This window comes from Grampus griseus (genome assembly GCF_964374135.1).
Source record: "Grampus griseus genome assembly, chromosome: 10".
NCBI classification, from domain to species: domain Eukaryota; kingdom Metazoa; phylum Chordata; class Mammalia; order Artiodactyla; family Delphinidae; genus Grampus; species Grampus griseus.
The window spans coordinates 11017503-11089591 of NC_139004.1; positions in this window are offsets into that span (position 1 = coordinate 11017503).

Genomic DNA, 72089 nt, shown 5'->3' on the forward strand with positions numbered 1-72089 from the left:
GTTTCTAGGCTTTGCCCTGCTACAGTGCAAGCAGAATTTAGAATGTCAAGGATGGAACTGAGAATCAGTAACAATATCAGGTAAATTCTGCTCTTTGGATATTCCATGTCCATTCACAACCTTTGGCCCATTGTTAACCTTCCAAAAATAATAATATCAAGGATGCATTACCAAATAACATAAATACAACTATTTCTCTTTTTTTACAAAAAAAAAAAAAAAGAAAGAGAAAAGAAAACAGCTGTTTCACAAGTTGAAAAAATAATGTAATTTATCTCAACGAAGGCAACAAGATTAGGTAATAACAGTATTAATAACCGAAGTTCAAATGTTATCTGTTTTAAATTTTAATATGTTTGTATGGACCTAAAAGACTTGGTAGGCAAACATTGTGTGAATTTCCTAAAAGTTGAAAGCAAAACAGTTTTGCCACCCTACTGATAAACAAAAAAGAGTAAACTGGCATAATACCCACACAAAAGCGTACCACAGTGAACTTTCAAATGGAAATGATTAAATACACTAAAATAATGAGGCGTCTGGGGCCTCTGGGTCCCACAGGTACATATTGTGGACACTACTGGTTTGCCCTCCCAATTTAAAAAAAATGTTTGACCACGGGTTGTAATATTTATGTATGCATGTGAAACATGTATGCCAAAAAAAGTGTTAAGCATGAGATTAAAGGATAGAAATTCCATTTTTTAAATTTCCATACCACTGTGTGAAGCTCACATTGCCTTAGATAAAATTATCCTGCACACAGGCAAGTTGGACTTGCCCCCCATATCTAATCTAACCTTAGACATCTACGCAGGAACTCAGTGGAGGAAAAAATGGATTGAACTCTAATATCCCTTGGGTTTCTAGAATATAGAAGCATGTCTGGTGAACAGTAGCAGTCCCGGATGGAGGCCAGGTGGAAAGAGAGAGCAGTGGGTCTTGGAGAGGGAACTCACACTAAAGGGCTAGAATGTTAGACAGGAGGCTGGGTGCTGGGGTAGAGGTGGAAGTGTGAGCTGATGGAGCCAATTACGTCAGCTCCAGGCAGATCTACTGTGAACCTCCTGCTGATACAATGTAGAGCTGGGGGAGGGAGCATTCTCTCTTCTACCATGGTGACATCGTCTGGCCGGATTGACAAAGGTCTCCTGAGAGCGGGTGGAGGTCTCTGCTTGATGGGCGCCCCATCCCCGCGGGTCTGTGAGGGCTTGAGCGGGAAAGTCAAAGCTCAGCCACACCAGGTTAAGAGGTAAGTCGTAACACAGAAAGGTCTGAGCCCCTCCAGTCCCAAGTGTCCCAACATTGGAACTTGTCTCTCACCTCCCAAGCGTGGTGATGTTGCGGCTAAGGGACGTGCCCAAGCTTCTCTGCCTTTGGGAGCAGGGGGGCCTGTTTTCACCACCAATGGTACCTCTAGCTGCACCAGCAGTGGGAGAAATATATTCTAACTTCAGAGTGACCACCTAATGGAAACTTTCAGCTCAAGACACTTGTGTGGGCCTGGTTTGGTCAGTAATGGATTCATAAATGACCAGAACTGATTTCTGGACACATGTGAACACCCCCTAGGGATTCTTAGAAAAACACTGAGAAAAGAATCCTGGAAGCAATTCATTTTTCTGCAGCCAGGGAGGGTATATTTATAACCCTGGTTTCACTTATGTGAGCAGGCGAGTAAGACTAAGAGGCTCCTGTTAAGCACCAAGAGTGTCCTGCTAGTGCCACCAGATGAAGTGTGAGGACAGTGTTGTGAAAATGAAGCAACCAGTTCTGGCAAGCTCACCAGATACCCCGCCACCTGCTAGAATAAATAACGTAATGGCAGCTAGTACAGTAGCTTTCATTTTAGAACAGTACAAAAACAGCTGTAGGGAAAATAAACAGTCCCATGCCTTGGGCGAAAGAGTTGGACCGGGTGAGTACGGAAAGCAAGTAATCAAGCTGCCTGCTTGGAGGCGCCGACACACCCGTTCTTCCCCTCTCCCTGCCAGAACCTCACTAAAATGCAGGCGAGAAATAAAAGTGGCTCAAACCCACATGGCCAAAGAGACCTGGAGAGGAGATGACGGTGCAAAATTGATGTCAACAAAAACTGAGAGCTGAAAGGTAGATTGCAGCTGACTTTGAAGCCCAGGAAGAGCTGAAACTTAAACCTGCAGCAGAGAGAGCCACAAAAACTGTTCTCCCCTAAAGAATCTTGGAAAAACCCAGCTGAGTTTCAGGCCCCTCAGAAGGCAGGGAAAATAGGAGGACTAGTTGGAAGACACTGTGAGTGGCACCAAGATCCCCAGATTCTGTCCCTGACTTCATGCAGTCAGATGTCTGTCCCCCTCCCCACCCTCCCACTGCCTCCAAAGACTGCAAGTTTAGAGAGGTTCAAAGAGACAGACTTTGGACTCTGAACAGCTGAGGGCAGATGGAGAGCCTTACTGCAAAAAGGAAGTGTAGGTGAAAGTTTACACCCCGAACAGTGAGGTCCCCAACTTTTCCTCCACCTTGGTGGGTAGAAGATTGGCAACCAAGGCAGAAGACTGGAGTTGAGCTGTCCAATATGGTAGCCACTAGTCAAAATAAGTGGTAGCTATTTAAGTTTAAATTAAGTAAAATTAAACAAAATTAAAAATTCACTTTTTCAGCCATACTAGCCACACCGCTAGAACTGAATAGCCACGTGTGACTAAAGGCTACCACACTGGACAGTGCTGATACTGAACATTTCCATCACCACACAAGCTGGACAGCACTGGACCAGAAGAAGATCCCTCTGAAGAAACTGACCAGGCTGAGAGAAAAGACCTACAGAGACTGACATTCGTTGATCACCCAGAGAGAAACGCAACAGTTAACAAGCTCTACTCATGTAAACAGAGCTTCCTACCAGAAATTTGGTGACTCACCCTTAAACATAGATGGCAAATATGAATGACCAAAAATTTGAGGAAAGTCCTAACCATGAGAGACAAAAGGAGATAATATAGTATGTTGCATCCATGAAAGAAAAATAGAGAAGTATAAAAATATGATAGGCAAATAAAAAATGAAATGGGTTAGATGGTAAAGTCTCTTAGAGTGCCAAACAAAAAAGAGTTAAAAAGCAAGAGGGAAAACTTGGGATAATTAACATATCTGTCCATGAGATTCATCTTTCAATTGGAAGGATTTCCAGCAAAAGAGAACTGGGAAAAACGGGGGAGGAAGAAAATTACCAAAGAAATAATAAAATGAAATTCTCAGAACTTTCCAGATTGAAAGGGGCCACTGAGTGTCTAGCACTATGGGTAAACCAAAGCACATCATGACATTCTGAAAACTGGAGATAAAGAGAAGTCTTCCAAGTCTTCCTGAGAGCAAAAGCAAGTCCCATACAAAGGATCAGGTATCAGGATCATGCTAGTGTCATCAAAAGTGACACTGAGAGCTGGAAGACAGAACGACACCTCTAAAGTGCTAAGAAAAAATGAATTTCAACCTCAAATTCTATACCCAAGGGTGAGGGTAGAATAAAGACATTTTCAAACTTGCAGTGCATCAAAAATTTACTTCTTGTGTCGGTCAGTGCGGAAGACAGAGGGCTCACTCACACTGGGGAGAATTCACTGTTTACAAAGATACGGTCAGGGTTAAAAGAATTCAGCCAGGAATGGTGAGGTACCCTGAGGCCGCCCAGAGCAGGGAGCTGTTACAAAGCTAAGTTCCCAAAACTGGAGTGAGCTGCAGCCATAGGAGACAGCCACCTGACTGAGGCCGCGGCCACCACCAGCTCACAGCTCAAAAAGAAGTGAGCTGGAGAACAAACACCCCTACTTCCTTCTCCTCGTGCTCAACTTCCGTATCTCCCATCGACCAAAGTCAACTGGAAGCCGGAAGGCAAAGAGACTACTGAGGCAGTCTCCATACGTGCCAGCCTCCCGGGGCACAGAGCAGGCGGAGAGTGCTCTGGAGTGACAACTGGAGAACTTCCCTCTATGTACTCTTCCTCAAGATGCCACTGAAAGATGTGATTCAGTAACACAGGAGAGTAAATCAAAGAAGAAAAAGACACAGGATCCTAGAAACAGAGACTCTAAAACCAAAAAGCGGTGGAGGGGGGGTCCCAGGATAACAGCGAAGGAAGTCTCAGAAAACATCTCTGCAGCCTCCCCAAAGAGCAAAATTCCAAACTGGAGAAGACAGAGTGCTCTTGAGGAGTGGTGCTAAGAAAGAAAGGTGACGACTAGTTGGCACGTTTAGGACTTAGGAGAAGATAATCCGCTTTATCAGCCAGTTAGGAATTAATTAATAAATTAACTTAAAAAAAATAAGCAAGTGGGGAAAAAAGGCAATTATTAGCTCCAAAGAAAATTAAAAAGTTGTATAGAAAGGAAATGTAATTATGATTCACTACAACATACATTATAGTACAATGTAGTGAGCAATATTTACATAGCTGTGGTAGGCAGAGTAATGGCCACCAAAGATGGTCACATCCTAATCCTTAGAACCTGTGAATGAAAGGGACTTGCAGGTGTGATGAAGTTAATCTTGAGATGTGTAGATTATCTTGGAGGATCCAGCTGGGCCCAATGTAATCACAAATGGGAGAGGGAGGCAGAAGGGTCAGAGTGAGAGGAGATATGATGATGAAAGTAGAGGTCAGAGTGATACAATATGAGAAAAACTCAATCTGCCATTGCTGGCTTTGAAGATGGAAAAGGGCTCCAAGCTGAGGACTGTGGGCTGCTTACAAAGCTGAAAGAGGTGAGAAACATATTCTTCCCTATAGCCTCCAGAAGGAGTGCCGCCCTGCCAGCACCTTCAATTTAGCCCAGGAGGACCCATTCCAGACTTCTGACCTCCTGAACTGTAAGATAATAAATTTGTGCTGTGGTAAGCCACTAGGTTTGTGATAATTTGTTACAGCAGCAATACAAAACTACTACAGTAGCCATAGAAATACAATCAAATATTATTTAATTAAAAAATTGTGAAGAATCTGTGGTAGTTTTAAAATATGTCCACAAACTCTTGGACATCCCTCTTCTCAGAAAGGCCCAATTGTCTTCCTTTTGTGATTCACTTCTAATGAACAGAAGGTACTAGAAGCAATGGTATGTGACTTCTGAGGCGAGGTCACAAAAAACATTGGAGTTTCTGCTTACACTTTCTTGGATCACTCATGCTTGGGGAAGCCACTTGTTGTGTCATGAGGAACTTAAGGAACCTGTAGAAAGGTCCAAATGGGGAAGAACGGAGGTCTCTGTCCAACAACCAACATTAACTGGCCATCATGAGAGGATCTTGAAATCAGATCCTTCAGCTCCAGTGAAATTTTCAGATTACTACAACTTTATGAGAGACCTTGGGCCAGAACCCTCAAATTCCTGACCCACAAAAACTGTGAGATAATAAATGTTTATCACATTATGGCACTAACTTCTACAGTAATTTGTCATGCAGTAGAAGATATCAGATACATAATTCAATTAGGAGGATAAGAGGAGGGAAAGAGTGTGTGTGTGTGTGTGTGTGTGTGTGTGTGTGTGTGTTGATGTATGGTGAATGGAGAGCGAGAAGCTATACAATTAATTTTTAAAGAAGAGAGTCACTAGTAGTATAGAAAACTGAAAATCAGAAAATAAAGGCATACACATATTACTTAAAATACAGAAGAAACATCTGAAAGAGTGGAATGTGTTTGCCTCAAGGTATCAGGAGTTGACAGTGTGGGGTGCAGTTGAGTCTAATCACAACAGTAAGTGTTATATTTGAATTTTAACCTATATACATACCATACTTTTATAAAATAACAATTTTAAAAAGCAACTTCCACGGACCTCCCCACAGGATCTGGCGTCACCTTGCTTGGAGAGAAGTATGCTCCCAGCTCTTTGATTCAGTAAGAAGAGTATTAAGAGGGAGTATTCTGAGATGAGGGTCCCAGGATCCTAGGTGGAAAGACTCCAGGAGCAGATAATCAGAGCTGGACGACCCAACCAAAACAGGTCATAAGGTTCATGAGATCCACAACAGCATGGAGACTAATCTGGAGCTAGAAATAAAGACAAGCGCCCTCATGCGGAAAAGAAGGCCAGGAGATGTCAGACCAAGCATCAGAATCCTTCCAGGACCCTGGGGAAGATGTTGATACTAATCAAGCTGAACTGGACCAATTTAAAAGATGGGCTAGCTTAAGCAGAAGGGCACTGGAGAAATGCTCAACTGGTTTTACATATGCTTATTGGACATCTTATGTAACTAATGACAAATCCACAAAGTGGCTCTTGTAGTATTGCATTAATACATTAGAGGATGTTAATGCACTTCCTTCACTGAAGACTCTGTGCTGAGTGGATTACTTTAAGCAATTCACCTTCAAATTATAACAGTTGCCATCTACATCATCGTCATCATCATTATTATTATTCCACTTACTATAGTCTTGATATCATTTTATAGGGGACATGTATTTTAAATTGTTGAAATAAGTCTTGGAATTCATTGCTAAATGCCCAGAAGCACTGTCTTCTGAATCAACGCCAGATTCCCATAAAATGAATCACCAGCACCGTAAGATGTTTAGTGTCTTATATGTGCGATCCTCCATGATTGCCAAAATCATGATCATCATTATCATAATCTGCTCTAAATCGTGTATCTTTCCAGGGCAGCTTCTGCCATGAGAAGTTCATGGTGGTCTGCTGGGAAGAGTTCCTATAACCCTCTGCCCCATGTCATGAAGGAATTGCTTAGCTGGAAAAAGAGTAACAATACTGAGGTTTTGGAGACATTGCTTCCGTTGGGTGGCCTCATCATTCACAACTGCCTGAGGAAGTGCAGACAAGAGAACAGGGAAGAGGCCACCCATACTGAAGGGAAAGTGAATCCTGGGGTTGATATTCCTTATTTGCTTTACACGGCTCTTGGCTTTCACTTGACATGCTTTTTGTCTCTGGTCATACTTTAGTCATTTTCCCCTCTCTCTTGCCTCATTAAATCCTGCTTTTCCCAACCCATGTGTGATGCTTTGGTCTCTAATCTTGCCTCTCAGATCTGGCTGCCCCTTTCCCCACTCCCCTGACCCTACTTTCTTGCCTCTTCCCAGCTGTACCTCTCTGCTTTTCTGGCACCAAATCATCACAGTATGTCAAACTATGTAAATACAATGACATTTGGAGGTCCTCTTCCTGTACCTCCACCTCCACCTCCATGTCTCCTTCAACCCCAGGAATTCTTTATTTCATTACTCAAGCCAGCATAACCTAGTATGCCGTTTCCAAGCAGACATTCGTCCCAGCCAGGCTGGCTCAACCCACTAGCCTATTCCGGTATCTGCTAACATCTACTAGATGATTTTTAAATACAAAAAATACAACTCCCTAAAGGCCCTTGGTTCATAATAAGGATAAAAGTGTTAATTTATTGCCAGAGAATTAGGCACCTTTCAACAGTAAAGCCCCAAGTCAAGCCATAAACTATTTCTACATTGCTGTGTAGACAACAACGTCTGGGCAATAAACCCATCAACTATCAGGGAGACAGAAGAGCAGAAGGACGGTTCCTGCCCTTGACAGGGCCTCATGTGAGTTTAGGAAAAGACCCAGAGAGGCAACAGTCAATTACACTAGGCATCATCACTCACTCTAAAGGTCTTCAGAAAAGTCACACACCTACCGGAAACCAAGAGACAGGCTGCATATTCAGGATGGGAACGAATCATGGGAAGGAAATAATCCCTGTAATGTGGCTAAAGGAGGGATCAGAAGACAGAGGGAAGATTCGGTGAGTCCACCTTCAGAAGAGGACAAAATACCTTTGAGGCTTCCACTCGTGATCCCAGAGGGAGTTTAAAATTACATACAAGGGATCAAGACGATAAGAACTTCGAAAGATGCTGAACTATTTGCTGCTTCTCCATCTTTGTGATTTTTCGGATGCTGTTTTCCCTTTGTGATCAGTAGTAAAAAGCCTTAAAAACAAAAAGCCCTTTTGTGTTTGTCTTTGGAGGGTATTAAGGAAACAGACTCCAAAGGACAGTGGCAGCTTCTGAGGGAGAAGGAAGTGGCTTAATTTCCTGGAGCCTCAGCAGAGGGGGGAAAAGGAGACCATGGGGAGATGAGTGGGATCTTAGGAGAAACCCCGGAGCTGCAGGAGAAAATACGTTGTGGAGCTCCACCAAAACTGGCGGCAGAATGTGCAGTTCTACAACATCCCTCACAGTACAGCACGAATGATCCAACTTCCCGCTTGGGTCTTACTGCTCCTCTGACGAGTGCTGCTTTTGGCTGGAGATTGTCTGAAGCCAGCTGGTGGCATAAAAATGCTACAAGGCGGTCACAAAGCACCGAGCCGATCTCCCTGTGCTATGCGGCTGCTTCCCACCAGCTATCTACCTTACGTTGGGTAGTGTATATATGGGAGGGAGGGAGACGCAAGAGGGAGGAGATATGGGAACATACGTATATGTATAACTGATTCACTTTGTTATAAAGCAGAAACTAACAAAAAAAATTTTTAAAAAATGCTACAAGGCCCACCACCCCTCCCAGCTGTTGACTGTGTTCCTCCAGGACTGTTACAAAACCATCAAAATGCACCTTAAACCTAAGGCTGGGAGTGGTCTGTCCAGGGCCAGGACGCACTCCCCATCTTCACGGAAAAATCACTGAGTTCATTAAGTGTCTCGCTTCACAACCAGCTCTAAAACTACAAAGGGGCCTTAGAGATTTTTTAAATATAAAAGATAGACTATTCTAATGGGACAGCTGCATGGTGTAAGGGTTAGGAGGACTGGTTTGGGAGCCAGTCTGCCAGTGTTCAAATCACAGCTCTGTCACTTACTGACAATGATTTCTGATGAATCATCTAACTTCTCTGTGAGCCAACTGCTCATCCACACAATGGAGACAGGACGAGTACCTCCCTCATGGGGTAGTTTGCTCAGGAAGAGGTGCACCTTGACCTGAGCCTAAAGGAAACGTAGACCACGTATAAGTGAAGAGATATACAGGAGCACGCCAGGCAAAGGGGTCGGGCAAAAGCACAGTCGAGTCTGAGGCAGGAGACTGACAGACCCCATGTGGCATCTTGTGACTTTTGTGACCCTCCATGCTTCCACAGGACGCACAGGTTGTGGAAATTATATACATGCCTCTAAGGCTGGGCTGGTCCTTCTCCCAGGACACAGTGTGCCTCACAAACAAAAGAGGGAAACTCTCGTACAGAAGAATGATGAACAGGTGGCTATCTTTGTCCTTGGGTCCCATCTTCTTTCACGGAGTGCTCACTGAATACCCTTGGGAGATGGCAGAGCACAGGACCACTCAAGGAGATGGTCCTCGTTCAAAGCCTGCTCTGTCACAGATTGAACTTCACACCCTGAGTCTCAGTTTCCTGAGAGACCAACACGATTCGGCTACAAAACCATGCAGACCCACAAGCCAGTTGTTTGCAGCTCCTCAAACAAACTCTGCCCTCTCCCGCCACTTTGCCTTGGGGGATGCTGTAGTGGAGGTGGAATTCGGGGATCCAGCTCCAAGGATGTCACCGTGTGAGATTTACTATGTTACAGTGCTGAGCATGTCACAGATGGCCAACACATACATAACGACGCATCAGAGCTATGTCTCTGAAACCTGGGCACGACACTCATACATGCACAGAACTCAAATCTGCACCAGCAAACTGCTGGCCAGTTTTCCAAAGGACCAGAAACGGCTCCCAACATCTCAAGGGGAGGCTGATAATTGTACACAGAAGCTCCTGCTCTCACACGCACAATTACCCGGTTTTCACATGCAAATATCCATCTGCACATGGTTTCTTTGGTAAATGCCAACTTCAGAGGTGCAATCCAGGTGCCCAAATTTCAGAACTTGGCATAGAGAGGAGCACGCAAGCTTCGAGTCAGTGATGGCCTGGGATCATCATTATAATTAGTTCCAATGGATGTGTCTGTCGTTCAGTAACAATGGTGGATGATTCGGTCTCGCTGCCTCATCTCGTTGCCCCCTTCCCCCACTCACCCCTTTTATAAGAAAAGCCAGCCACGTCTTGCTTAACTGTCCTCCCACCCCCATCCACACTCCCGCCTTTTAAAATGAAAAGCCCAGATGTGGGTGACCCATCTGTAGTGTGTGTCACGTTTTTAGCATCTTCTTTATTTAGAGCTGGGAGAAAGAGACTCATTAGAGAGGAAGTCCACAATGAAATTAGGAAACATTTGATCAGACCATTGTCCCAACACAATACGTGCAATGAGGGAAATGCTGGAGTTGGCTGCGAACCCTAACTGTGTTTCAGTCTCAGTGGCTTTCTCATCCTGAGCTGACCAGAATGGGGAGCTCGACAGCTCCCTGGGCAGAATCCAAGCTTCTGGAAGTGGGGAGCACCATTAGGGCAGGCAAATTCTCTCTCTCTCTCTCTCCTTTAAAGACTTTGCATTTTTAGAAGAGCTTTAGATTCACAGGAAAAGGGAGAGGCAGGTACACAGATTTCCCATCTATTCCCCGCCCCACACATGCATAGCTCCCTCCCCATTACCAACATTCCCCACCAGGGTGGGACATTTGTTACAGCCGATGAACCTGCGCTGACACATCACTATCACCATGGTTTACACTACAGTTCACTCGTGGTGTTGCCCAGTCCCTGGATATGGACAAAGTATGATGATGTGTATCCACCACTATAGTATGATACAAAGTATTTTCACTGCCCTAAAAATCCTCTGTGCTCTGCCTATTCATGTCTTCTTCCCCCAGCCCCTGGCAACCACTGATCTTTTTACAGTCTCCATAGCTTTGCCTTTTCCAGAATGTCATATAGTTGGAATCATACAGTATGGTACCTTCTCAGATTGGCTTCTTTCGCTCAGTAATATGTATAAAGTTTCCTTCATGTATTTTCGTGGCTTGATAGCTCATTTCTTTTTAGCACTGGATAATTCCATTGTCTGGATGGACTACCGTTTATTTAGCAAATTCTTTTTTCCCTGTGGCCTCACTCTGCCGTGGAAGTTGAGGCATCTACTGCTATGGCAGTTAGGACACCCTTGGCCTTCACCAGTGTCAGTCCTTCCCTGTGGCCTCAGCAGAGGCATCTACAGGGACCCAGTGGTGAGGACTAACTCATCCCAAAGCATCTAGCCTTTCCCTCAGCTTCTTGGCATTTAAAGGGCAGAGGTTTCCTGCTGGGGACCTTATGTCAAGGGCTCAATACATGAAAACCACTCTTGAACTCCAATTCCATTTCTGGTATCTCAACTCACTTATTAAGCAAAGCAGAAGGTCAGAAATATACAGACTCCAAAACAGACGCATTGATGACACCTTTCAAGCTCTGGGTAAACCATTTTTCTACAAGGATGTCCAGTCACATCCCCAAATACTTAATCTGCACTGCATCAAAATCAGCCTAATTCTACATAAGGAGAAATTAAACCACAAAGAAATGGACCCTAGAGCCCTGAGTTAAGACTGAAAAGACTTGATTTCAAAAAATGAAAATGGGCTCCAGCCCTGACTCAGGCACTAGCTATGGGTCATGAGGGCCTTTAACCTCACGTCTGACAGAGTTCAGACTAGTTGTCTTAACTTAGAAGGTTGTTGTGAAAGTACAATATAAAGACAGTTATTAAAGCAATCAGGAGGATTAAAACATCATATTAAAGTGTTTGGTTTTATACTAACAGACCACACAGTAAATTCTCTGCCATTTGTGGGATTAGAATTCATCTCCTACCTGCTAAATCCATTGCTTCTTCATCTAAGTGACCTACGAGATTTGCCATTCTGAAAAGACATGGATAATCCGTTTCTTGGTCCAAGTTACAGAGCACAACATTTAGCACTGAATATAGGAACTTGAATAGAAACAATTGACTAAATAACTCAATCCATGCCCGCACTGAATGATACAAGCTTAGCACCTGGCACATAGCAGGCACTCAATATATACACTTGCTGAATCAATTAATTAATGAAAAATATGTAGAGAAAAATCCTACTGAAAACAAAGGCAAATTTATTCAACAAATACTTGTATGAGTGAATACCTAATGTGTACATGCCTTTGCTGTTTAGCTAATGTGTAAGTTGAATCAGAACTCCTTTATCCATAAGTCAGTTCTCCATCAACTTTCTCTGTGTAGAACTTTGGCGAGCACCACCAACCATCACTTAGAAGAGCAGGGATTAGACAGAGAAGCATACAGAAAACAGTGAGAAGTGACAATGGACAATAGAGCAACCAAAATGAGGTGGCAGGAAATTTGGAAACAAACTTACAAAAATTACGAGTTTGGGGTAAATATCCCCATACGTCTCCATAAACCTTGGAGGCATCGTCGTATTGATTTCTTTGAAGACGCTGTAGTGTACAAGTCCAAGTTTCTTTCATTATCGCATTAATCAACATAACGCTGAAACTAAACCCTTTCTTAGTAACTCACCATGTGTTATTTAAAAGGTGGAAATATCTGTGGCATACTTTAATGGAGCCTTATGTTAAACACAGAGGATGCATGAGGGGTGGTTAATCATAAAAGCTTCTTTGTTTTTATTTTCCACTATTCCTTTAAACCGGTTCTATGGGATAATGATTTCACTGTTCCTGGATGAAACTTCAGGAAATCTCCATGACTTTTCTGGTTTTCTTAGGTAAAGTGTTAGAGTCAGGAGACAGGTACCAGTTTCTTAGGCAAAGTCTTAGAGTCAGGAGACAGGCACCAGTTTCTTAGGCAAAGTCTTAGAGTCAGGAGACAGGTACCAGTTTCTTAGGCAAAGTCTTAGAGTCAGGAGACAGGTACCAGTTTCTTAGGTAAAGTCTTAGAGTCAGGAGACAGGTACCAGTTTCTTAGGCAAAGTCTTAGAGGCAGGAGACAGGTACCAGTTTCTTAGGTAAAGTCTTAGAGGCAGGAGACAGGTACCAGTTTCTTAGGTAAAGTCTTAGAGTCAGGAGACAGGTACCAGTTTCTTAGGTAAAGTCTTAGAGGCAGGAGACAGGTACCAGTTCCTTGTGCTTTCTGCCTGCAGAAGATGCTTATCAACCCTAAGTGGTCCCACGGAAGCTCTTCCATGATTTGGACGCACTGGTTGCCTTATTCTAAAATCCCCCTTATAAGATCAGTAGGAACTTAACCACAGCCTGGGTGAGGGGATTCTGGAAGACAGGCATAGAAGTTGTGAATAAGTTTCCAGACATGTTCTTTCCACATCTGTATCTCAGTGCCCTGTCACACACCTTGCTTTGCTCTCCGATACCTATGATATCTTTTGCCTCAGTCCAAACTTCCAAATTAACATTTGATTACATTAGAAACTTTTCACATTGAATAATATACATTGGGGAAGGGAGTTAAATCTTTAATAAGATAGCCACTTAACACACAGAATTACTCATTCACCAAGGGGTGTAGGTAGGTGGTTTTTGTGATTTTTTTTACTATATTTGGAAACATCTGGATTTTTGATGAAATGTTTCCAATTTAAATCCAGATGTTTGAGATCATGTAAGTAGCCAAAAGTTGGAAAAGTAAATTACAGGATAGCAAAAGAGCCCTGTTTTTGCTATCATTATTTAGATGTGATCTGACCGCATATGGAATTATATATCTGAAAATCTGGATCCAAATCTAGATTTGGACACTGAACTTTTCTATACCTGGAAGAAGCTACTTATGCCTCTGAACTCAATTTCACTATAACCAATAAAGAGATTTATGTACTGTGTTGTGAGAATCCAATAATGTAAGTAGCTAACCCTATTGTGAAAAACTTGTATTTTGTTTGGAATACGAACAATAAAAATGCAGTTTATGCCAAAGGATTTGTGTTGGTTTTACAACATGTCCACAGATTTCTTTCATATGCCTCACTTCAAAACGTGGAGCGTAATTCTCCTTCCCTTAAGTGTAAGCTGTACTTAGCAACTGACTTTTCATCAGTAGAATGTGGAAGAAGTGACAGTGTATAGCCTCCAAGATTATGACATGAAAGGCAGTGTGGCTTTCTCCTTTCTCTCTGATCACTCCCCCTGGGAGAAACCAGCTGCCATGTCATGAGGACACGGAAGCCGTCCATGGAGAGGTCCACATGGTGAGAAACTGTGGCCTCCTGCTAACAGCCATTAGGAGAGTCAGTGGACCCTTCAGCCCCAGTCAAGCCTTCAGATGATAGAAACCCCGGCTGGCAGTGTGACAGCAACCCCATAAGAGACTCCAAGCCAGAACCATCAGCTTATCCACTTTCATATACCTGACCTGCAGAAAGTGTAGCTTTAACCCACGAAGTTTTAGAGGAATTTATTGTGCAAAAATAGAGAAATAATATGAAATTGATCAGATTTTCTATTCTATTACGAGAATCAACAATACTCAAGAAATCAGTGATTTAAAAACAAACAAACACGAATCTCACTTTGAATAGAAAAAAACACCATTTCCAGATTTTTATCATTGAAGTTCTACTTAAGAAACAGTTCTTGAATCCGGTCCGTTTAAACCACTAGCTCATTGAAGGTACTGTGTATATGCAACACATTCACATGATAACTAAAATCATTTTTAAATGCATGGTAAAAGCACAGATATCCACTCCTCTAAACTGTGCTATGTACGAGGCTGACACTAAAAAACTTCTTAACAATGCACCTAAGGCTGCTTCTAGATGTTTCTTGTATTGGCTGCTTTTAAAAGGGCATCAATTTGCTTTTTATTTGTCTAGGGACTTGTTTTTTAAAAGGAAAGCATAAACATGTTTATTATAAAGATAAACCTTACCTTTTGTGAGAATAAGATCAAAGAAGTTGCATCTAGGATACTAAATACGCTTATGCATCACAGATGATCAGGACGCCACATACCTGCAGGGAGTTTATAGTTGCATATACTTCTCGCATTTAATCTTCTCGACAACCCAAGAGAGCAGGCATTATTTTCTCATTTTGCACACGTAATGGTGCAAAAACTATTAATGTGAGAATCCTCTAGGACGTACCTCCTCTTCCAGACCACCAAAGGTAATCCTGTGTGTCTAAGCCCAATTTCTCCTTTCCTTTCCCCTCCTAAAGATGTAGCATCCTTTCTGAAAAGAGGCCGATGTTGCAGTGCTGGGGACAGGCATGTGGGGGTGAAAGAAAGCCTCAGCAGCTACAATTAGGAGGATGGAAGAGAGGTTCTTGGAGAGGAAGATGTTAAGGAGAGAGAGAGAGAGACTGGAGCAGCTGTGGGGTGTGAGGGGAGAGGGATATTTTAATGTATTTTATGGACAGTGCATTTGGAGCTCCTTTAACTGCATTTGAGAAATGTGAGCAATTAACAGAACTTGTTTTAATTGCGTTTGCCTGTTGAACTGTGCTTTTTCAAAACATCACTTTAAAACTCCTGGCTTTTAAGGTGGCACACTGGAGAAAGTTCAGGTGCAGAGAGTATAAATGACCTTCTCAAGAATCCAGACCTTCTAATTAAATCAAGTGTTTTTCCCACTTTATCACTTGGCCTCCTCATTCATTCATTCATGCGACAAATAGCAACTGCTCACATAATAAACTCCAGGCGCCGTCTTAGGCCTTCAGGAAATAACTTGGCTTGAAGCTGCAAAGACTGTCATTTTGAAAGTCAGCAAAAGAGTTAGAGACCTAAATTCAGTCACCTTTGGGTCTGATTGTTCCCATGTTTGGAATAAACAACCTGGGTGGACTCCTTAATTACCCAAATGCAAAGCAAACACCCATCCATTATTCAGCACTAAAGCTGTGAAATGACAGTAATACCATGTTTTAGAATGAGAACAAAAGCCTCCTCTAATTGTAAATTTTTACCTCTGGTTGAGCCAAAGCTTTTGTTGATTTTTTTCTTTTGTGGTCGTTCTTTTCATTTTTTCTTTTAGAGACTGAATGGCAAGAATATGCCTTTTCTCTATATGGAGCTGGTGTATCCTGTGCCAGTGAATCTTTGTTTCTCTTGAGGAGAGAAGGATGTTCAGGCATGATCCTAACTTTAGTATAAAAGAAGGAGGACTGTGAAAAGGGCTCTTTGTGGTTCAGGCTGTACTAGGATGTGAGTGTCCTGCACACTGTGTTATTTAAGACCAGATAAAACACCTTGGGAAATCCATCAGTGTTAGAATACAGTGTTCCAATGTGCCAGCCCCATTGGGTGTATTCCAACTGCCTTAGAATATATAACAACAGCTTGGGAAGGAGCCCCAAGCCAGGCTGAAGAGGAAGACAATGTACAGTTCTCTGTCTTCTTATTCAAGTTTCCCATATTCCCCTTGAGAACTTCCTCTCTCTTGATGCTCCCTCCTCTCTTGGCTTCTAAAATACCACTCTTTTTTGGTTCTCCTCCCACGTCACTGGACGGTCTTCTGCAAACTTCTTTTCTGGCCCTCATCCTCCACCCAAATTCAAATACATCAGGACTTGGTTGCAGACCTTTCTTTTCCATAGCTGCACGCTCTCCCTCGGCAATCTCATCCAGTGTTGGGGCTTTAACTACCATCTATATTTTGATGTCTCCTAAATTTGTATCTCTAACCCTTACCTTTTCCTTAAACTCAAAACTTACATATCCACTGCCTTCCCAACATGGTCACTTGGATACCTAATAGGCATCTCAAATTGGAGGTCTAAAAAAACCCTTGATTTGGCCCCAAACCTATTCCTTCACCAATATCCCCCTTCTAAGGAAATGATGCCTTGACCCACTCATTAGCTCAATTAAAACTGGGAGTCAAATTGAATTCTTCTCTCTTCTCCTGCATCCATAACTGATCAGAAAGTTGCATCCGTTTTTATCTCCAGTACACACCTACCCCTCTCCATCTGTACTTCCACCTCCACGGTACCCGTCTATTGCAATAGTCCCCTACCAGTGTCTCCACCTGACACACTGCTGAACTATTCCACTAGTCTTTTCAGCTGTCAGAGTTATCTTTTAAATAAAATGTATCAGGTTATGACCCTCTTTTAGTAACATCTCCCTCTGCGTTTGCTCTAAACAGCAAACTCCTTTCCATGTCTACAAGCCCCTCCATGATCTAGTCCCACCTGACTCTCCAAATTAACTTCCACTTCATACCACTCTCCCACTCACTTCTGCCACAATATCCTCCGTTTAGGGGAAGGAAAGCCTCGCCGCCGCACCGCCCCCCAAGCTAGAATAGTGGTAACAGCACTGTCCCAAGGGGGATGAATGGTCCTGGCCTGTTGGGAGACGACAACCAGAACTCAGTGAAGATCTTGATGAAGGGCAGACAGAGGCAGCACCACAGCCTCATCTCAACTGAGTGCCATGAGCGTGGGACACCATGAGATGCTCTGAAAACACTGGAGAGACCAGGAACATCAGAAGGTGGGGCAAGGCTGCCACCAGTAAGACAGAACTCTGATTCACTGTAATCTACAGTATTAACGGAAAGGTGACCCCACCACTTGGTGACAATCACTTAAGACATTCAGTTTTTGCACCAATGAATCAGACAGAGCCTCTGCCCCCCAGGACTTTTCAGCCTAGATGGAAAGACAGACAGGTAAACAAACAATTGCAATACAGTGTGATAAGTGCTCTCACAGGAATAGATGCTAGTAAGAAGGATGACACAAAGGTAGCTGTGGGTGATGCTTGCTCCAGTGTGGCACCAAGCAGACATAGAGATCAAAGGATTATTCTCCTGTGGCTTGAGTTATGGCCCCTTTGGGCTTTTCCAGAGAATATTTCCAAATGATCAGATTTTAGATTTCAATATTTTCAGGAAAAATAGACCGGTACTATGTTTACAGAAACAAAGGAGACCATCTTTATTAGATGAAGCTCTTGATTTAAAAGTGCCACTGAAAAATAGGAGTTTGCAATTTTTACGGAAGAGAATAAAACCCATGTAAGTTGAGCTATGATTTTTGTGTACATTTTTAGTGCCATGCCAATTTTATTAATATTGTTTCCTTTGGGGAGAAGTATGTTTTTCATTACAATCCCTGAAAACTAGGGATCCAGCAAAGGGAGCAGTGGAGGTGCCTTAATAACTGTAGTACAAACGCTGTCATTTCGAGAGTGGCAGGAAGGCAGGCACAGATCAACAGACAACTGTTCCACAAACCAAGAGATGCCAGCAAAGTCTTTGCTTTTCCTCCACCCCTCTGTGGTCCAAACAACACATTTGAGTCTTATGCCAGTTTTCCCCTTTTGGAAAAGTTAAAAAGGAAATTTCATCCTGAATATCTACGGTTTTTCCAAACACTATCAGAGAGATAAACCATGATGTTTTTCCTAACACCGTCGGACAGCAGTTTCTAGACTCACCTCCATTTCCCCACCTGCCCCATCCCATAGCTGTCATAGTGGAGTAGCCTTCCCAATATACAGTATCATTTCAATACACCAACCATCCACTAACGATAAGGAGCACAATTAGAGTAGTTTTCTGGAGGCAGGAATCAATAGTCTGGCATATGTGAACCCAATTAGCCATTGCTAATTAGAGCTCTCAGACATTAATCAGATACCACGTATGGGGCTAATCAACAAATGTGAGAAGCAAAAAAAAAAAGAAAAAAAATCTATCGTCTCCCCTTGAATTCTCCAACCTGTTCACCTTGAAATCAGAGCCAGAGACAGAAAGCCTTGCAGAAGGTCTGCATGAACTAGGCTGGGAGGCTGTGCTATTACACGGGTTCCTGAGTCTCCTGGAGAGTGAGGCGGACGTGACGTCATCAGGATCCCTCTTACACAAACACAGGCTCCATCCTGCAGCCTGGACACACTTCTCATTGACTCCATGGCAGTTAAGGATGTGTGCCAGGTGCAGGCTAGACCCAGAGAGGCAGACCAATACTCCTAGGCCTGAATGATAAATAAAACTAAATGCTTGCTAACTAATAGATTATTCATGAAATAGCCCAATTGCCATCATGCTACGTACTTGTACTCATACAATAATTCCTGTGTGTTTAAATAATGAATGTTAGGTTTGTGTTTAGTAACACAAATTGCTGATTAATCCGTATTCAAATCAAACAGTGCTTTATATGAACTCTTTGAAATACTGTACTAGATCAGCTTGTCTACCTCAATTTAGGAATAGTTTCTATAATGCTAATTCTAAGGCATGCGATTGAGCCCTTTAATTTGACAAAATCTTATGGGATAAACCAGGCTTGAATAAAGATTCTGCTGACAATGCTGTGCAAATCCAGATGTGATTTAAGATTTGTGGAAAATATTAAAAATATTTTCAGCAACTATGCCCTTAATTCCTGACTTTTTTTTTTTTTTTTTGCGGTACGCGGGCCTCTCACTGTTGTGGCCTCTTCCGTTGCGGAGCACAGGCTCTGGATGCGCAGGCTCAGCGGCCATGGCTCACGGGCCCAGCCGCTCCGCGGCATGTGGGATCTTCCCGGACCGGGGCACGAACCCACGTCCCCTGCATCGGCAGGCGGACTCTCAACCACTGCGCCACCAGGGAAGCCCCTTAATTCCTGATCCTTTAATGCTTCCAAATGTTACCTTGCAAAAAGCTACTTGTTGCCCAACAAGCTCTTTCAAACTTATCACAATCTCCTTTAAAAAGACATTTTGCTAAAAAGCCACAACATGTGTGCATGCTATCATTATATTATTATTATTATTTTTTTAGAAATAGAAAGTCAGCTTTAAATAAACCCAAGTCCCAAAAGGTTTACTTGAGATTTGAAATTCACAACCTATAAGAATTGAACACTTTTTATGCTCTAAGAGAGCATGTTTTTCCAACCATTCTTAACATTGTCAGTTTTAGACTTAAGTAGTGAGATGGAAATGAAATTCCTAGAACGTAATTATAGGGCAAACTGAACAGCACTGGAGGAAGAAACAGTATAAAACAGTAAAAATAAGCATGGAATCAAATCTTGCTTGAATCCTAATTCACAACACATTAGTTGTGTGGCCTGGACAATTATTTAATGTCCCTGAGCTTCCCGAGGACAGTAATGTCCAAGGTCATAGTGTGGTTCTGAAGGTGGATCTGAAGCGATACACGTGAGGGCTTGAGACAAGTCTTCCTGGAGTTAGACTCTCAATAAGTGCTAGTTCCCATGGGCTCTTCCCTTAATGCTGGTTCTATGGGACATAATGTTCTGGAAAGTAAGAACTGCATCTGTATCTTCAGTGCCTGGCACTACGGTGGCGCATATTTGACTTAATAAATCATTACTGAGCCAAAATTAACTGCCAGAAAAGCCACCAAAAGATATTTGGGGGACAATGTAAATGTTTCTTTACCCTCCTTCCCAAAAGTCAATAGTGGACAGCATCTCCAAGGCAGTCATTTCCAGAAATCAGGGGAAAGCTTCCAGGAGAGCCAAAGCAACCCCCCCCCCGCAATTTCCAGTATTGAAAAGTGTGGTTATTAAAACACAAAACCAAACCAGAAGACTCTCTCTTTTACTTCTCTGGCCCCTTTCTCTTGTAATTTTGGGGATAGTCATGCATGGAAAATGTCAGGCAGGGCATACAATGCAAATATGATAGGTATCCAAACTATTGATTTTATGAGCTATAAAATATGAGTGTGGGCAGATGGTTAGTGAACACACAGGAGTGGAGTATGGTGCACAGATACTGGAAGAAGGGCAAAGCTTAGATGAGGGACATTGTTAATATCTGATGTCATTCTTAAGATAAATACATCAAGTGGGAAATACCACAGTTCAATGCCTGGAGTTTGGATCAGGGATACGCCATGGGCTTCCAATGAATTCAAGTGTTGGGAGGATAAAGGGTACCTACAGTGTGTCTTAGCCATCAAGGGAGAGGCAGTGCACTCATAAGCAGGGCCAGGAGTAGAATGTCAGACACTTACTGAAGGGGCCGGCCTTAGAACAGGGGCGTAGAATATAACCGAGAGCATGTCTTCCTAATTAAAAATCATATTTTCATTTCTTAAAGTAAGCAAATTCAGTGTGATGTAATTTTTTAAGTTGACTCCTAACATTTATATTGGCCACATGTTGTGATGGTGGCGATTAAAATTTGAAAAACTCTATAGAAGCTAGGAATGTGTTACTTTATCATATGTTGACTATTTAACATATCATTTAGCATTTTCTCATATCCCACCAAATCTCACTGTGACACTTTCTGCAGGAAAATTGGGAAAAAAGATGGCCCACCAAAGAGATCTCCCCTGCCAAGTTCTACATTACTGTTGGTCTCAGATGAACTGCCTTTTTTTTTTTTTAACAATGATTCTTAATTTAGTCAATCATAAGTCTTTATTTATAACCAAAGAAAATCTAAATTGAATAGTTGGCATCATCTCTTCCTCTGTGTTTAGGAATTAAATCTCTACCATTTGGAATCAAATTCTTAATTCCAAAAACATTGGGAGTCTCCAGATGAGCGAAGGCCTCGCCCAGGGACTGTAGAGGGTGATAGAAATTCAACCGAGTCACACGCAGAGCATCTGGCAGCTAAGCCTTTGCTACAGTGGTTGTTCAGTCTTTATTCAAATGGATATGGGCTCTGCAAGCCACTTTGTGTTCTAGAAGAAAAACAGCAGATGCTGATGCACAAGGAGAAAGGGCTGAATTTTTCCTTAAAATTCTGAGCCTCTGAATTCATGGTTTCATCCCCAAACCCCTTCTCCAGGGCCACCTCTGCCAGAACTCTATTCATTAGACTCCATCATTCCAAGTCAGTTCAAATACACAACCCAAATTTCCTGTAATGAGGGGCTTCTGAGACACAAACACTGCACAGCTGCGCTGAGTCTCAAGTTATCATATTATGTTGGCATAACTTTAAATATTAAACAATCTTCCCAGCCTCTGGTTATTGTCACTCACTATGGTAGACATATGTCATATTATCTGCCCCACATTGTTTCTCATTTTCTGACAAGGGCACCCCCTTTTCCTGTAGGTAATTATTCTTCCGCCACTCCATATAGTGCCAGGGTATCTGGGAGATAATGGCTTCGCCAGCACAACCGGCAGAGACCTTCCCTAGATTTTACATGTGGACACTGAGAGAAGAAAATCTTGTTCTTTGAGTGCCATCCACTGCAGCTTCGAAAGCCTGGAGCTCTCTCTGCAGACTTACCCACCCCACAACCAACCCTTGGCCATTTGAAGGTCAACCCAAAAGGTAAGTAGAGAGACAGGATGACATCATCTAAATACTTGGAGCCAGGTGGGCCTGAGGCCAGCTCAACCTCTAAACTTCCAAGTTACACTGGCCGTTACAAGACCTTTGGTAACAGCGCCCTTTCTACAACACGTACATTTTTTAGTCCACAGACCCCACTTTTAGGATCCTCAGCTGTTACTCAACACTTCTCCAACCTACCAGGCTGGGTTGAAAACTTTCTTCCCGTGCACCTAAATACAGAACATTGGTCTTTTCTTCTTTTGGTTACATATCCAGCCAATTTTATTTCACAATGGAGTGTTTCTCACCAATTTAGCTGCTATCCTTGGGGATCTGTCCCCCTGGAAAGTTTTAGTGAAACTTTCTTCCCATTAAGGCATTGGGTTCTTGCTTCACTTCCCTGATATAACTGTGTCTAATTTTACTCTCTAGATTCTCCCTTCCACTACTTACTCTGCTGTTCTTATTTTCTTTCTTCCTTTGCTGTCTTTTCTTTAACGTCTCCCTAAAGCAGGAGTTCTTAACAAGGTCCATACACTATCCATCAATGGGCTTCCAGGGATTTCTCAAAGTCTCTTGAAATTATATTCAAGTTTTACATGAATATGCACATATACATGTGTTATCGATTGCTGTGTAACAAATTACCCCATAATTTAACAGCTTAAAACAACAAGCACTTACTATCTCGCAGTTTCTGTGGGTCAGAAATCCAGATGTAGCTTAGCTGGGTCCCTCTGCCCCCTCACAACGCAGCAGTCAAGGTGTCAGTCTGGGATCTGAAGACCCTGAAAAAGGAAAATACACTTCTAAGCTCACTCATGATTGCTGACAGGATTGAGTTTCTCATGGTTTGTAAGCTGGGGACCTACCAATTCCTTCCCACAGGGGCAGCTCACAACGTGGCAGCTGGCTTCCCTCAGAACCAGATGAAGAGAATAACAGAGGGCGAGCAAGACAGATGTCACAGTCTTTTGTGATCTAATCTCACTAGTGACATCCCATGTCTTGTGCTGTATTCTATTGATTAGAGGCAAGTTGCTAGGTCCAGCTCATCCTCAAGAGGAGGAGGTTACACAATGATGTGACAGTCAGGAGGTGGGGATCGTTGGAGGCCGTCTTAGAGACTCCTGCCATAGTATACTGTGGCAAGGAAGATAATCCACATCTTTCAGCATATTTTTTTTTTTCTGAATCAACATTTGCATTCTCTCTTTATTTCTGTCTCAACCATCAGTTTTACCCAGTCTTCTACATTTTCACAGAGTCACTAGAAATCATCTCTCTGAAACATGCTGGACTCAGCCCCCCTTTCACAACAGTCGTTATACCCCCTTTTCTTAAATTTTTATGATGCAAATAATCTATGTTGTCACCCATCCCCATCACACACACTCACACACCCACACACACACGCTTTAGTCCAAGGTCACTTGATGAGCAGTGGAGTGTTTTGATCACACAGGACAAGAACCCTATCTTGTAGAACACTGGTTCTTATACTCAGACTCCTTTACACTCTTAAAAATTACACTCTTGAAAATTATCAAGGCCCCAAAGAGCTTTTGTTTATTTAGGTTATATCTATTCATAATGTACTGTGTTAGAAATGAAAACTGAGAATTTTAAAATATATGTTTATTCTTTTAAAAATAATAAGCCCATTATATGCTGATATTTTTATGAAAAGTAAAAATACTCTGTTTTTCTAAAACAAAAAAATATAAAGAGTGACAATGTTTTACATTTTTAGAAATCTCTTTAATGTCTGGCTTAGTAGAAGACAGTTGGATTCTCTTATCTGCCTCTGTACTCATACTTTACAAATATGTTGTTTTGGTGTAAGTATATGAAGAAAATCTGGCCTCATATAGTCATATAGACATGTCAGTGTGAAAAGGAGTATTTATGTAATTGTAGATTTTTTTTTAATACTAAACCAAAACTTGTCAATGATAGTTTCTTAAAGATTATAGAATGTGAAATCTGAAACTCTATCAATGACTTCTTTTCACATTCCGCTACATTAATATCCATTAAAATCTTACACTTAAAATGGATTTTTTATCAATACATGATTTATCATGCACTGGCCATTTGAAAAAAATATATCATATTCACTGAGCTACACAGATCTCCTAAGTGTTGGCACATTTTGTTACAAAATATCAAAAAATCACAATTGTAAATATCACGACCAATCTCATGAGTCTTCAGGTATTGGAAAGCAGACAAGTTGCTTCATGGTGAAGAATACGAGTTTTCCAGAATTCTAAATTTCACCAAATTTTATAATTGGCTATAAACACCGTCAGTTATTTTCCTTGAAGTAACGGGCCCATTTCATTCACTTTTGAGAAAACATCTGCCTAATACCCAAGTCTAAATAGTCATAGTTCATCTGTCAGTTGTTCTTTCAAATCAAAATCGTGTTCCATGAAAAAAATGGGCTAGTTCAACTGAAAATGAGAGCTTTTCCTTGAGACAACCATTGTACTTGATACACAGCAGAATGCTTGATTCATACATTCTGTTTTGTCACATAGACTAGTACAAAGATGTAAAGTGGTGAGATTTAACACAAGTAATAAGTTTTACTGCTTTATTAGGGTTACTTTTGAGCGACACTGGCTTTTCTTTCCTCGGCCAGTGTGGGGAAGTATACAACCACCACCAGTGCAGTCTGGAGCCACTGCCTGGAACTGTCTGAAGACACCAGCATTTTACCTACCATTGCTTTTGCATCAACAGTGCAAATGTCAATATATTGAAAAGAGCAAATAACATCTTAGTATTATTATGGAAATAGTTCTGACATCATGAACACATTCAAAGTGACTTGGCAACCCCCAGGGATGCATGCACTATACCTTGAAAACCATTGTTACAGACGGTTTTATATTGCTTTTTAATCCTAACACTCATGATTACAGTGAAGGAGCCGAATGTGATATACTGTGTACTCACTTCTGCTTATCTAGATCTGATGGGAGAAGGCAGTCCTATAATAAAATTACCCTTTTGATTTATTGAGCATGACCCATCCAATATTTCCCAAATGTCACTAATTCACAAGTTTTGTCAGAGAAACGTAGTCATTTTTTAAACTTAAATATTTAAAAGAACCTTTTATCCAGCTGAAAACAAGTATGCTATCTTAGCACAAATAGAAGAAATATAATACCTTTAAAGTAAATATATAAGGACTCAAATTTTTGAAGAACCTTTCATCGAGAGAATTACCTAAAATCATTCCAGGTACCAGCACTGAGAGCTCACTTTTGAAAAGATGGCAATAATCCCTTCCTACCTTTGAGCTCTTTCACTTTGCCAAATTCCATTATATGCAAATTTATTTCCATATTTCTTTTAGATTTTTATATCTACAGATTGCAAATCCCTCCTGTTGGGGATAATTTTTAAAAAGGAAACTGGGGATTGGGAAAAAAGAAAAGGGAGGTAGAACAGATGGCAGCAAAGGAATAGAAGTTTGGGCACGAAGCTCTGGGTGAGATAAAGGGAGAGCAGCACAGGAGGAGGGTGGAGCCTCTGCGTTGCCCTCTCGGGTCTGGTGCGGCATGGAGGTGAGGCGGATGTAATCGGGACTCTGCTAAAATGTTCTTCCGTGTGATGAGAGCTGAGCTCTGGCATTGGAAACCAAAAATGCCTACCCAGCTGTGTTAAGTAAAATTTGCTGCAAAATTTTTCCATCTGAAAAATCCAAGCACTTTTGTGTCTACGAGACCAAGGCTGGATTCGGGACATGAGAATAACCAAATCTAAGTTATAAAATCAGAAGGGCATTGAGTATTTGGAAGAAAGGAAAGTGTAGGTACCCATGCGTGCACACACACATACACATACGCGTTGTCTCTTGGTGTGCACATGTTCGGCAGTGAATCAAAATAAAGTTGAAAGCATCTTGTAAATGTGGGGAGAAGAGACCACGCAAAGTCGCCTGTGAGCAAAAGAGTGTAAATGGAAATTAATAGTATAATGTCCATCATAACCCATTCAAGTTGTGAAAATGCCTTTCATGTGTTTATTTCTCCTGCTATCTTTATTGTTTAGTGTCAACAAATATTTCATAAAGTATTTATGAGGACTTTTATTGGCTCACTTGTTATCTTGGTTCTTAAAAACTGTCTTTGCCCGGCTTCCCTGGTGGCGCAGTGGTTGAGAGTCCGCCTGCCGATGTGGGGGGCACGGGTTCGTGCCCCGGTCTGGGAAGATCCCACACGCCGCGGAGCTGCTGGGCCCGTGAGCCATGGCCACTGAGCCTGCGCGTCCGGAGCCTGTGCTCCGGAACGGGAGAGGCCACAACAGTGAGAAGCCCGCGTACTGCAAAAAAAAACCAAAAAACAAAAAAACTGTCTTTGCCGTAAGGCAGTGCTTTCAGGTTCACTGGAATATATTAGGGCTGATGGCTGGGAAAGGTCCTGAGCTCCGTTGCCTTTTCTTCTATGAGAACGTCTCTGCTTTGACCTAGTTTGCATGTTAGTCTTCCCCCTAAGATTTCATCTGAAGAAAGGGCTCTGGTGCTACAAAAGACACATTTTTAAGCAAGAAAGCCAATGTCATAATGTCTAAAGTCTCTTGAAAATGAAGAAACACTACATGCCAAAAATATATGTGAAATAACATACAGAGACGTGAACAGGCACGTCAGAAGGAGGTCACCCAAAGAGCCAACAGGCATACACCAAGTGCTCAACTCCATGAGACATCAGGAATACACAAATCAAAACCACAGAAACCATGCCACTGCACACCCACCTGCTAAATTAAAAAGATGACGATACTAAATTGCTGGCAAGAGAATGGGAAAATGGGAACTTTCACTGAATGCTGGTGGGTGTGCAAATAGGACAACAAATCAGAAAAGAGCAGTATCCACCAAAGCTGAGAATGCATGTACCCAGCAATCCTGCATTTGTATTCCTACAAGTGTATGCCCAATGCAAGGCCCTGGCAAAAACTGGAAAGAAACAAAGGCCATCAACAGTAAGGCAGACAGTTAAATACTGGCATATTCATACAGTGGAAAACTGGACAGCAATGAAAAGGAATGAACTGCTGCCATATATAACAGCAGCGAAGAAAAGCAGCTAAGCATAAAAGAGAGCATGTTGTATGATTCCATTTATATAATGTTCAAAAGCAGGCAAAACTATAGGAATGGACATCAGGATAAGAGTCATCTTTGTAGGGAAGGGTCTGGGGTGCACATGGCGGGGGTTTGGTGTACTGGCAGTGTTGTTTCTTAATCTGGGGGCTGTCACCCAAGTTTGTTCCCTTTGTGAAAATACATCAAGATGTATATACTCTAGACATCTTTGTGGCTTGTGCCCTCGAGTTGTTGTATTTTAGTAAGAAAGTTACTTGAGAGAAAAATATGAAATGTCCTTTTCAATTATGTAGAATTTGAGGGTCCTTTCCTGTCTCGGTATTTCTGTGAGCCCTCCCACCACCCACATCCTCATCCCACACTTTTTTTTTTTTTTTTTTAGTTTTCTTTTCTAGATTCTGGACCGATTTAAAATTAGCTATTTTTCAACAAGGTATATTATAATGGATTCTTACTCTAAAAGCAGAAGAGCATACTCTCCTCATCCTTGTACACCTGCCCTGAAAAGGTGGATTGATACACTAATTCAGTACATGTGGTTGAGCACTTACCTGGGCCAGGCACTGAGCTTGGCTCTGGAAAGGCACGGGTGAACGGGGCAGACACAGTGCTGGCCTGGGGGACTTTACTGTCTAACAGGGGAAATCTGCCATTAAAAGCAGTTGTCAGAGAGTGTGTTAAATGCTGTGGTGAGTGAAGGTCAGGTGCTAGGGGGCCACACAGCAGGGCTCATGTCTCTTCTCATGTCTCTGGGACCACACTTCTCTCCCCTAATTTGAAGGCCAGTTGTACCTACCGCTAGTACCCCAGAGTGTGCTTCCTGTCGTTAACCTGTCACCTCTAATTAAGCACGGGGAATTGGTTTGATTGGGTATCTCCTGTTGGATTTAATTCTGGGCAAGAATTAGACCCTTTAAAATACCTGATGAGGGGAGGAAGGAGGAAGTTGGAAGGAACATCCATAAAGAAAGAGACTTTTCAGCAGAAAAGACGGGGGGCATTGCCGAGACACAAACAGAAGCAAGAAGCATCTCTGCTGCAGAAAGTCAGAGGGCAGCAGCCTGAGGATGGTGGCCAATGGTCGTCTCCCAGAGCTTGGGTCTGTAGGCACTCAGGACCCGTAGAAGGAAGGTTCTAGAACCACCTGCCTGACTAAATTCAAATAAGAAAAAAATTACTCTGACTTAACTTTTCTACTAAGGAAACCAGGATATGCTTGGGGAGAGAAGAGGGTCACTCCAGAAACATGTCTACAGCATTAGAAACCTCCTGACACCTCACCGGCTGCAGCTAATGTCTTGACATCTTCCTACCATAGGGATTTAAGAGACAGCGCAGGGCTCACCTGATAAGGTACGTGTAAAGACCTTGCACAATGCCAGGATTCCCAGCAGCAAAACACTAACAGCTTAAGCTCCAGGAGAGACAAAAATGGGGATGTAGGAGGAGGGGGGAGAGGGAGGAAGGAGAGAGTGAGATTGCTTGCCACAGCAAGAAGGCATCAGAATGCTGAGAAATAAAGGGAAGGGAAAGGTGATGGGAGGCGAAAAGTGATGCTGCCTTCATTTCTTAAATTACCAGGGAATGAGCCTAATTACAGTTCTCCATCTGGTAACCTAGCTAGAACATTCTCTAACCAGCAGGGCTCCCATCAAGCTGGGACTATTGTGGTTATTATTATTATTTACTGCGTGGTATTACTCAAATACCTAAATTACACAACTAATCCCCTTAACTGCCACATTCTTTTTGTTTGTATGGTTGTTTTTTTTTGTGGTTTTTTTTGTGGTTTTTTTTGCAGTACGCGGGCCACTCACTGTTGTGGCCTCTCCCGTTGCGGAGCACAGGCTCCGGACGCCCAGGCTCAGCGGCCATGGCTCACGGGCCCAGCCGCTCCGCGGCACGTGGGATCTTCCTAGACCGGGGCACGAACCCGTGTCCCCTGCATCGGCAGGCGGACTCTCAACCACTGCGCCACCAGGGAAGCCCTGCCACATTCTAAATAAATGCTTTCCAGAATACCATCTCTCGTTATCAGAGTTTACAACTAATTATATAGTACCCCAGGTCCACCTACCTCTTTATCATAATATTCAAAGCAATTACATTTTTTAAAATACCCAAACTCTAGGCATCATGTCTTCCCGTGTAATAGAAATGTAAGTTCCTCCAAAAATTCTCTGAGTTGTGGTTCCTGCCTTTGCATTGATCCTCTGTCACGAGCAGCATGAATGCTGGTCCCCTAACGAGCAGTACACGCCTCGGAAGGCAGGTGCCTGTGTGGCACATTAACCCCACTTTGCAGTTCCGGAGGCTGCAGCCCCGAGACCCGTTCTCCAGTGCAGGCGCCCGTGCTTCCATCAGCTTCCTACGGCAGGATCTGTATTTATAATTCATGCTTCTCCTTTGGTTTCCTTTCCAGGTCTCTCTGGGCTGGTGCTTAAGCAAAATCTCTACCCACGCCAGGCACGTGTTAGTCCTTCCTCAGTTAATAATTAATAGCAATGATCATAATGATCACATTTTTAGAGACTGGTTATCTTCTGTCCTTCATCTAAGGGTCACTTCTTCCTTTGCTTCAAGGGGTGCTCCTGAGGCACAGACGCGACTCAGACATCCCCAAACATCAGTGGCTGAATTTTATGTTGCAGTTAACAAAAAAACCCAGAGAGCTTATAGTGGAAATGTGTTATTTTGCCATCAGAATCCGATCTATCCTTCATGAAGCAACAATGTTACATTTTGCTTTGAGGGAATGCTCTTCCCTATTCCCCACCGGACTCTCAGCTCTTGTCCTCAGTTGAACACGAGTCTGTCCTCAGGCTACATGAATGGAAACCACCACCCAGATTAAGCCAACAAGCCTAGTCTGTATCCTCGCTACGCCAAGTATGGTCCTTGGATCAGCAGTTTCAGCATCACCTGGGAGCTTATTAAAAATGCAGAATCTCAGGTTCTCACCTGAGACCTTCTGAGTCAGCATCTGCCTTTTAACAAAATTCCCAGATGATTCATATGCACGTTAAAGTGTGAGAGGCTGGGGTCAACACCCCCTTCACAGTAATTGTCTCAGGGATGACACATTAGGCCAATTAGGACCAAGGGGATCCAATTCCCAAACTTTTGTTATTAGTCAGGAAAGTAGCTTCTCACGGTGACTGTATTTGAACCTACAAGTGTGTATCTTCCAGTTGCTGGCAGCGCTCTTGCAAGCAGTAAGGGAGAGAATGAATGAAAATCAAGCCCACCCAAAGGAAGAGAGAGTGACCAACTAGACCCTCAATGACATGACGGAGCCTGTCTTGACCTGTGCTAAAGGGCACATCTGTAACAAGACTGTTTGGATACCTGAGACACACACCTGTTTTTTTTGTTTTTGGGGGGTTTTTTTGGGTAATAAAGGAAATACAAATTTGGCTTTCTGTCACTTGCAACCAAAAGAATCCTAAATGATTCAGGGCCCAGCTCCCAAAAGAATTTATCCTCTGCCCAATCACCAGGGCAGGCAGTTTCTGACATTCTAAAGGCAAGTCGAAGCTTGTTTTTTTTTAACCTGGCCTTTCAAAACACGTCCTAGGTGAGGCCTTTAAAATACGCACCACCACACTGGAAGGAAAAATCCACAGGCCAAAGGCTACCAAACTGCTTAAAGGTTTCCTTTCTGCTTTTAATATACTAGATGCGACCCCTGCTTCCCCTTCTTCGCTTAGAGATGAAAGACTTCTTGGAAATGCAGGCACGCAGCTGTCAGCTGGAAATGACAGCCAGGCTGGAGAAGGTTAATGCTGTCATCAAAGATGTCCATCTTCTAAGTTGGTTAAATGGACTTTTCTGGTTCGCCTGACGCTCGTTCTTTTCCCAGACTGCCCAGCAACTCAGTGAAGTGTTGTTGCAATTTAGGTGCCTTTGCCCAAGTACTTTGGGCATCCAGTTTTCCCATGTGTCCCAGGTTTAGCAAAACCCAACCAAAGATGGGCCCAGCATAAGCCAGAGGAGGCAGGTCAGGACAGACACTTCCTCTGCAGGAACAAAGAGAAAGGGACACTAGAGTGTCTGTCAGAGAAAACTTGTTCCAAAAACGAAGGTCCCAACTGCTTGCTTCCACTCACTCCATCAACCTCCCAATCCTGCCAGCGCTTCGCAAACAGTAGCCCACATGCCACGTGTCTCAGCATGGCCTGGGGTGAGCCTTACCGCTGTGGGCCCCCGGGCCTCATGACTCCTTCTCCAGACTGTTTGAGCCCCGAATTAATTATTTCACTGGAGCTGGAATTGATGTGCTTAAATAAAGGTCCTTTCTGACTCTGAAATTCAATGACCCTGTCAAGACAAAAGGATAAGACCGTCGCTGAGAGGCGGGTGTTAAAAGCGCACGGTCTACCTGATGAGAAAGACTTGCCAGGATGGGAAGAGGGAAAAGTAGTCTTGAGTCAAGTACACGGATTAGTTGATTCAGTGAGCTAATCACACAGCCTTGCAGTGAACGAAACACAGAGCCAGGAGGTTTTATGGGATATTGAGGTGTGAGTGTGGAACTGGAGAAAAAGCAAAAAGTGACTGAAAGAAAACAAAAGGAGAGGCTCCATGCAACTCCCATGGCAGCTCCTTACCTCACCAAAGCTCAGACACTCCAAGAAAAATCAAGTACCTCCCTAGACAAGTCAGCAAGGTTTATGAAACATCTTCAAATGCAGGAGACTCTAAAACCTACTGGCAGACCGTCCCAAACATTTTGGGGCATTTTTGCTTTGTATTTTGGAAGAATTCCCAGATAATATTAGTTTTAAAATTAGATTTGTTTCTAAGATATGCTTAAACAACTTAACCTTTTACCTGGGCCAGCATGAGAAGATCAGAGCACAAACACTCATTTATTCTATTGGGAGAGCCATCCTCCTCTCTGTTCTGCTGTTCCTCTCAACACAGCTCTGCTCTGAGAGCTGGAATGTACAGATTGGGAACACGTGGGTTTATGTCCCTAAGATGACACTGCCAGTGTTCTACGTGAGGCAGGCAGCTCTTCGTGTGCCAAGAGCAGCCAGATGAGAACCAGAAAGCCCTGTTCCCTCACTCTTCAGCAAATGTGACAAGAACAGTATATTAGTGTCCTATTACTGCTGGAACAAACTACCACAAACTTAATGACTTAAAACAACAGAAATTCATTCTCTTAGAGTTCTGGGGGCCAGAAGCCTAAAAGGAACCTTGTGGGGCTAAAGTGAAGGTATGGTCAGGGCTAGAGCCTTCTGGAGGCTCCAGGGGAGAATCTGTTCCTGTCTCTTCCAGCTTCCTTTGGCTGCCAGCATTTCTTTGCTTGTGGCCACATCACCCCAATCTCTGACACCATCTTCACACTGACTTCTCCTCTCCGGCAGTCAAATGTCTCTGCCTCCCTCTTATAAGGACACTTGTGATTTCTGTTGACCCTTGAACAACACAGACTTGAACTGAGTGGGTCCCCTTATACACACATTTTTCTCCCATAAATACTACAGTACTAACGATAAGAGGTTGGCTGAAGCCACGATGTGGAACCACAGATACAGAGGGCCAACTATGGGACTTGAGCACCTGTGGATTTGGGAATCCAAGATGGGTCCTAGAACCAGTCCCTCATGGATACCGAAAAGATGACTGTACTTTTGGGGCCAACTCAGACAATCCAGGGTGATCTCCCCATCTCAAGGTCCTAAGTGGAATCACATCTTCAAAATTTCTTTTTCCATGTACGATAATATTGACAGGTTCTGGGGGTTAGAATGTAGCTATCTTTGGGGGCCATTATTCAGTCTACCACAACGAGATTTGATAACTGAAGAATGAGCTTGCTGGGGCTGGGGAAAATACAGTGTCGGCACTTTCTGAAATCCAAGAGCTTGCCCCTCTGTGACCTAGAAGAGCACATTCAGGCAGCTACACAGGCTCCATCTCATCTCACAGAGCTGGAACATTTTAACTCTCAGAGTCACATACATGAAGGTGACAATGGTTGTAGCTTGGAAACAATTCCCCCCTCTCCACCTCGCCATTCACTTGTACTGGCCATGTTACACCTTTAGTTTCTTCTGGACACACCTGACCTGGGTGAAAGAAGAACAGAGTTTATGAGCTTACTTTACGAATCAGTTGAAGACACTTCCAAATCAAAACAAGCTGACTCGAAATTTCTTCCACTGCTGCTTATTTTCTGAGATGGAGCCTGGTTTGACAGGAGTTCCAACAAGGGATAAAGGCGGAAAAATCTGCTTCACAAGTTTTCAGTGGATGCCGAGAGATGCGTCTTTTTATGTGCATAAAAGGGATGGCTTAAGACAGTCTGACTTTGTGGCCAGAGCAGGCATTTAATTATGGGGTTTTATGTCTTTTTATGTTTGCCTGGGAGAAGAATTCTTTGTAAATCAATGACATTAGCCATATGAAAAAATTACTGATTCTTTGAACTGAATTCCCACAAAGTAAAACAGAATCCAGTCTAAACACATTTTCTGACATCCTGACATCGTTTTACGACTGCACCATGTTGAAAACTTCAGCTGGTGTTCAGGCGGTCTATTCCTCGCTGCCTCGTGATCTCAAAACCACAGGTCAATGTAGGAGCTGAAACCATTTAAGTCTTGTAGGATGAAGTTCCCTAAGCCCCAACATTTCCCATTTCTCACGTCATTGCTGCCACTCCCTCTGGCTCTGGAATGCACTGGTTCCCAAATACTTTACCCCAGAGGATCTTCCTGCTAAATGTTGTAGATTACCCTGAGCACTGACAGCCAATAGGTATCCCTTCCTTCCCTCCTCCATCGAACCTAGACTTCCCTGCAGGTACTTTTTAAAGTCTCAATGTATTCTCTGCTTCTTTTCCTCTGTCTCTCAGAAAGCTAGACCTTGCTTCAACCTCTCTTCTATTCTAGATCTTTCTCCCTCAGCAAAAACTTCTAGGCCCGGGATATTTATTTACACAATCAAATAGCTGTACGTGGTGCCAGAATCCCACCCTGTAGAGTCGATTTTTTTTTTTTAACAGCAGCTTTTGGACATTCAAACATTTGGAGAAAGTTAGAATAGAAAAAGCCCAGAGGTAGCAATAATCCCTTTGAGGTACTGACAAGTAAAAAGTGCATCTATTTGGTTGAAGAGGAGCCATGGATTTCCAGCAAGACCAGTTTCAGCTAGAGGCTAATAAACAATTCTGCAATTTATACTACTACATAGAAGGGCAATGTGAGGAGAGCGAATTGGAGAAACAAAGTCCATCCCTCAAAATTCCGTGACCTTAAGCACAAAGTTGCCCCAGAACTGCCCCAGCAGTCTGAAAGGCAAACAACATGGTTACTTTTTTTTTAAGTCTATAAATGTGCTTTACCTGCCAGCAGAGCTGTTAGAATTTAATAGGCTCATACCGAAGCTCAGGTGTTTTGAAACACCTATTACAAGGGTTGTTTTCAAAACGGACTTTTGCCCAATCAAAGGCAAGGGAAATTAACCCTGTAAGAGAAACAGGAAATTGACTGCATGGATTTGACTTTAGTGACATAGGCTAGAAGGCTCTGAGTTGATGTACACATCCTTTAATGGAACTCGATCTCCGCAGGTCTGTTGGCTGTGTACAGAGAAATACTTTGTTCGGACCTCCATATGACACCACTAAGTGGAGACCCAGATCATGAGGGACACCAGAGGAGACCCATCACCTGGTCCCCCTTTCATAGTCACACCTGGTCTGTGTGTGGAATGGTCACTATTATGGAGGCACATATGGTGGCCTTGAGGCCAACAATGAATGTTCACAACAACCTTGTGGGTTGGTACTGTTATAATTATTCCTATTTACAAACAAGGAAGTTGAGGCTTAGAGAATCCAACCTCTTGCCCAGTCACAGTCAGAAAGTAACAGAGTTGGGGTTTGAGCCCAGGGCTGTCTGCCTCAGGAGACATAACCTCTGAGCACCATTCACCGGTAAATGTCTAAGGATGGTTGGACCGTGGGATTGCTGAGGTACCTGCTGGACATTTCTCCCTGATTCTTCTGATTTGTTAACAATTTCTCCCTCCAAAATGTTGTGTTTTCTGTGCCATTTCTGTACTGCAAAGCACAATCTCATCTCCCCCCCACCCCGCTCTTCCTCACCGGATACCACCCTCTGACCTTAAGGTGAAGCATCGATGCAGAAACAAGCCCAGTGCTCAAAGCATGGAATATAATAAAGGCCCCAATGACTGCTGTGCTCTTCTTTGCCTTCTTATCTGATGTCTTTGCATCCAATACCCCTTTTCAGCTTCCCAACAACCCATAAGGTAGGACTATTATTACCTCATTTTACAAATGAGGAAACTGAAGGTGCGAGACGTGAAGTCATTTGTCCAAAGTTGCATGAAGAGTTCATGGCAGAGGCAGGATTTGAACCTCGTTCAGTGTGACTTCACCACCTACATTCTTTTGCCTCCACTGCTCTGCCTTTCTAGCTCCTAGAGCAGGAAAGCGAGGTGTGCACCCTGCCGGACCCGGCAGCCCAGCTCCTCCCAGCCAGCTGCTGGGTGTCGTGAGGTGTTAGCTCACCGCCCAACTCCGAGGGGAGGTTCCAGCACACACGGGGAGCCTCTGCCTGGCAGGCTTGGTGGTTCAGAAACACAGCTCTCCCTGTCTGCAGTGACACAGCCCTCCAGTTAATTTACAACAGACATCGTGAAGCTTTGGGTGCACATGCTGGTCAGGGACTCGGGTGTCCATTCGTGGCACATGTCCTGCCCTCCACGGCTCAGCTGTCCCAGGACTAAGGGAGGACCTTTGTCCCACAGACGGATGAGCTTCCTAACGCAAGGCAGGCAAACTAAGATGCCAAATCCTTGCACAGAGGATACCTGGGTGCTTCTCCTCTCCAGTTCAAATGAAGCCCAGAACATGTTACCCTGGACCAGAGGTCATGAGGACCACATGGCCAAGCCTCAGGGTCGCAAAGGCCTCCAAGGTTCACTTTTGGCCTTATGTCCAAACGAATATAATGAGGTTAACCAACATGATTGGAATAAGCAGCAGTGGTCCAACAACCTGGAATTTAGATCTCATTACAAGGACACACTACTTTTAATGTACCATAAATGAATAGTTTTAATAAATCCTATGATTATCTTGTTTTTAATGCACGTGCACATCACTGGCTTTGGGGGCTAAGAGCATTCATTTTTTATCAGGGGTCAGCAAACTTTTTCTGTAGGGCCAGTTAGTAAACATTTTAGGCTTTCTCGGCACAGTCTTTGTGGCATATTCTTTGTTTTGGTTTTTTTTTTTTTAAATGACCCTTTTAAAATGTAAATTCCATTCTTAGCTCACAGGTTGTTCAAAAACAGGCTACAGGCCACACCTGGCCTGCAAGCCATAGTTTGCCATCCCCAAAATTCAAACATATAAACTATATTACGACCATTTTACTATACCTTCATTTATTTTTTTATTTATTTATTTTTTTGCGGTACGCGGGCCTCTCACTGTTGTGGCCCCTCCCGTTGCGGAGCACAGGCTCCGGACGTGCAGGCTCAGCGGCCATGGCTCACGGGCCCAGCCGCTCCGCGGCATGTGGGATCCTCCCGGACCGGGGCACGAACCCGTGTCCCCTGCATCGGCAGGCGGACTCTCAACCACTGCGCCACCAGGGAAGCCCCCTTTTTTTTTTTTACTGGATGCCTCAAAAAGTTATATAAGTGGCTGGAGTTGAGGTCCACCAGACCCCAGCTAAGCCTCAGCCCATGGAAATATGAAGCAATCAGCCGGAGGAAGAGCTAGGAACAAGCGTAACGAATACTAAACTGTGACTTCTATTACTGCCTTTGGATGAATCTTTGGAATCCAACTTTCCACTTAGGTTTCCCCATCTGTACAACGAGTGTAATAACATTGGCATAGATCCTGGGCAGTAACCAATAGGTTACTTGTGTTCCTGTGGTCTGGCACATTTCTACTCAGAAACTACAAGTTTTTAGGTCAGTTCCTACTCTGTGGCTTTTCAGTGGAAGCATTTACTATTTCCTTTGGCAAGAGGAGGAAATTGTTGATGGGAAGGTGAATAATCCTGGGTCAGCAAAATACTTTAGAGTCTGAGGAATGGCACCAGTTCTGTAACTTCCGTTCCAGGAGTGCTTTGATCATTGTGCAATGACCTGGGGTTACCCTAGATGACCTTTAACCACACCAGGCTTCCCTCTGCACTGACTCTGCTCCTCTAAACAGACCAAGGGCATTGGAACCAACCTCATCACCCAACAGGTCAGGAATTTCAGAAGGTCTGGCCCAAGTGTGCCACAGCAACTCCATCCTCCCAGGTGGATGCAGAACAGTGAGGCATCCTCAGGGATGCAGGGAGCATCCTGCAGAGCAGTGGTCCCTGACCTGGGAGCCAGCAGACCTGGATTCGAGTCTCATCTCCATCCCTAATCAACATATTACCTTAGGAAATGTCTCAATCCTCTGAATCTCACTGGATAAAATAAGGGCTTTGAACTAAATGGTGTCTAAGAAATGTCTGCCCCTAACTGTGTAAGTCCCATTAAGTTAACTGCTACCACCCCACCCCAGTAGATGCCATTAATTCCTACTTCCCAAAATAGTTCCTGAGATTTGAGATTTGTTCTCCTGTCTTCTCCTTGGCTGCCTTGTGAATAAGCCATGTCTTTGCTGCAAACCTCGGATGTCTCAGTGTTTTGGCTTGCTGTGTTTCTGACAAAGGGAACCTGGCTCTGATAAATCACCCAGCAAAGAAAAATCCAAGACACCAGTCAGATTTTTACCACAGTTGCCTACGCCGTGTGGCTGACAGAGTCTTAGGGCTCCGGCCAAGTGTCAGGCCTGAGTCTCTGAGGTGGGAGAGCCGAGTTCAGGACACTGGACCTCCGGAGACCTCCTGTCCTCACGTAATATCAATCGGCAAGAGCAATCCCAGAGATCTCCGTCTCAACGCTAAGACCCAGCTCCACTCAACGACCAGCAAGCTCCAGTGCTGGAGAGCCCATGCCAAACAACTAGCAAGACAGGATCACAACCCCACCCATTAGCAGACAGGTTGCCTAAATCATAATAAGTTCACAGGCACCCCAAAACACACCAGCAGATGTGGTCCTGTCCACCAAAAAGACAAGATCCAGCCTCATCCACCAGAACACAAGCACCAGTCCCCTCCACCAGGAAGCCTACACAAGCCACTGAACCAACCTACCCAATGGGTGCAGACACCAAAGACAAGCGGAACTATGAACCTGCAGCCAGAGAAAAGGAGACCCCAAACACAGTAAGTTAAGCAAAATGGGAAGACAAAGAATATGCAGCAGATGAAGGAGCAAGGTAAAAACCCACCAGACCAAACAAATGAAGAGGAAATAGGCAGCCTACCTGAAAAAGAATTCAGAGTAGTGATAGTAAACATGATCGAAAATCTTGGAAATAGAATGGACAAAATGCAAGAAACATTTAACACAGACCTAGAAGAACTAAACAGCAAACGAGCAATGATAAACAACACAATAAATGAAATTTAAAATTCTCTAGAAGGAATCAATAGCAGAATAACTGAGGCAGAAGAACAGATAAGTGATGTGGAAGATAAAATAGTGGAGATAACTATTGCAGAGCAGAATAAAGAAAAAAGAATGAAAAGAATTGAGGACAGTCTCAGAGACCCCTGGGACAACATTAAATGCACCAACATTCAACTATAGGGGTCCCAGAAGAAAAAGAAGAAGAAAGGGACTGAGAAAATATTTGAAGAGATTATAGTTGAAAACTTCCCTAATATGGGAAAGGAAATAGTCAACCAAGTCCAGGAAGCACAGAGAGTCCCATACAGGATAAATCCAAGGAGGAACACGCCAAGACACATATTAATCAAACTATCAAAAATTAAATACGAAGAAAAAATATTAAAAGCAGCAAGGGAAAAGCAGCAAATAACATACAAGGGAATCCCCATAAAGTTAACAGCTGATCTTTCAGCAGAAACTCTGCAAGCCAGAAGGGAGTGGCAGGACATATTTAAAATGATGAAAGGGAAAAACCTACAAGCAAGATTAGTCTACCCAGCAAGGATCTCATTCATATTCAACAGAGAAATTAAAACTTTTACAGATAAGCAAAAGCTAAGAGAATTCAGCACCACCAAACCAGCTTTACAACAAATGCTAAAGGAACTTCTCTAGGCAGGAAACACAAGAAATGGAAAAGACCTACAATAACAAACCCAAAACAATTAAGAAAATGGTAATAGGAACATACATATGGATAATTACCTTAAGTGTAAATGGATTAAAAGCTGGAGCTAAAAGACACAGACTGCCTGAATGGATACAAAAACAAAACTCATATATATGCTGTCCATAAGAGACCCACTTCAGACCTAGGGACACATACAGACTGAAAGTGAGGGGGTGGAAAAAGATATTCCATGCAAATGGAAATCAAAAGAAAGCTGGAGGAGCAATTCTCATATCAGACAAAATAGGCTTTAAAATAAAGACTATTACAAGAGACAAAGAAGGACACTACATAATGATCAAGGGATCAATCCAAGAAGAAGGTATAACAACTGGAAATATTTATGCACCCAACACAGGAGCACCTCAATACATAAGGCAAATGCTAACAGCCATAAAAGGGGAAATTGACAGTAACACGATCATAGTAGGGGACTTTAACACCCCACTTTCACCAGTGGACAGATCAACCAAAATGAAAATAAATAAGGAAACACAAGCTTCAAGTGATACATTAAACAAGATGGACTTAATTGATATGTATAGGACATTCCATCCAAAAACAACAGAACACACTTTCTTCTCAGGTGCTCATGGAACATTCTCCAAGATAGACCAAATCAAGCCTTGGTAAATTTAAGAAAATTGAAATCATATCAAGTATCTTTTCTGACCACGCCATGAGACTAGATATAAATTACAGGAAAAAAAATGTAAAAAATACAAAGACATGGAGGCTAAACAATATGCTACTAAATAACCAAGAGACCACTGAAGAAATCAAAGAGGAAATCAAAAAATACCTAGAAACAAATGACAATGAAAACACGATGACACAAAATATATGGGATGCAGCAAAAGCAGTTCTAAGAGGGAAGTTTATAGCAATACAATCCTACCTCAAGAAACAAGAAACATCTCAAATAAACAACCTAACCTTACACCTAAAGCAATTAGAGAAAGAAGAAGAAAAAAAAACCCAAAGTTAGCAGAAGGAAAAAAGTCATAAAGATCAGATCAGAAATAAAAAGAAATGAGGGAAATGATAGCAAAGATCAAGAAAACTAAAAGTTTGCTCTCTGAGAAGATAAACAAAATTGATAAACCTTTAGCCAGACTCATCAAGAAAAAAAGGGGGAAGACTCAAATCAACAGAATTAGAAATGAAAAAGGAGAAGTAACAACTGATACTGCAGAAATACAAAGGATCATGAGAGATTACTACAAGTAACTACATGCCAATAAAATGGACAACCTGCAAGAAATGGACAAATTCTTAAAAAGCACAACCTTCTGAGACTGAACCAGGAAGAAACAGAAAATATAAACAGACCAGTCACAAGCACTGAAATCGAAACTGTGATTAAAAATCTTCCAACAAACAAATGCCCAGACAAATGCCCAACAAACAAATGCTAGAATTCACAGGCAAATTCTATCAAACATTTAGAGAAGAGCTAACACCTATCCTTCTCAAACTCTTCCGAAATACAGCAGAGGCAGGAGCACTCCCAAACTCATTCTACGAGGCCACTATCGCCCTGATACCAAAACCAGACAAAGACATCACAAAAAAAGAGAACTACAGGCCAATATCACTGATCAACATAGATGCAAAATCCTCAACAAAATACTAGCAAACAGAATCCAGCAGCACTTAAATTAAAAGGATCATACACCATGATCAAGTAGGGTTTAACCCAGGAATGCAAGGACTCTTCAAAATACAAAAATCAATCAATGTAATAAACAATATTAACAAATTGAAGGAGAAAAACCATATGATCATCTCAATAGATGCAGAGAAATCTTTCGACAAAATCCAACACCCATTTATGATAAAAACCCTCCAGAAAGCAGGCATAGAGGGAACTTTCTTCAACATACTAAAGGCCATATAAGACAAACCCACAGCCAACATCATCCTCAATGGTGAAAAACTGAAACCATTTCCACTAAGGTCAGGAGCAAGACAAGGTTGCCCACTCTGACCACTATTATTCAACACAGTTCTGGAAGTTTTAGCCACAGCAATCAGAGACAAAAAAGAAATAAAAGGAATCCAAATCGGAAAAGAAGAAGTAAAACTGTCACTGCTTGCAGACGACATGATACTATACATAGAGAATCCTAAAGATACTACCAGAAAACTACTAGAGCTAATCAATGAATTTGGTAAAGTAGCAGGATACAAAATTAATGCACAGAAATCTCTTGCATTCCTATACACTAACGATGAAAAATCTGAAAGAGAAATTAAGGAAACCCTCCCATTTACCATTGCAACAAAAAGAATAAAATACCTAGGAATAAACCTACCTAAGGAGACAAAAGACCTGTATGCAGAAAACTATAAGACACTGATGAAATAAATTAAATATGATACAAACAGATGGAGAGATATACCATGTTCTTGGATTGGAAGAATCAACATTGTGAAAATGACTATACTACCCAAATCTATAGATTCAATGCAATCCCTATCTACCAATGGCATTTTTCACAGAACTAAAACAAAAAATTTCACAATTGGTATGGAAACACAAAAGACCCTGAATAGCCAAAGCAATCTTGAGAAAGAAAAACGGAGCTGGAGAATTCAGGATCTCTGACTTCAGACTATACTACAAAGCTACAGTAATTAAGACAATATGGTACTGGCACAAAAAAAAGAAATATAGATCAATGGAACAGGATAGAAAGCCCAGAGATAAACCCACACACCTCTGGTCAACTAATCTACAACAAAGGAGGCAAGAATATACAATGGAGAAAAGACAGCCTCTTCAGTAAGTGGTGCTGGGAAAACAGGATAACTGCATGTAAAAGAATGAAATTAGAACACTCCCTAACACCACACACAAAAATAAACTCAAATGGATTAAAGACCTAAATGTAAGGCCAGACACTCTAGAACTCTTAGAGGAAAACATAGGCAGAATATTCTATGACATAAATCAGAGCAAGATCCTTTTTGACCCACCTCCTAGAGTGATAGAAATAAAACCAAAAATAAACAAATGAGACCTAATGAAACTTAAAAGCTTTTGCACAGCAAAGAAAAACATAAACAAGACAAAAAGACAACCCTCAGAATGGGAGAAAATATTTGCAAATGAAGCAACTGACAAAGGATTAATCTCCACAATATACAAGCAGCTCATGCAGCTCAATATCAAAAAAACAAACAACCCAATCCAAAAATGGGCAGAAGACCTAAATAGACATTTCTCCAAAGAAGATATACAGACTGCCAACAAACACATGAAAGAATGCTCAACACTAATCATTAGAGAAATGCAAATCAAAATTACAATGAGGTATCACCTCACACCAGTCAGAATAGCCATCATCAAAAAATCTACAAACAATAAATGCTGGAGAGGGTGTGGAGAAAAGAGAACCCTCTTGCACTGTTGGTGGGAACGTAAATTGATACAGCCACTGTGGAGAACAGTATGGAGGTTCCTTAAAAAACTAAAAATAGAACTACCATATGACCCAGCAATCCCACTACTGGGCATATACCCTGAGAAAACCATAATTCAAAAAGAGTCATGTACCACAATGTTCATTGCAGCTCTATTTACAATAGCTAGGACGTGGAAGCAACCTAAGTGTCCATTGACAGATGAATGGATAAAGAAGATGTGGCACATATATACAATGGAATATTACTCAACCATGAAAAGGAATGAAATTGAGTTATTTGTAGTGAGGTGAATGGACCTAGAGTCTGTCATACAGAGTGAAGTAAGTCAGAAAGAGAAAAACAAATACCGTTATGTTAATACATATATATGGAACCTAAAAAAAAAATGGTTCTGAAGAATGTGGGGCAGGACAGGAATAAAGATGCAGACGTAGAGAATGGACTTGAGGACATGGGGAGGGAGAAGGGTAAGCTGGGATGAAGTGAGAAAGTAGCACTGATATATATACATTACCAAATGTAAAATAGATAGCTAGCGGGAAGCAGCCGCATAGCACAGGGAGATCAGCTCAATGCTTTGTGACCACCTAGAGGGGTGGGATAGGGAGGGTGGGAGGGAGAGGCAAGAGAGGGGATATGGGGATATATGTATACGTATGGCTGATTCACTTTGTTATACAGCAGAAACTAACACAACACCGTAAAGCAATTATACCTCAATAAAGATTTTTTTTAAAAAAAAGGTTCCTACTTCCCAACGAAATAAAGGGCAGCAAAGCTGAACTTGTCCACACCCTCTTCTCTCCCACCCTCTAAACGACTGACTCCTTTCTCATGTTCCCTGCCCAATGTCATAAAAAGGAAGTGAGGTGTCTTTTCCTCTGTGGCTAAGTGCCCCCTTCGACCCCAATTCCACTCTGTCCCCCCAGTCTCAGGATCATATTCCTCCCGCCTGCATCTGCACCCTCCCTCTCTACCTGTCCCCTTCGCTTGTGTGGAAAAGCATCCCAGTAGCCCTATTCCTAAACCACCACCATGAACCCCCCATGGACCTGCCTCCCCTCAAGCTGATGGTTGAGAGCCACCTCCAGCAGTTCTGGCAGGGGCTCCTGAAGCAGGGGAACTTCCCCACTATGGCACAGAGCCCTTTAAGGAAGGGTCCCTGAAAAGTCTGCTCAACCCAGTTCACCCCAGCCCTGCTGAGAAACATGGCTGGGGGTACCCTGTGTTCCTCGTTTCTGAATCTCAGAACCTGTCCCGGTGCTTGGCATAGAGTAGACTCCTCGGCACATGTTTCAAGTTACAGGGAAATGACAGCACTGAGGAAGGAAGAAGGAATAACCACTTCTGGAAAACCACACCTCACCTCTGCTTGGGAAAGCTGGCCCCTGCAAAAAGATCCTGCTTTATTTCCCCACAGTGAGCTGGGCTCCTTAGTTTTTAATCTATTGGGAATCCTTATTACCAGCCTAGAATGCAGGGCTGGATAGAAAGAAAGGCTTAAATGGTTCTTTTATTTTCTGGCCATTTTCCTCTTTTGCCTCCCTCTTAAAAAAAAAAATAATAATAATGGGAGGGAGGGGGCAATTAAGGAGCTGAGGTTTTAAACCTTCCCAGAGGTCAAACAAATTGCATTTTTGCTACAAAGAAGGGGAGGGGGAGGGGAGGGGCAGATGGTAAATCGGCCCTGGAGACCCTTCCGTGATGTCTTTCACTGGGCCCCCAGCTGGCGAGACTGCAGCAGCGCGAGGGGCAGCCCCTCCAGTGGGCAGATCCGATCGCAAATAGAGAAACAAGGCGTGCCAGCAGGAGCCTCACCGGCTGGGAAATTATTTCCTAATAAAACTACAAAGGGAAGGACGATAACTGGGCACTGCTGACAAGTATTGTTGTCTTGTATCAAAATCTCTTTATAAACCTGTTTGAAGAACAGAGCTGGCTTCTCTTTGAAGTCCCATTTCAAAGCCTCAAAGCCATTGACTTGCAGGGTTCCCAGCTCCGGAGGGGGCGGCCAGGGAAAGAGAAGTCAGAGGAACTTAGCAAACTCTGGGCACAAACCGGTACTCGTGCTCTGGGACGAGTTTTTAGTTAGACTTCCCGACCAGGCGCGTTCTGCGGATGATCTCATTTAACACTGACGGCCCCGGGAGGTAGACAGTGTCGCCCCCAGCTGACAGATGAGGAAATGGGGGCCGAGCCCCCAGCTCTCAGGCTGACTCCAAACCAGGCTCATCCTCCAGCCCATGAAAGCCCAGCCTCTCCTCACCATACGTGGGCCAAGTTGCCACCCAGACCCTGATGGCTGGTTGCGTTGTTTCAGCAGCACCAAGCGAAGGTCAGGATAGAAAAAGAAAAGTAACAGCACAGGTTCTGTCTCCCAGCAAGCTCTCAAGTTTAGACGACACAGGCCTTCTACGCAGGCCCTATGGACACAGAGAGAGGATCCCTGCCTCAGTGTTCCCACACCCAGGTGGGAATCAGGCCACTAAGGGGCACAGACCAAGGCCCTTCCTGGAGGAAAGGAAAACCTCCTGTTGCCGCCCGGTTGAATTGTGTGCTCCTCCCCGCAAGGGTTGAAGTCTATCCCCCCTCCCCCAACCCGTACCTATGAATGTGGCTTAATTTGGAAAGAGGGCCTCTGCAGATGATCAAGTTAAGATGAGGTCAGCAGGGTGGGCCCTAATCCAGTATGACTGCTGCTCTTACACAAAGGGGAAACTGGGACACAGAGACAGACAGGCACAGAGGGAAGATGAAGTGAAGAAACAAGGAGAAAGCCACCTACAAATGCCCACAGGCACCAGAAGCTGGGAGAGAGGCCTGGACAGACTGTCCCTCACAGCCACAGAAGGAAACAACCCTACCGACCCCAGCCTCCAGACCGGGAGACAGGAAGTTCGTGTTGTTTAAGCCACTCTGATTGTGGTACCTGGTGACGGCAGCCCTGGCAAACAAATACACCTACCGACCTTGGACATACCTGCAAAGGTCAGCAGAAGAGAAAAGCTGTGCTGTTCCTGGACTGGAGCCTGGAGAGAGGAGAGCATATCCCTGCAGGCAATGCTCCTTCCTAGAGGGTGGAAAACAGGGTAGTAGGGAAGACCTACCCACACCTGGAACCGGAGAAGAGTTATGCTCCCGGCCTGGGGTAACGGCCACTTACCCGCCTCCAGTCCTGCCTGTGTCCTCACCAGCCTGCTGTGTCCGTCAAGTCCCTCTTCATCCAGAGCCCTCTCTCATCACCTGCCCCCAATTTCTATCTCCTTTTATCTTTCTGCACCACCTTCTCCCCAGTACCTCTCTCCAAAAGCAGGTCCATTAGTTCTCCAAATCAGTGGTTTCAAAGGCTGGGCCCTGAACCAAAAGCATTAGCAACAGCTGGGTAGAAATGCAAATTCCTGGGTCCCACCTGGAACCTGCAGAATCTGAAACTCCGGGGATGGAACACAGCAAGCTGCTGTCAGGACACCCCACGACATCCTGATGTTTGAGAATCACTGTTTAGAAAAGTGGCCGGCAGCTAAATGTTGTTTTTCCTAAGATCACAGTCAAAATACACTGGAGTCAGGAATCAATTTCTTGTACAGACATGGGCATTTCATCATCACCACAATATTCCAACAGTTCATCCAGCTGAGGTTTAAGGCAAAATGATGACGTTTTCTTTGACGAGGCAGGCCACCTTCCCCACCTTCCCTCTTTACGCGTCTCCTTGAGGAGGTCCTAGGCCCAGTAAAAAGCTGTCCGCTTCTGATTTACCAGCAAGGTCATGGATCCTAAAACCCCTGCACTGTCAACACTTAGCTCAGGACTGAGCTCGGGGGTCTCTCGCAAGGTATGCATGAGACAAACAAGGCGAGTCCTCTTGTCTCGAGGAGATGAAGTTTTCATTGTTAGTTCTTCTATTTTTCTAGTATAAATTGGTGTGAAATTCTGTCCAGACTCGCTAGCCACTTTGGCGCTCCCTCCCACGCACATAACCCCAGGAACACTCGCCCGGTGTTGGGACGCTGTTCCTCTCTCTTCCACTTCGGTAGGAAGGGGAATTTGTTGGCAAGACTATTTCCCTGACACAGGGCCATGGTTGCTAAATACTCTGCAGTTCTTTTGCCTCGTCATCCGAGCCTGGGAGGGGGGTTGGGGGATCGGCAGAAGACAACTGTCTTCAAACATCTTTTCTCCCGGATTTATACCTCGGAGACCTCACACCCATCAGGCAGCCTTGCCCAGCACGGGTCTCCTATGGACCCTTTCACTCTCTGCCTGGCTCTATCATAATTTTCTTCTTTGCCTTTACTGCCACCAGACACATTCCATCTATAACTGGGGAGTTGTTTGTGGTTTCTGGCATCTCCCTCAATTAGAATGTCAGCTCCACGAGCTACTGACGTGGATGGTTCGTGGCCGTTTCCCCCAAACCTGAGCAGACACGTGTAGGTGCCACGTCTTCCCAGGAGGCCCCGTTCTCCCTCCCCTAAGAGTCCCTGCCCATCCCACTCTTGAAGAGCAGACCCAAACCAACACCCTATTAGGAATCTCCCCTGAAACAAAACAACCGGCAAAACGGAAAGCTGCTGGGAGGAGCGTCCCTCAGGCCTGCGCCACCAGCGGGCTCCCTGCCATAAAAGTAACCCAGCCATCAGTTTAGCACAGATGCCACACTGGGACTCATAAACACATCACCTCAGCCGGCTTCTCGGGACTCCGCTGCCAAGGGAGCAGAGGCCAGGACCCCGGGCCGACAGAAAGACGTGGAAGGAGGAGGCAGGGTGTTGGGACAGGCATCTGCCGTCTCGGCAGAGAATCCTTGAATCCCTCGTGCCGTGCAAATGTGGTGCCGAGGAGGTCACTGCCTTCTGCCGGATTACTACCTCTGACATTTTATTCATAATAATTACAGAGCCTTTCCCCCTTCAAAGTGCTTTGCAAACAATAATTAATTAATTAACGCTCGTAACACCGTGGTGAGGTAGCTCGGTGTTATTCATTTATCTCTACAGTATATTATCATCCACTGTCTCCTCCCTCCCCACCAAAGCCGGTGAGCTCCTGTGCTGTGTTTCTGGGCCATTCTTCCCAGTTTCCTACTTCCGTATTCCACTCTGCTCAGCAACGATATGCCTCGGGGTTTGCCAGCCGTGCACACCCCGCTTCAGCCTGGAGACTCAGTTCGCTACAAAGCACCACCCCACTTGTCTGAGTCAGAGCTAAGGCCGTGGATTGTACTGTTTCCCTCCACGCCCGGAACTCCCACCCCCAACACCTCGCATTAACTCAATTCTCACCTCTCTCTCCGCCACCCCCTTTCATTCTCTCCTGTTCCTGCCGCATTTTCCCCATCTCCAACTTTGTCTTTTTTTTATGAGTCCAGCACAAGCAGAGCTCTAATCCCCATCTTTCAGCTTGTCCTCGCCTCTGTGCTTCCTTCCGTCTCTACACTTCTATCTACCATTGGCTCACCATTCATTCTCCTAGTTATCTGGATTTTAATTATGTAAATTAGACTTCTCTGAGGGGTGCTTAAAGGAAGGCTAACATTCAACTCCTCTCTCTCTCTGCTCCAACGCCTCGTTTTTTTAAATCTCATTTTCTTCCTGGTGTGTACTGCTCTCTCCCTGTCTAATCCCGTCACCCCACAGCCCATCCCTTTATCCTGTGCTTATTCCACCCCAGTCCTTGAGTGCCGACTACAGGCTAGGTTCTGTGCTAGAGTGCGGGCAGAGGGAGAAGGCAACGAAGATAAACTAGAACCCAGGCTTCAGCCTCAAGGAGGATGAGATAAGCACTGCAGTAGAAGGCTCTGAGAAGCTCTATGGGGATTCAAGGCAGTGATTAATCGCAATTCTGCCTATAGGAGTAGGAAGAGGGGAGGGGTCACAGAGATCTTCACAGAAGTGAGGACACTTGAAAGATGAGTGGGTTGGAACTTAACTGGCAGAAAAAGAGGGAAAGGGTGTCGCAGGCGTTGGGAACAGCGCGAACAGTGGGACGTAGGCACGGCCTTGGATTACTCAGCTTCTGAGTAATATGGCTTGGATAACCCAGCCTTTGATTTCACCTTGGGCCATCTGTAGGCAGGTCCTCCCCTGCCACCCACTGAAAGAAGAGAGGAGGGGAGGGGAAAAGATGAAAGTCACAAGCATGGAGGGGGCAAGGATTTTACCAAAGGTTTTATAGGGACAGAGAGCAGGGACGATCCACATCACATAGCAGGCAGCGTTTCTCTCCAAAAATCTCCCCTCCACATTTTGTCTTCCCCATCTAAAGTCCCTTGGAAACCAACCCAGATTATTCTTTCTCCGGATCACACAGCCTCCAGGGCCCAAATCGCACATTTCCCCAGGCCTGTCACACACTCCCTTTCACAACCGGAGGTATTTCACTCTCTCACTCTTCGTCTCTTGCGTGCTCTCACTCCCTCACCTCAACTGTCTTCTTGGGGATAAACAAACAAAAAGGAGCTCTAGGTATTAGGATCTTGGCAGATTGGGAAGAATAATTATAAATATCAAATAATTTCTTCCTGTGATAAGTAATTTAGTCATTTTTATTTGTTGAATTACAAAGAGTCTGGTAGCATAGTATGTGGCTAAGGCATTGTGTGTGTGTGTGTGTGTGTGTGTGTGTGTGTGTGTGTGTGTGTGTGTGTCTGTGTCTGGCAAGGAGAGTGGACCTCAAACACCAGGCTAACAAGCTTGATTGGTTTCTGCAGGCACTGAGGATTGTATTCGCTTCCTATGGCTGCAATAACAAAGTACCACAAACAGTGTGGCTTATAACAGAAATTTATTGGCTCTTAGTCCTGGAGGCTGGAAGTCCAAAATCAAAGTGTCAGCAGGATGGGTTCCTTCTGAGGGCTGCAAGGGAGAATCCGTTCCATGCCTCTCTCCTAGTTTCTGGTAACAGCTGGCAATCCTTGGTGCTCCTTGGCTTGTACATATGTCACTCCAATCTCTGTCTCCCTCCTCACCTGGCCTTCTCCCTGGGTCTCTGTCTTCATGCATCCGTCCTCTTACTAGGACACCAGTCATGTTGCAAACTCCAATATGACCTCACCTTAACTAGTTACATCTGCGATGACCCTATTTTCAAATAAGGTCACACACTCTGAGGTTCTAGGAGCTAAGACTTCAGCACATCTTTTCGGGGGACACAATTCAACTTATAACAAGGCTCAATAGCAAGTTTTTAAGTAAATCAGGTAGTCACCTGAATAGATCCACAGGTAGTCACCTGAACAGATCCACATCTAGTCAGAAAGGCAATGGGGCTGCAGCAATGTGGAGGACAGATAAGGTGTCAGAGAGACTGGAGGGGAAGGCCACCAGAGGACAGTGGGACCATCAGGCCCACAGCTTCAGCGTTCCTTGCCGTGCACCTGCACCCATACAACCCTCCGAGCAATCCCCAGTCTCCTGCTCTCCATCCACCTCTCAGCGAGTCTCCAGTGTTATAAACGGTCCTATCGAGTACAGTCATCGTGGGGTGCATTGCTTCTCGACACTTATCCATCCTGCAGAACTGCCACTTTGCATCCTTTGACCACCATCCCCCCATTTCCCTCACCTCCCTGCTCCTGGTAACCACCGTTCTACTTTCTGCCTCTATGAGTTTGACTTTTTTAGATGCCACATATGAGATGGTGCAGTTTTCTCCTGTGTCTGGTTTACTGCACTGAGCATAACGTCCTCCAGGTTTACCCATGCTGCAAACGGCAGGGCCTCCCCCTTTTAAGGCTGAATTATATACATAATAATATTCATATGTACATAAAATCAGGTATCTCACATCTTCTTTATCCATTAGATCTGTCGATGGACACTGACGTTGTTTCCACGTCTTAGCTATTGTGAATAATGATGCAATGAACATGGGAACACAGATACCTCTTCAAGACACTGATTTCACATCCTTTGGGGTATGTACCCAGAAGAGAGGTTGCTAGATCACATGGCAGGTCTAGTTTTAGTTTTTAAGGAAACGTCATACTGTTTTCCGTAATGGCTCTACCAATTTACGTCCCACCAGCACTGTATAAGGGTTCTCTTTGCTCCACATCCTTGTCAACACTTGTTATCTTTTTTCTTTTGATAACAGTCCTCCTAACAGGTGTGAGGTGGTACCTCCATCTTAGCCATATTTAAGTGTACATATCAACAGTGTTAAGTACATTCAGGCTGTTGTGCAACTTATCTCCAGAACTCTTCATCTTGCAAAACAGAAACTCTACCTGTTAACAGCTACCCAATCCCGCTATGACCCAATGGCTGGCAACCACCATTCTACTTTCTGTCTCTATGATTTGACTGCTCTGTGTATTCCCAACCCCCGCCTTTATTATTGTGCATGACTGTGTCATGAGTTTAGCACCAGAGTCTACCTCTCCAGTGTGCAGAACATTTTTAGTTTAAACTATCTTAGTCCCACTCTGAGCTCCCATCCTGGGGCAGTGGCAGAAATTCCAGTATAGTCATCACTGGGCCCACCTGCTCAGGGCGAGTGTGCAGTGACCAGGCCTCCTCCATCACCAAAGCACTAGGGAGTCCCCTCCCCTCACTGGTCATGTCTTCTTGGTCCCCAAATTCCCCCGTTGCCCCAACCCACCTGGGCCTCCAGGGCCAGCGGCTCCCGTGTCTCAGGGTCTCATCCGGGGAGTTTGGGGCGAGGCTGGGATGCCCTGTGCCTTGCCAGCCCCTCTAGGTCTGCTACACCCGCACCTTTGTGATCTTTCCACATTTCCTCACCTCTCTGCCTTCCTGCCTCTCCTTCATCACCCTCAAAGCCCTCTCTCACTCAGCCTCTTGCCCGCAGAATCATGTCCCTTTTCTCCTGATGCCCTCGAAGGCGTCCTCTCTCTCCCCTGTACCCCTGGTATCCCTAGCATCCTTTCTTCAAAGAGCCTGGGAATTTTACAGAAGCCTTTGACTTCAAGCAGCTTCTGTTTTCTGCCCTGAAAATATCCTGAGGCAAGGACAGCAAAGCACGCATCTACCTGTTGATCTGAGGGAACATAAAAATAGAGCAAAATACAAAACAATCACTCAAAGTCTCTTTTGTCATATTTATATGTTTTCATACTTTTCTCCCTGCTAGACTGGACACACATTTAGCACTGGATGTCATCTCCTCTTTGTATCTCTAATATCTCTGCAACCAGAGCAGCTCTCAACAGACAGTGTGGATACAGAGGAATGAGGGTAGCGCAGGACTTGTCAGCCCCAGCTTTCTCTCCCTTCAACAGGCACAGAGATGCGCCAAAGACCCACTCTGTGGGCTCCGGCAGAGGATATGTAAGCGTAATCCTACTACCTACAGTATTTATTTTATCCTTGGGTTTCCTCAACTAAAAAGGTGTGCACAATTCAAGCTTTTTTAAAAACAGAAAAATATATTTTATTTTAAAATCTGGGTCATTGGGAGAGAGGGCGGGCAGAGAAACAATGATCTCCTCACGCTACAAGACAGCGTGAACGCTCTGCTTTCACAGTACAGCAGGGAACTACTTGTCTCCACCCTCAACCCACGCCCCCATGCCCAGTACTAACCCCGGAATGGGAGAAGAACGCACCATGTTCATTCTTCTTATGGGGCTCTGCTCTGGGAAAGAGTAACAAGAGGGAGAGGAGGGAATGGATTAACAGATAAAGGATTTCCTGTTAAAACTGGGAGCAAACCCTGGATGCACAAGGGCATTAGATTACCCCTTGGCAATTGAAGACCTGCTCTTTGTCAGGCCCAGTTGAGAGTCCGGGAAGCCACAGTCTTCCGCAAGCTTGGCCAGCTCAGATGGAAAGAAAGCTATGTGGTGCTCAGATCTCGCAGGAAACCTCGGCTCCTGCAGTGGGGCAGCGTCCAGACGGGGCTCCCTGGTCTGGCCATCTGGAATGGCCAGCTCTATTTACTGACCCCAATTCATCCTCTCCTATTCACTTCAGAGGATGCCCCATGAGGGAAAGAGACAAAAAGCCATCAGGGGGATCTGGGGGAAGGGAGGGAACTGGCTAAATAATTAGCCCTCCAACCTTCAAAGTACTCTATAATCATTAATTAATCCACCCAACTGGGATCTACGGGCAGATGGATGCTTACCGACCGCCCTGACACACCCATTGCTAAATGCAGCCTGGGGGCTGAGCAAACGCACACAGGAGCCAGTGGTGCACCTGACGGGGTGTGGGGATCAAGACCACGATGCTTTGGCTCCAGATTTGCTGTTAATAATAATCTTTGGCTAAAACCTGAATGAGGCGACAAAAGGGAGCCCAGAAGACTTTTGAGAAAGAATTCACCCTAAGGCTGGGGGAAATAGAACCAGTGGGTGGGCTTCCACTCCAAAGGCCGGGAGTCAAGGGTGTGATGGCCCTGAGTCTGCAAGGAGGCTGCCCCCACGAGAGTGTATCTGAGTCCTTGCTGGGCATCTCCCTGAAGAAGGAGACTTCTCCTGAAACCATGAGGACCACTGACGGGTCCCACCAGCAGCCTTAACAGCAGCTGGCACCGCCTTGATCAGAACCAAGGAAGACGCCCAGGGAAGATGACCCAGACAGACACACGTGTTTGAATTGCAGGAGCCAACCCGCCCCGTCCCTCTACTGTGGAGCCTGCCACAGGGAAATCTGTCTCTCTGGGGGTGATTCTAGATTGTTCCGTCCACACCTTTTTACCAGGTCTCCCATCTACCACTGTGCAGTCCCCGCAATAAAATAAGGTTTCAGCCTAATATTTTTTCACCACATATGAGCTCACACTTCCAAATTCTCTATTTTCACCAATGCCTAGAAAGGACAATGAGTGTGGAGACTGAGACGTTGACAAGGAGAGAAACTGCTAATTTCTCAAGATTCACGAGGAATTATTCATCCCAGCAAATTCACGGAAATGCCCGGCCCCCAGGCAGGTATACCCCCCAACTCAAGTTCAATGTCTTAAAGTTTTCTGGACTTAAGGAGAGTGAGTCATACCAACAAAACCTACAAGAAACTGAGATGTAGCATCAAAGTGAATTATATTACAATCACTATCATTACCGGACCCTTATTGTGGAGGAGGCATTCAGCAGAGCACTCGTCAATATTATGTCTTATTCTCCTTATTCCTCTCGCTCACCCTGTGACATGGGACTCTTCCCACCCCCATCTTTCTCAAGCGGATACTGAACTTCCCAGAGTACAAGACCCTGCTCCAGTCCTCCCCTACTGTAAATGGAACAGCTGGTCTTCAAGCTCACGAATGACTCCCACGTCCAAGTTCTGACCACTCCTCTGTGTTGCCAAGACAAGTGTTAAGTGCCAAGCCCAAGAGGTCCCCAGGCCACCGTGTCCCATGTCTTCCGCCTGCAGGCAGGCTCTGTGGAGAGTCAGATTTTCAGAAGGTTGTTCACCGTTGATGCAATGTAAAAAGGGGAAGCACTGTGATTTGAGAATTTCAAGGCTTCCTCCATTTTTACAGCCCTCTTCCCACTGCGGGTACCTGCCAGGCCATCCCTCACAGAGCAACCGCCCTCTCGCACTCAGGGGGGTCCTGTCCAGGCTGCCTTGTGAGGCTCTCTTTTCTGTTTTTCCACTGAGGGTCACCACACGCTTCTGAGGAACTGGCTGACAGCACAGCCACATTCAGGCCTTATTCCTGTTGTTTGCTGCTCGTCTGTCTCTTTAAGGAGTCTTTGCAAACCTATGTTCTACAATAATCTGTGCCAATAATGGGGGAGATGCTGCATGATTCCACTCATATGAGGTACCACAATGGGCAAATCCATAGAGGTCAGCAGGGGCAGGGAGCAGGGAGTGTTAGTATTAAATGGGCACAGAGATTAGGTTGAAGATGAGAAGTTTGGGTACAGATAGTGGCGATGGTTACACAATGTTGGGAATGTATTTAATATCACTGACTTGTATGCTTGTGAACGGTTAAAATGATCAATGTTATGTTATGTATATTTCACCACGATAAAAAAGAAATGAAATTCTAATACATGGTACACATGGATGAACCTTGAAGATGTTATGTCAAGTGAAATAAGCCAGACACAAAAGGACAAATGCTGTATGATTCCTTTGCATGAGGCACCTAGAGTGGTCCAAATTCACAGAGGCAGAAAGTAGAACGGTGGTTGCCAGGGGCTGGGAGGAGGGGGCAATGGGGGGTTATTGTTCATGGGGACAGAGTTTCAGACGGGGAAGATGAAGAAGGTTTGGAGATGGATGGTGGTGGCGGATGCACAACAACGTGCATGGCCTTGATGCCGTTGAACTGTACACTTTAAAACGGTTAAAACGGTAAACTTTATGTTACATATATTTTACCACAGTAAAATTTTTTGTCTTAAATGAGGGGGAGGCTGCTTTGTCCAGCACACCCTCGAAAGGAGTCTCCCCAGAGCTCCCCCTCCACTAGCCTCCAACTTCTGGGAGGGGCTCCCGATTCCCGAGGGATGGAAGGGCGTAGCCAGGCAGGACCCAAGGCCGAGAGCGGCACAGCTCTCATGGGCTCCAGGAGCCCCAGCATCTCTGCAGGATTGGCTGTGCGTGGCGCCCCTCTTCCAGGGCCGCGAGCCCCCGTCTCCCTGGCTCAGTGTCTGGCTAAGGAGCTGTGTTCTTGGAGGTTGTCAGGGAACTGCTCTTGGTGAGTTTATAGCTCCAGAAATCTTTGTAATCTTGTTTCTATTACCACCATCCCTGCTCTCAGAAAACTCAATATTCCCAACTCTCAATTTACAAACAGATAAACCCTGATTGCAATTCTTCAGGGTGCTTTCCCTGAAAATGAGCCTACCTTCTATTTAAGCTACAACAATAACTTCTTTAGAATACCCAGACTCCACTCTCAAGAGCATGCACTTCTCGTAAAGTAAGACACACTGACAACTCTCCTGGAGCTCCAAGCACGACGGTCACCATCACCTATCCCAGCCCAGAGAAGGCGGCAGGCATGTCCACATCCCTCCCACCACCGGGCGACGACCCCAGCAAGAGCCCAACTTGCAGCCTGCAGGCTCTAGCCCTCCTCAGAGACATGTAGAGCTGCTGAGCATCCCCTCTGGAAGAGCCCTGAAAGCCCTGGTGAGAAAGGCACCCCACCCCTACCCGGGGGCTCACAGTCCCCCAGCAGGGGAACAAGGACGACGGCAGGTGGCACGTGACACCAGGAACCCTCAGGGCCCGGAAGCCCATGCAGAAATTTACCCAGGGATGCCAGGCCTCTTGGAAACCCAGAGCTGGCAGGGAGGAGAGGCCATCCCAAGACACCGCGTTCAGACTCCGCTAGACCACGGCTTCCTGATAGCGGCGGCCCCAAACCGCACCCCTCCACCCCCGGCCGCCCCCCCGGCTCGGGCTCTCCTGCAGCAGGTGGAGAGCTTCAGAGTGCTGGTTTTAGGACTGGAGCTGTCGGCTGGAGAGACACATTTTAAAATTCATGACCTTTCCTATCAGGGTTCGGAAATGGATCAGACTCCAAGACGAAAGCTGAGTTTATTCTTTTACTGGTCCTGGCGGTCCCCTCCCATCTCCCACTTCACCCGCCTCTCTGCTTCTTCCTCCTGGAGTTTGCATTGTCCGCCAGGATCTTTTGCATTGATCCCAGTTTTAATCCCACCTCCCCCGCCAGAAGCCAAAGCAAAATGAAACTTCTGTTTCCAAACAGAGCGTGTGCCGCCTGACTATACAAGGTGTCTCCCTCCGTCAGGTGGGTCAGGGCCGTGGAAGGTGAGGCTGCGCAGCCAGGGTAGAGCAGGGGTTTGAGCAGAACGAGAGTCGGCTGGGGCTGTGGCGATTGCCTTTGCCCAGGAAAGGCATGGGATGGGGGCCCACCTGAGGCTGGCGGAGGTGGGGCCCAGCTCGGGCCCAGCAGACGGGCTGGCAGCCACCCGGCGCCACAGACCCTGCCAAGGAAAATTAAAGAGCAGCGTGTTTGCTTCTTGCCACGAGGATAAACAACAACAAAGACTCTCTGGTGGAATTCGTGCCTTGCCATTTCAGTCAGCTGTCCTCAGCTGCCCCCTCGCGTGGTTGTTCCTCTTCTTGGGCCTCCACGGACAGCGCCCACACCTAGCATCCTAGTTTATCCTGGGAATCAGGAAAGATCAACCTCCTCCCAGACTCGGCGGCCACTGAGAAGGTCCACAGACTTTACTGCAGCCCCAGGAGAAGTAAATGGAAGAGAAGCAAACGCTGCAGCTGCAGGAGCCTTGGCCTAGGGACAGAAATGACATGTCCCAGCCAAGATGAGAGCAAGCATTTCCATTTCCGGGGAGGAATGATAGGTAATACTTTGCCAGAGTGTACCTGTGCCGGGCAAGTTCTAAGCTCTGTAACTACATCAACTCATCCTCTCCTCATGTCCACCTTGTGAGGCAGATCTCAACAGCCACACATGATGGTTAATTTCAGGAGTCAGCTCAGCTGGACCAGCGTCTCCAGGTACCTGGTCAGACAACCAGACTAGATATTGCCGGGAAGGTAATTTTTATACCAATGAGATTAGCATTTAAGTCAGTGGACTTTGAGTAAAGCAGGTTACACTCCATCATGTGGGTGGGCCTCGTTCAATCGGTAGAAGGTCTTAAGAGAGAAAAGACTGAGGACCTCCTGGGAAAAGAGAATTCTGCCTCCAGACGGCCTTAGGACTCAAACTGCAATATCAGCTCTTCCCTGGGTCTCCAGCCTGGCTAGCCTGCTCTGCAGATTTCAGACGTGTCAGCCTCCACAAACACTTGAGCCAATTCCGTAATTAATTCCCCTCTCTCTCTCTCTCTCTCTCTACATATATACACACACACACACTATTGGTTCTGTTTCTCTGTAGAACCCTAATACACCCCACTTTACAGATGAGGAAACTGAGGCACAGAGAAGTTAGCTCCCTTGCCCAAGGTTTCAAGGCCAGTAAATGGTGAAGACAGGATAGGAATGCATCCTGCCTGGCTCCAGAAACCGCTCACTTCCCCCAAACTGCTGCTTCTCTCAGCCACATCTCCATCAGCAAACCAAAGCGGGGAGGGAAATGTAGTGGAAAATGCGTTCAAGTAAAATGGAGCTGGTTCCGTGGACTTAGACAGGACAGACTTTGAAATCAATGAGATTTGTTTTCAATCTAGGCTTCATTTTGATGTCTGTGACTTTGAGCGTAGGATGGAAATCTCTCTGGGCCTCCATTTTACTAATCTGCAAAGTGCCATAAAAACTTTACAAGGGGACTTCCCTGGTGGCGCAGGGGTTGGGAGTCCGCCTGCCGATGCAGGGGACGCGGGTTCGTGCCCCAGTCCGGGAAGATCCCACGTGCCGCGGAGCGGCTGGGCCCGTGAGCCATGGCCGCTGAGCCTGCGCGTCCGGAGCCTGTGCTCCGCAACGGGAGAGGCCACAAGAGTGAGAGGCCCCCGTACCGCAAAAAGAAAAAAAAAAAACTTTACAAGGTTACTGAGGGATTAAATGGGATAATTTTGTAGGCATACAATATTTCTATTATGTGAATGAAATCACATGGATTGTCTGATTAGACAACGGCTCCAGACTCAACTGTTTTAAGCCTTCCCTTGCTTGACTTACGCGAGATGCAATCTTCTACAATTAACTCTCTCCCAAGTATGTTTCAGTTCCTCAGGGGCCCTGACCTGAGTCCATCTCAGGGGCAGGGCTCCCACAGGTGGAGGTCACACCCACCTTGAGTTACTACCTCTGATCTTAGCAGCTGCCACCCAGAGCACAGCTGCACCTACTGCAGGTCCGGGCTGTGTTCCAATGTGGGATCATCAGTCCCAGACTCTCACTGGCCTTCCTCCTTGGGCTTCCCGCTGGGCCTGCTAAGCATCTCAGATACCTTGCTCGTGGGGACTGCTCACCCAGGGCCCTCCCCTCCTCGTCTCCTATCCTACCCACCAGTCTATACCGTCTGTCTCTGCATGCCCACAGCCTAAAGGTGAACAGGGCTCATGCATTTCTCTCTCAGGGGAAACACACATGCACAAAAGGATATACAGGTAGAGGAAACTTCACCGGCAACATTTCTGTGACAGACCAAACCAGGCCAAAAGAACAAGGAGCTTTGCTTGTCTGGGGTAGTTGTTTTGTTGTGTTTGTTTGCCTTTCAGCTTTGTTCCCCTTGTTGCTTCCCTTATATGTTGGAGACATTCCATGGCAAAATTCTTGACCTGCGTTTGCTTATTTAATCCTCCCAACACCTCTGTCGTACCGTTATTGTTCCCACTTTATGGATGAAAAAAATGAGGATCAAAGGAGAGAATCAACATGCCATTGCTTCACAAATAGTGCCAGAGCCTAGGCTTGTCTGGCTCCAGAGCCCTCATCCTTAACCACTATGCTGCCCCTTTATAATGGGTATGTCTATCTATCACCGACAAATATTAGTTACTTTCTTGGGAGGCAAGAGACATTACTTCTATCCCAGCTCTGTCTATTAGAAGTCAAATGACTTTGAACAAGTCACTCAGTCCTTCAGGCTCAGTTTCCTCATCAATAAATGGAGAGAAATGGAATAGAAGAAGCAAATGGTCTCTTGAAGCTCTCAACATTTACAATTCTAAGAATTAATGGCCAGAGAGCCTAAACTAATACATTTACACCATGTCCTCTTCAACTGGTACTCAGCATTAGGGAAAATTCTTAGAAACAGAAATAAACAAAAACATTAGGTATAAGCCATCTATTAGATCTACAGATTACGTTGCAAAATTTATTGTGCTCTTTTTTCTTTGAATGGGAACATCTAGATCTAGGATATATAGTCATAATACTGCGGAGATACGAGTTATTACTGACTGGCCAAACACATGCCCAATTCCAAGAATCTTCTCCGAAACCACATGCTTGACAATGCTTATACTTAAATCCCCCCTTCACCCAATAAGCAATATGGAAAAACATCTGTCTTTTTTATTTCAAAATAAACATTGAGAATTTCTCTTTTTAAAATGGTGAAAACAATCACGGAGATAAGTATAACAACAAAGTCTTGGAGAAGAAATAAAAGAGAATGGGAGAAAAACTTGATGTGACATTGTCTCTTTGTACTCACCCTGTTCCTTCTGGCTTAATGCCACCTCCTACAGCACAGAATTGGAACCCAGGGCAGATGAAGTCTTAGCCCCCTGGATGGGTAAAGGCACTTCCCAACATTATCAGGGAGGAAATGTTGGGGATGCCTGTCAGCCCACTGAAATCAATTCACGTCAACACACACATTGCTCCTTCTTATTCCCTACACCTGGGCCTTGGACACTTTTGCCCTAACTGGATAAGCAGTTTATAATTTTGATTAGGAACGCCAGTGCATCAATCAGAAGGCACTCCACAACCCACTCTAGTGCACACACTCCAGAAATCTCTCTCCTCTTTAATTTTTCATTTTCATTCATCTTTAATTCATTCACGTATTTATTTATGTATCGCAAATGCACAACAGAAGTGTTCCCATAGGGGCAAATTCCAAAAGAGAGTAAACCTTCATTTGTTCTCTCTACAAATATTTACCATGGGCCTACTACGTCAGGAGGTGCCTGTACAGAAACAAAATAGACAGTCGCTGCCTTAAAGAACCACCTGAAGGGGTCAACCGGGCGATCACCTCCTCCAGGTTGCCTTCCCCAGCATCCGGGTCAAGACAGAGGAGAAGCACCCCCTCAGGGTTCCATGGCATTGGGTCCTTCACATCCATGACCTGCATCCCCTGGAGCGTAAGGCAGGCTCTCCTTGCTTCAGATCCAGTGGGAGAGTTTTAAATAGGACGCATCTCACCACATCCTTGGACAAAGCATTGCAATAACGATGATGACGATAATGAAGACATTGATGATGACATAATGAAAAGAAATGTAATCCCCTTTTCTAGAAGTACTGCTTGCCTATCTCCTTCTGCCCCAAGTCCCTGGATGTGCCTACCTGCACACTTAGAGGGGCATCTGAGAGGATACCAAGACAGCAGTGTGATGCCAGTTTCTCGTGGGGCACTGCTCTCTGATGTGTACCATCCTGACTAATGTACTTCAGCTGTATCGGAATGAAAAATGAATAGGAAGTAGATCTTGCTGCTGAAACATATGTGTCAGAAAATCATTGAGTATTAAATTACAGCAATAAAACGAATCAGAACTAATTTTGCAAATTAAGATCCAATAAATTGTTTTCATAGCCACACCTTTTCTTTAAAACAAAATACAGCAAAATAAGATTGAGCCTAACAGTATTAAACCTGAGTGTAAGGGGGTGGGGTGGTGTGAGAATATGTATAGAACCAGAAATTTCAATATGACAAACAGATTAGCATTTTGGAGGGTTGGGGGTGGAGGTTGTCTGGCATGTGTGCCGAACAGCATAATGATCAGGTTTTGAATTGACATACCTATGTATTTTACATGTAAAATTTATGTATACTTATTCCCCTTCCTCTCTTCTGCTCCCCCCCACTCACCTGCCCACTCCCAAGACAAGGTTCTGCTGACACAAGAACTAGTAAATTTCTAAATTTCTGACAACCGCTTATTTTTAGAAGAGACTATCACTGTCGGTCAAATTAACTCTGAAGCTATAAACAAAACTTTAGAGCTGTGCCTGATCTGGAGAATAACAGGATATCTCCCTCCACCCTCCAGCCGGAGAAAGAGGCTGTAATTAGATCATTGTCCGGAATCGCCATAAAGGGGGCGGGGCGGCAGACATGCTCCCTTTCAACCTTTCCAGGGAGATCTTGGGGGCAGATGTTAATTAATTCACTTCTACCATCTCCTGGGAACAGGGTTGAGCACAACACCTCGTTCCAAAAGGGACACTGAGGAAAAAGTTGAAATGCCCTGGCCAAGGACTCACAGACAGGGTCCACCAAGAAGAGAGAAAAACAGGATTCACCCCCTGCTGTCACATTCCTCCAGGCTCAGGCTCTGGCAGAACTGCGGGAAGTGGCTCTGCTCTACTCCACCCGTGGAACCAAACTATTTATAGCCACACAATCATTATAAATTACGCTGTTTATAACATCGAACCTTGGCCCTGCATTAATTAAAACTGTAAACTGGCAGCTATAAATAACTCTGTTATATGCTCAAGTGTGGCTACTGACTGATACTTCCTCAAATTGTGACAAATAATGACAAGTTTGTTTAACAAACATCCCACTGACATTCATCTGATTTTGAGTAAGCGGTGCTGCTTTTTTAATTTGGTCCCTAAAGGCCAGGGTCTGGGGAACTTCCTTTATTCTTTCCCTCCCTCACCTCCTGCACCAGGAGACTGTCCTGTGTGTAGCTGTTTCCCCCCCTAATCACTGGAAGGGATTTGGGGCCGTTTAAGTGGAAGCTTATTAAATCCACTGCTTCTCTCACGGGATGGTTCTGCTATAGGGGCTTCGCAAGGGTCTGGGGAGTTTTGTTAATGACACAACGGCGACAGAGAGGGGGAGGGGAATGTGGGCCAGACCTGGTGTTGGATAAAGGTGGGGAGGCATTCGGAAGGGAAAGGCAGATGTGAACGTCGGATTGTTGGAACCTGCCTGCAAGGGAGACCTGAAAACCTAGAGATGCTGGAAGTGAATCGATAGAAGACAAGACTCTGGACAGAGGGATTTACCTCCCAAGGCCCCTGACCTGAGAGACCTTGAATAGTCCTAGATTGGGGTCCGCAAGGCTTGGGTGCCCTGTCTAGGTGAACCGACAGTGGTGTACGTCAGGAGTCACATGGGATTTCAGAGCTCTGGGGGGCCTTTGGGATTGTCTGCTGTAACCCAGTCATTTTACAGGTCGGAAAAGTTGAGCCAAAGAGGCTCCCACAACTAGTTAGTGCAGAACTAGACTAGAACTCAGCTCTCTGGGCTCCGGGCCGGGGGGCTTCTCCCATCATCATTAAGGTAATTAATATATGTAAAGTGTTTGGAACCATTCCCGGCCCTCCGTGAGCACTTCCTGAGTGCTAGCAATTGTGGGAGTGGTGCACATCAGCCCGTTCTTCTGACTGCTGGACTCCGTATTAGCTCTTTAAAAGGAACTCTTCCATGGCTCCCCACCTTCCGTGTTCCACATCTTCTCTGTCTGATTTTGTTTGTTTGTTTTTTGTGGTACGCGGGCCTCTCACTCTTGTGGCCTCTCCCGCTGCGGAGCACAGGCTCCGGACGCGCAGGCTCAGCGGCCATGGCTCACGGGCCCAGCCGCTCCGCGGCACGTGGGATCTTCCCAGACTGGGGCACGAACCCGTGTCCCCTGCATCGGCAGGCGGACTCTCAACCACTGCGCCACCAGGGAAGCCCCTTCTCTGTCTGATTTAACCCCTAATTATAACATGTACACAAGCTCACCTCCCCAGCCCCACTTTTCCCAGTCTATCCGAAACAGAGCTTTCAGGTCACTCTCTGGTCCCAAGCGCAGGGCCCACACCTGAGTGAGCAGCTCCATAAATGTCTAATCTCAGGTGCTTCACCTCCTTCACCCTATAGCCTTGACCCTGCCTCTTCCTCCACCACAATAAAAACCCACCCACGTGTTCCGTTGGTTCGGTGTCTGCCAAGTGTGCTACAGACTTCTCAGGCTGGCTAACGACATTACAGGTCCCACCTACTTCTCCAGTCCAAATCTATGCTTTAGCTCAAAGTGGACTCCTTGCTCCTCCCAAAACATACAGCCTGAGTTAATTTCCCCGTTGCCTTTGACAAGGGAGCCCTCCCTTTACATTTCAAAACCCTGACCTTCTTTCAAGACTTGTTGTAAATGCCTACGGTAGTCTTTGCTGATGGATCAGGCAGCTGTGACATCCTTTCCTCGGAAGTCCCATTACCCTTATTTGTGTGTCTCTTTCAACACCAGCCTGTCTTAATCCTGCCTTGCAGTTACCGTGCACGTGCTTATGTTTAATCCTCTTTCCTACTGGTAAGGGGAACTCTTTCTTAATCATTTTGGTATCTAGCATAGTGTATATTTAGAAAAGGGTAAAACATTTAAAAACTCCACTTTCTAAAAGTGCAAGCAGAAACAAAAAAGACTTTGAAAGTGATAAATAACATATCAGCTAGTAAATATTTGCTGAGATGTGTAAATAAACAGCAAAACCTATCATGGGGGCAGGCGTTTCACGGCAGCCCAGCCTCGTGCCGTTCCAGGAAAGCTACATAAGGGATGCCCACTTGCAAATGGGCACGTCCTCTGTGCTGATGACAGATGCAAATGCTTGCAAGGTACCAAGAGAACCGGAAATGAAAAAGGCCAAACAACTGGGCAACCCGGCAGTTAAACAAGCTGGGGGAGAAAAGGGGTAAGTATCTAATCAACCCATCAGTCAGCCGCCCTCAAACATTTATTTAGAGCCTGCCTGCAACCTACCGGACATAGAACTACCAGCAAAGAATAGATGTTTTCAAACAAACAGACTCACAGAAAAGGAAATCAGATCTGTGGTCCCCAGAGGCTGGGGTGGAGAGAGGGGCAATTGGATGAAGGTGGTCAAAAGATACAAATTTCCTGATGGATGTAAGTCAAATCATCATGCTGTACACCTTAACCTTATACAGTTCTGTATGTCAATTATACCTCAATAAAACAGGATTTAAAAAAGAACAGATGTTTTCCCCACTTTCTAGAATTGTCAGCTCCACTTGCTACATTCTTCCCCACTCCTGAAGCTTTTATAACACTAAGACCCATGGAACCCAAAGTCTCTCGTCAGCCCCCAAATTCTTATCTCTACGATGAGAGCATTAGCCAAGCTTCCCCCGGCCTCCCAGCGGGTTCCACATCCACGTGCATGTCAGCCCTGGCCCATCGGCCCCCTGCAGCCTGCCAGGGCCCTGGGTTCTTTAAGGTCCCCTTAACACTCCACGGACACAGGAGAGCACTCACCATGTCAGGACTAACCCATCCCCGGAGGAGAAGCAGGTAAGAAAACTTTCAGCTGACAAGCTAACCACCAAAGAGGAAAAGCACAAACTGAACATTCCTACGAGAGTCTTCTTTCTTCCTCAAAAGTGACACAAGAAGGAAGGCGCCAGGCAGGACAGAGGCTTTGGGTCCCTTTGTGCGATTCTGTATTAACACAGTCACACTTTGCTATGCAGATGTCACTTCCAATAAACACCAGGGCTTTGCCGGGCTGGGACTCTAATTGAAGGGATTGTTACTGTTGCTGAATGGCTGGGGAATTAATTAATGCCGAGCCAACCACTTCATAAATGCCTGCTTTGTGAGCGGTCCCAGCATCCTGGGGACCACAACTCCTGTGGTCAGCGCAGCCCCAGGCCTCTGTGTCAGCAAATGATATTTATTATTGCCGTCAGCCGCTTTCTAAAACCACCAGAAGGAGGCCTCACCTGGAGCCTGGTGGACACAGCCAACCATCCTCCCATTTCTCTAGGGCTGAGCACGCAGTGTTAGAAAAAGTGCCCCTGGACTTTTCATGCAAGACCTGACTTAGTTTTTGAAGAAAGGCTTCGTTTGCAAGTCGTAAAGACAGGAACAGGCACGCAATCAGATAAAAAGCTTTTCTCAATCCACTCTATTCCTCATTTGGTTACTTGAGGTCTACGCAGATAAAAAAACAGAGGCACACACTCGAGCTGGACACACACACACACACACACACACACACACACACACACACACACACACACACACACACACACACACACACACACACACACACACACACACACACACACACACACACACGGAGAGTCTCTGATCTGCATTACTCCCAGTCTTCACCTAATTTAAAAATCAGCTCCAACTTGAATGCAGCAAATGGACTCTTCAGGTTAACTTACTTCCTAGGAATATAGAAGGGAAAAAGGAAGTGGTGAGTCAACACGCAAGCTCTCTGCCTGACACATACACACCTCACGGAATACACATGGGGTGGGCGGTTTTATTTTTCCCCCAGAAAATCAGTCCCCGGTTCTGCTGACATCGCATGTCCAGGCCCCACATCTGTTTTTGCTGCGGTGGCTTTGTAGTCCCCTCAGTCTAAACTGCCGTGGATGCAGTCCTGAAAACTCCCTTTAAAATTAAAAAAAAAAGTGCCACAATGCTAACAGTGGAGGAACTGAGGAAGTTTTTTTCTTCGTACTTTGTTGTGATATCTAAATGATCTATGATCTACGGTGAGGGTATATGTTTCATACTCAAGAAAAAAATGCATGATGTAAAAGAATTATTTTAGGTTCATAAAATCTCTCAAGATCCTTAGGTTTTCTTTGGCGGCTCTATCCGATTTTTGTGGAAGTAGTGTTCAGGTCTTAAAAATTAGCCTGGGTCATAAAACAAGGAGACTATGACAGTCTCCGAAACTCGATCCCTACACCACTGGTTTCTGTCTAAACTTCGTGGAAAAGAAGTAATGGAGAATTTATCTTTGGAAACTTCATTCTCCCTTTTCCACGTTCTTACCCCTCTTCCCATGCCTTTGCCACACCTGCAGTTCCCATCACTTTGCCTCTTTTCCTTTGGGTTTTTCCTTACTATTACCTTAAACACACTCTGCGGAGGATAGGGTCCAGTATCAGTTATTTATACCTTAATATGAATTAAAATAATCAGCATTTATTTGGTTCCAACGTTAAAAGTGCACATTTGCATTTTAATTCTAAATTCAGTTGTATAACGAAAGGTATCGGCTAGTAAACGGAAGAGCTCACCACCTCCCTGCATCTCTAAAATCAGACATCTAGGCTCCTGGCTCCCCTGTGAGAAAGGCAGTCCCTGGGACCAATCACAGAGCTGGCTGCAATTAATGCTTCCACTTTGGCTACAGAATATCACCAGTTAATATCCCTGTCCCTTTTGAAGTAGCACACACTCCAGGGATACTGCTGAACGCGGGAATGGCTGAAATAACGCACAGTCTGGAAAATATTCACAGGCCCCAGGCTTTTGGAAAACTATCTTCTTTATTCTTACTCAGAAAATTATATTTACCAAACTCATATGCTGAGTCTGCATATTGAATGTCTCATCAAGGAAAATGAGCAATGTTTTTGAGTGCTAGACTTTAGAAACAGATGAGGAAACTGTATCCCAAAGAAGTCCAATAACTTGCTCAAGGTCATCCACTGGTCAAGGGTGGGCTAGGACAAGAAAAGAAGGTTTCTGATTCCTAGCCTGGGCTCCTCTTGTTTCAGCTCATCATCTTTCAACCCACCAAATTCAAGTCCCAGACAAATCTGACTACTTCACGCTGACGGATGACCCTCCTAATGTTCTCCCCCTCCCTTTTGGGGAATTCTTGGCTAAGAAATGAGGCTGAATGAGCAAACACCACGTTTCTGACCCTCCTGAGCCTTCTCTACCAATCAGATCATGCTCTGCAGATAAAAGGCCAATACAGAACAAAGGAAAACTTAGGAAGAAACAATCATTTGTCATTGCTGCCTTTTCCATCATTCTGATCCATATAACTGTGGTCGACCCCTGGTTATCCACACACTGTCCCCGACCTAGAGAGACAGAGGTGGGGCCACCAAGGGACCACCCAAGGACCATCCTCGAGGCAGAGTTTCCCAGCGGAAGTCCACCTCCCAAGCCAGAAGGGTGAATTAGTGGTGGTCTTCTATTATCACAGGTGGTAATCAAGACTTGACTCTGCACCTGTGGTTGGCTCTGGGGTCACCTTCCACCAGGCCCCAGGTGGACAGCATCTTGGTCCCCCGGTCATCGTGTACCTGTATGTTTGCCACACTGCCCTGCCTGCCGTCACCTAAAACCAAACTAAGATCGTGACCTTGACTCGCCAATGTATGCCGCATAAAGAATCTCAGTACCAGCCATTTATAGATTTGTTCATTTATTCAGCGAAAATATGGCAAGTGGTTATCGTGCACCAGGCACTGGGCCAGGCTCTTGCTATGTAAAGAAACAGGACACACAGCTCTTGCTCTTGACAAGCTGATGTGACAATCAGAGAGAAAGGGACAAATGACAGAGAGCCAAGTTAATTTATAACCAGATCAACAAAGGCCTCTTTCCTCTTTAAGACTCAGATCAGACACCGCCCTCTTCAGAAGGCTTCCTGTTCATCCGCAGGCAGCGATGTGCTGCTGCTTCTTCTGTGCCCGGATAATATCTGGATCGTTCCTTGACACCAACATTTCTCATATGGTTAAAATTATGTCTCTGTACATCTACTTCATTCCTTGGATTGTGTGTGAAAGGGGGAGGGTGGAGGATGGAGGGAGGAGAGGCAGAAACTGTTATTTACCATCTCCAAAGACCACAGTATCTGGGACTTTTCAGATGAATGAATGAATGGGTAAATGGATGAATGAATGAATTCATTCCCAAGCTCTCTTGCCCTCTGGATTTCCTTGACTCAAGTGTGTGTCCACTAATTCAAACAAGGAATAAATTTCCTCGTGGCTCCTTAATATGTAGAGTGTGTTTATTTCCAGTTCGTTACACAAACCTGCAAAATTTGGGGAAGTGAAAGCCTCATCTTAGCCAACAGCACTATTTTGTTGTCTTTGTGTTTCTCCAGGCACATAACCACAGTACGTGTGAGCGGGTGTGCGTGTGGGTGTGCGTCGACCCTGCCCATAATCTGGTGGCATCCTCAATAACAGGTGTCCCTCCTGTAGGTCTCAGTGGTGATGGAGGGCAAGGAGGGGTGTGCCAGGAAAATGGGGAGATGCCGCCTGCCAAAGCCGGTCACATTAAATCTTAATGCTCATTCAGGGCCTGTCACAGGAGGAGAAATCCGATGAACACCCGTGTGTCGGGGTGGTTATAGCATCTGTTAAATGGCTTGTTAATGTGATTTTTGAGAATTTTACACAGAAATGATACTGGCTACAATCAAAGCAAGGCAGGCCTGGCTCCAAGACAGCTTCTACCAAGTACTGTCAGCACTTCAGGCCAGGTGGGTGGGGGTTTTGCTGCTACCTGGCCTGGCCTCCTGGCTGTCATTCTGAGCTTTCTCTCTCTGTATTGTAATCTTTTTTTTTTTTTTTTTTTTAAGAAAGGGCTAGCAATCTCCCCCAAAAAGATACATAGGGTCATAATATTTGCCTGTTCTTGCACTGAAATAAATATCTTTTACACCAGAAATAAAGAGACTTTGGAAACAATCTGTCACTCTCATTTCCTTCCATGAAATAAAGAAACAAGACATGAGTAGTTAGGTCAGGTGGTACCAGAGTCCAAAGAAAGTGAAAAATCATTGAAGAGCAGAGCACAGTGACACCCAAGGAGCTTCCAGCAGCTCTTTCCCTTTGGTTTTCTAGAGAGTCTGGAGCGCAGATGACGGAAATCAATACTCAATGAGTCACCAACACTAACTAACCGTCTGCTTGGGCAATGGACTGCCTTAGCTGATTTGGGGGACAAAAACGGAAGTTACATGAGTCTCGTCTACAAGTAACTTCTGACTTAAAGAGGACAGATAAAGCTAGAAAAATGAAATTTTGTTATTGTACAGATAGCTGACGGAAATGAGATTCGGGGCATTAGTAAAACTCCTTAAGATCCTTTTACAACCCTTGCTCATTCATTTCTTCAACATTCATTCGCTGATGCCCACACTGTACCATACTATAATCACGTAGCCCTTAGGAATAAATCTTCCATGTACACTTTATTTCATTCTATTCTATTCCATTCCGTTTGGGGGAGGAAGGGGTATATATCAGAAAACATTTCATATTGTTTTGAATTATCTCAGTAAGAAAACCCTTCTTCAGGGTGAATGTGTTTCATTAATACTCGGACAGCAATTATAGACTCTTAGGGTTATAGACTCTGGAGGTGAGCGAGCCAACCTCGTAGTGATGACAAAGTTAGTAAGTTCCTGAGCCACTGCACGGTGGGCTGGAGCAATAGCTCAGGTCTGCTGATGGTCAGTCCTGCACACCTTCCCCCTCCTCGACCCCGCCCAACTGCGTAAAATTCAACTGCCCCGCGTTTGTCTTCAGTAACAAGAAACACAGGCTGCTGTCTCTGGCCCGGCCCTGGTCCGAGCACGTCTCTGACATTTCCTTGCCGTGTGCCGCTCTGGTCTCTGGAGAAGGATGCTTGGCTCTCCAACGTATGCAGCCCACCCCTCCCATGTGCAGAGTGACCCTGGCTGGGCGGCACAGGACATTCTGGGGAACAGACGGGCCAAACCGGCCAGTTATCCTTGCTTACTTGGGACGACTAAACCCTCCCTGCCTGGGTCCTTTTCTTTCAACCTCTGGTAGTGGCAAAAGATGGTTTCTCAAAGGCCTCGCTTAGAGAAATGGCAGTCCTCCCCCGGACCCACACTCTGCTTCTCACTGGGTCTCCTCTCTCCTCACACGCAAAGCCTGGAAATATTTTTCTGGTCTAACGAAGCGCGTAGCCCAGCGCGCACTCCAGGTCTCAATGACACGACTGCAGTACATGATAAGCCCCTGCTGCCCCAACTCTTTAGCCAAGGCTGAGATTTCCTTCAGTTCCTCACGGCCTCTGGAAATTAAGATCCGCCCTCCCAGCCTCTCTTGACAATCCCGTCCCTGTACCCGAGGCTCTGCCACCAGGAATCCTTCAGCCAGACTCTCTGCCTCTTCTTTCCAGTAGAAGCCCAGCTCTGTGCGCTGGTTTTAATGGCTTTTCTTGAAGGCAGGTTACCCTCTGGATTAGAGCTGCCATAACAAAATATTACCACAAACTGGGGGTTTAAAAATGACAGAAATGTCCTCTCTCACAGTTCCGGAAGCCAGAAGTCCAGAAGCAAGATGTCAGCAGGGCCACACTCCATCTGGAGGTCCGGGGGTTCCTTCCTCACCTCTTCCAGCTCCTTGTGGCCCCAGGTGTCCTTGGCCGTGGCGGCATCACTCCAATCTCGTCCTCCCTCTTGGCGCGGCCGTCTCCTCGTCTCCTCTTCTCTCTGTGTCTTCTCCTCTTCTGCCTCTTTAAGGACACTTGTCACTGGGTTTAGGGCCCCCCTGGATAATCCAGGGTGATCTCATCTTGAGATCTTTAAACATAAATACCTCTGAAAAGATCCTTTTCCCAAATACGGTCACATTCCCAGGTTCTCAGGGTTAAGATACGGACATATCTTTCTGGAGGCCACCGTTCAACACACTACACCCTCTTCCGGGGATGCGGTTCACCCTAAATCAGAGTTGAAACATCGTACTTCAGAGTTATTGAATGATTCAGCCAGTACGTCCTGAGTGTTGCTTAGGCCCTGGATGCTGGATATTAGTTTGCCACTAGAGATACAAGATGAATGGCTCCTGCCCTCTAGAAGTTCGTAATCTTATAAATCAGATAGAAAAGCAAATAGATCATTATAACACAACATGAAAAAAAATGGAAAAGTCCCATCACTCAAGGATTCCATGGCCCATCTTCCCTGATAATTCCCACATTCCAAGCAGTGTCGCTCTCTTTTTGTTCATATGCCACTGAATCTGCTTAACCAGAAAAATGAAAACTGATGGAGGAAGGGGAGTGTCAAGGAGGACAAGGGAGAGGTCTTCCCTGGAGAAATTTCTCTCAGCCACAAATATGTCTGTCTGAATATTCAAAATAAGGGCAGACATCTGGTAAAACAGTGCACTGGAGGCGTAACGTTTCTGAAGTCTGAGCAGAGAGCATCTCGGAGTCAGAAATGGCTCACCCGTGGACAGAAGTGATGGCGCCCTGAAAAGCCTTCTACATATTTGTGCAGAAATCAACAACTTGGATGGGTGCCAGGAAGCGAGCATGCTCTTCCACTGTTGAGTTGTTTGAGCATTTTAATACTTCAGTTATGCGGGGCCGTATCTGCGCTCCCATGTGGAGCTCCCCACGTTCGGCACTCTAGGTAGGAGATGGCCTGGCTTACAGACAGGGAAACAAGGCAAGCGCTTCCCTCCACTTCAGACCAGAGAACCCTAAAGCCTTCTGCTAAATGTCCTGAGGGGCAGGGGATGGTGGCGTGCTAGATTATTCAGGATGATGAGGAAGCCATGTGGAGAGAAATCAAACACACACCTTGTTAAGTGCTTCTAGAAGACTCCTATTTCACAGCAGAGATTTCATTCAGTAGCAAAGCTTTCCACAATTTAGGAGGCAAATGGTGGATAACATTTATCCTTGAAAACTGAAACATACAGATATAAAGGAGACAGGCAAGTAGGCCATGTGCAAATTGGCTGGAATATTGTGAGTCAGAAATAAAACTCAATTTTGTTTGCTAGAGTGACTGCTCTGTATTTTTTTTTTAAATGTAGTATCTTAGAGTAAAATGACTTCTGATTTTTTTCAGAGC